Below are 71,911 nucleotides of genomic sequence, written 5' to 3' on the forward strand. Positions count from 1 at the left end.
CTAGTTGCACTACAGACTTTCATTTGTGTTCTAACAGCTTAACTGTCATGGCTCCCCCTAAAAAATCTTGGAAATTGGTGAGGTGTTAAAAAGTCTGTTGGAAATTTCCTAGCCTCTCCCTCAATTCCAAGGATTGTAAGTAGAGAGAATGAATATTAAACCAGCTTTGAGGCAACCTAACAGGTTCCACCTCTTTCTCTCTGACTTTCAGGCTGTAAGCTTATATACCCCAATCTGAGACTCAAATACCCCATTGGATTCCAAGGTACTTTTGCTTCTGAATAGACATGCATGACCACACGGACATCATCATCATCATTATCATCATCATCATCATTATCATCATCATCGTTATCATCATTATTCTTCTCCACATGAACTTTTAAGAGACCGTTCAGAGCTAGGCAACAGGCAAGTGTAACTTTTGATTTACATTTATATGCACTGACTTAAAAAGTGTGTTTGTTCTTCCCTCCTGACTTGGCTACCATAACCATTTCTTTACACAGAAAAACTTGTGGGGCTGGATTGCTGAGGTCTTAATATTTGGAGTAATGGGGTTCATAGCTGCCAAGTTCTCCCTTTTTTTAAGGGAAATTCCCTCATGAGAAAAGGGAAAACTTGGCAGCTATGATGGGGTTTCCAGATTTATTTTTTTCAGGGGATGAAGAGTCCTGACTGAGATCTCTTGAAACAGTAACTGAATGTTGTGAGGGGTTTAGATCTTCCCGAGTGGAATTTCTCTTGAGGTGGAACCTGATTTATTTTTTAAACATAGCAGTTTAAAATAATAATATCTGTACACGTAACCCAAGTCTGTGGTGCTTCAATCTTCCTCATGCTCTGAAAAGACGGTGAGATTAGGAAAAACAAGATTGCACGCTCCCAAATGGGGAGTTTCGGCTGTGAAGGGAAGGTGGAAACGGGATGGGGACGTTTCTTGTGAGGGAGGCGATAACGTTAATTCGGTCAAGGAACTAATATACTTATTTTTATTGAGGCGCTGCCTCTCTGGGGGAGGTGGTAGCGAAAAGACTTGTGCTGGCCTTGTGCGATATGCTTAGCGCGTGGAACAGCATTAAAATTTTATATACTGTATATAGCGAGGATCCCTCGCTCCGTGAGGGAGAACCGTGAGGGAGCCTCTCGAGGCGCTTCGCCTGAGGAAGAGCGACAGGCGCCTCTCGCGCGCTGCGGAACAAATTCCCGCGCCCCCTAAGCCAGGGAAGGCGGAAGAAAGGAAGGCCTGCTGAAAGAAAAGAGGAGGAGGAGGCACGTTAGGTTTGCAGTTTAAACAAATGCCCACACGTCAGCTCCGCATACTCCCAGGAAAATTCCTCAAAGGGCAGGAGGAGCTTCATCAGCAGCCCAACCCCAAGAGGGGAGCAGTGCTCCCGCCTCAAGTCCCTCTTGGTTTTACATTGGCACTTGGGGGGCGGCTGCTGGTTGCAAATCATGCAGAGGCAGCAATGGTTATTCCAATAACTTTAAGCGCCTTCCAGGCACGAGTGACTTTGTAAACGGTAGCCGGGGGTGTTGGGGTATGAACCGTTCAGGCCGTCAAAAACACACAAAAAGTCAAAGTGACGCCAATGGGACCTGCCACAAAATGGTGCAGCGTGGTGGAGCCGCTTTGCAGAATCTAAGCATTATTTATTTATTTATTTATTTGCGAGGGGTGTTTTGCCCCTTAGTTTTTCCTTGTGGGGGTATTTTCCAAAGATGTTGATGCATGGGCATAGCCAGGATTTTTGTTGTTTGGGGGGGGCAGGCCTTTTGTTAGGTGAGGCGCAGAACCTCAGCTATGCTTTTTGTATTGATTTGTATTGATTTAGGTGGGGCAACTGTCCCCCCCCCCGGCTACGCCCATGTGCTGATGTCGTCTTTTCCCCCAAGCATGTTGCTATCAAGCTCCCTCTTTCCCCTCCTTTTGTCGGCACTGTTTTGCCAACGACACAATTTGCTGGGACACAGTTTGCTGTTGTAGTAGGAGGGTGCATGGGTGTCCTAACTGAGCCCTGATTTTTCTGTGTGCATGCTAAGCATGTTAGCTTCCACACATTTTTTCAAAAGGCATGTTTTTTTCAAATCTGCATTTTCATTCCCCCCCCCCATACGTTTCTATTCCAGGGCTTTTCATCTACCCCAGTTGGAGGAACTTGACACACCATATATTTAAAGCACATCCCCACCCCCAAGAATCCTGGGAACAGGAGTTTAAGGTGCTTGGAACTGTAGCTCTGTGAGGGGGTAAACACTGGTGTTTCATATGTATTGTGTATAAATGTGTGTTATATGTATCGTGAACCTGGGCTGTTGTTTGTTGTTTTCTACCTGCCCTCAATCACTTTTCCACCCTCCATTACCTTTCTTGGTAGTGGTGCCCTCCCTCTAGAATGCCCTTCCTTCGGATGTCAAGGAAATAAAAAGCTATCTGACCTTTAGAAGACATCTGAAAGCAGCCCTGTTTAGGGAAGTTTTTAAAGGATTGATGTTTTTATGATGTTTTTAGATATGTTGGGCTGGGGAAACTCAGCCAGATGGGCGGGGTATAAATGTAACAACAACAACAACAATAACAACTTAAAAAAGAAGCCAGGAAATGAGTATCAGCATTATCAATTTCTATTTGTTATTATCAATTTCTATTTGTTAGAAAAAGTTGATACTGAGGTCTCTCACAAGAATAGTATTTGACTTGCATAAGGCTTGTGCAAGAGTAATTAAGAGGCCTTCTACAAGAGTTCTTTTATTATTTTTTAAAACAACAGCAGCAGAAATCCTGATACTGTATATGGATTGTGATTACAGTTTCCTTGGTAACCCCACACATTTATTGTGTGGTGATCATGAGAGAATTGATATTCCAAATTGAGGGTGCCTTCAGCATGTAGAAATAGGTGGAAATAGATGTTTTTCATTTGGTTTTGGCGACCTCCAGAAATAAAATGGCTAGGTTGTGTTCAGCTGAAGAACAGGATATGGTGACAGAGGCCACTCATCAAAATGTCACACCATAGCTGCCCTTAAAAAAAAACCCTAAAGAAAAACCACAATGGCCATCCCCATTGCCAATGTACAATGGGTTATTTTTGCATATTGGATTTTCTTGTGGGAAGTGAAAAATCTAGTTTACGTGTAAACAAACTTCTATGGACTGGCATTCTAATGAAAGTGACTTCAAATTGTGACCATGAGCAACGCTGATTCCAAAATAAACTCCCAACTTGAAGCACCCTGTGTTTCACTCCTGTTGATTTTTAATGCTGAGTGGCACTAGAATCTTGACAATAACAACCAAAACAAATGCAATTTCTTTGCCTGGTGGTGTCCATTCTTGGAGCAAGGTGTTCAGTAATTTGCATGGAGAGTGTGTCTTGTTTTAGGGTAGCTTTCTCCCACTGCCTAGCTTTCATGACAGTCGTGGAGGAAACAGCTGCTAAAATTGATGTCTTGCTGAAACTGTATGAGAAGAATAATGTACCACACTGCAACATTCACATATTTCTCTTTATGTTTTAACAGGCCAGCCTGGGAAATGAATCCAAATCTCTGGAATGTCAAAGAGATGTTTAGCACTCCTATAAAGATGGGGTAAGCAGGTTATTGCTGCCATTGTTATAGGAGCATTCTTGTGTCATTATCTCCTGGTATGCCCCGCGGAGGACCTTAAGGTCCACAAACAACAATATTCTGGAGATCCCGAGCCATAAGGTGGTTAGATTGGCCTCTACTAGGGCCGGGGCCTTTTCAGTATTGGCCCCAACTTGGTGGAACACTCTTTCACAGGAGACCAGGGCCCTGCGGGATTTGCCATCTTTCCGCAGGGCCTGCAAGACAGAGCTGTTCCGCCTGGCCTTTGGGCTGGACTTAGTCTGACCCCTGTGTTTTTCCTCCCTCATGGTTTGGATTTATGGACTACTTAAAATGAGGCTGCATTTTAAATTTTAATATTGTATTTTAATCTGTATTTTAATTAATTGCTTTTTATGTTTTATTGTAATTTTATTGGTGTTAGCCGCCCATAGCTGCCAAGTTATCCCTTTTTTAAAGGGATTTTCCCTTATGCTGAATAGGCTTCCTCGCGAGAAAAGGGAAAACTTGGCAGCTATGTAGCCGCCCTGAGCCCGGTTTTGACTGGGGAGGGTGGGGTATAAATAAATTATTATTATTATTATTATTATTATTATTATTATTATTATTATTATTATTATTATATTTGACAGTGCATAAATTCCAACCATGGGTTCCGATTCTGGTTTGGACGCTATAACTAACCCTAACTATAGTTTGGCCTATAAAGCCTTAAATGGCTCATCAAGGAGCTCCTCTCTGCTCTCTCCATATGAACCTACAGGGACCCTGAGATAATCATCTGAGGCCCCCTTCTTCATGTGTCTCCTTCCATGAGAGGTCTGCAGGGTGGCAACACAAGAACAGGCCTTTTCTGCAGTGGCTCCTCATTTGTGGAATGCTCCCCCCAGAGAAGTCTGGCGCTTTCATTATGTGCCTTCCTCATCAACCAGGCCTTTGGTTGATTAACATGTTATACCCCTCTTAAATGTGTTTGGGGGTGGGTTATTTGTTTTTTTATGGGTTTTTTTTATTATTGTTTTTATCAGGTATGTTGTGCTTTTATATTGTATTTTTATGTTGTGAACTGCCCTGAGATCTGCAGATGAAGGGTGGTATACAAATTTTAATAATAATAATAATAATAATAATAATAATAATAATAATAATAATATGTCAGTGGCATACTGGGGATCATAGAATTGTAGAGTTGGAAGGGACCCCAGAGTCATCTAGTCCAACCCCCTGCAATGCAGGAATCTCAACTAAAGCATCTGTGACAGATGGCCATACAACCTCTGCTTAAAAACCTAATGAATGAGAGTCCACAACCTCCCAATAGAGTCTATCCCACTTTCGAACAGCTATAATAGGAATACTACTACTACTAATAATAATAATAATTTTATTATTTATATGCCGCCTGACTGGGTTCTTCCTGATGTTTAGTCGGAATCTACTTTCTTGTAACTTGAAGCCACTGGGTTGAGTCCTATTCTCTAGAGCAGGAGAAAGCAAGATAAAGAAATCTCCACATAGAAAAGCTCCTGCTGGGTCTTCGAGTATGGTTTTTGAACATTACACTGCTCAGAGCACTTATTTGTGCATATCAGAGCTATTTCATAATGTGCAGATTAGCTCTTAGTGATCTGGACAGCCTAGTGCCCTTGCTTTTAGAGAAATAAAGAATTTCTGCCTCTGTGAATTGGATTGAAAAGCATTTCATTAGTCTAAATTAGAATTTACAATGCAATGCATGATTATGCAATCTGAAGCCCATGACCTTGTGATTTTTAAGAAAGCCATCATCTCTAAGAAGTAGGGCAGATTGCATTTATATGGTTGATATAGTATTTAAGGTGACATGCAAATACATCCATCAAATGGAAGGTGATGTATAATTTGTTACTTTTTCTGAAAATGTCTGATCTTATATCATGCTACAAGAACACAGACTTAGTAATATATTTTAATTTTACTTGAGGGGGAATATTAAAATGTGTGGAAGATACTGTTTTACTGCCAGATTAAATTATTCTAGGCTTTGCAAGCATTTTATCTCTGTAATTTCCCTTGTGCTGTTTACAGTACAAAGCTTATTATGTGAAAGGGCCTCTCTAGTCATGATGAAGACAGTGCTGAAATGAATCATGATGCTCAGAATATAATTTACTCATTATATAACTGTGCAGCTTATTCTGTTGCATTTATGAGCTTGCTTATAAGTTTTTCATTTAAGAAGTAACAGAAGAATAGGTTTTACACCTAGGATGTAGCAAAATACCCAGTGTTTTTCCTGTTGTAGACATTGAGAGAAAACAGCGGCAGGGCAATTTATAAAAGTGATAGGAGCAAAGTAGCAAAGTAGCAATCTTTAGACCCATTTCACAAACAGATTAATCCCCTGTGTAACACCAGCACAGCCACATGACAAATTTGGCCCACTGAGCATATGCTCTCTAAATTAACCTTCTAAAACTGTCACAAAAATTCACAGGTGTATGCACTAAATCCTCTGCTATTGTGCTTTGCTATGATGGTGGATGAGGAGGAGGATTAAAACAAGAAAATTAATAATTTATTTGCCAATTAAGGGAAATGTACTTACGTCAGGCAGGCGAGTTAATAGAATTTTAGGCAGAAGGAGTCAACAAAACCAATATGGAGAACAGTGCGATTAATTTTCTCTGGCATGATTTACCATTTATTTAAACACATGCTGCTTGATTGTATTACCATCTAGTAGTTTTCAAGGTCTGTTTTTTTAATAAAAAAAACAAGGCTTACTAGATTCATATCTAAATCAATTTTCATGTTTTCTCCCAGTGTAAGGATAGCACAGTTATATAGGAAGACTCATAAGGGGGCATCAGAACCTGTGGCTCTCCAGATGTTGCTGGACTCCAACTCCCATAAGCCACAGCTAATATAGCCAGTAGTCAGGGTGGGAGTTGTAGTCCAGCAGTATTGGGAGGGTCACAGGTTCCTCATCCCTATCTTTCCCCACCGCTTGTATAAATAAATAGTTATTTGAATCAGGCAAACACATATGGCATAAGGCAGCTTGTTCACACACACTATGATCATCATGGGAGTCAGTCAGAGGATGACATGCAGGATGGATGTGGAGTAATGTGTGGTGATTAGGGCAGAGAGTTAAACTTCAGGTCAGGTCGAGTCCTGTGATACAGCTTGGTGAGAGCCTGCCTGTAGGCAGTGATTGCAGAAACACCATACCAGGGCTAGAAAAGGGTCTCAATGACAGAGGATGGAAACATGGAAAGTTCTAGCACTGCAGGGATGCTAGTGCCTGAACCACAGATGGCATCAGAGGAGTCCAGATCCCCCCCCCCCAGGCAAATAGATTGCCCTCTCCACTGTCCCCTATTGCTGGACTTTTTTGCTTACTACAAAGGAAGATACTTTTCACATACTGAGAGCCTGTATGGTGTCGTGGTTGGAGAGTTGGGTTAAGACAAGCATAGGCAAACTTGGCTCTCCAGATGTTTTGGAACTACAACTCCCATGATCCCTGACCACTGGCCCTGTTAGCTAGGGATCATGGGAGTTGTAGTTCCAAAACATCTGGAGAGCCAAGGTTGCCTATGCCTGGGTTAAGACCTGAAGCTTGCTGGGTGACCTTGCACCAGTCTCTGCCTCTCAGTCTAACCTACTTCAAAGGGTTGTGGGGATTAAAAGAGGACACGGAGAGCAATGTATGCCGCCTCGAGCTCTTTGGAGAAAGAAGTGTGATATATAAGAAATAAATAAATTTAGATATGTTCCATATGGGATAATGATAGCCCTAAAAACCTGGTGTTTTGTGGGAGGGGGGGCATAGTGGTGCTGTCAGTTTAGGACTTTGAGGCAACTGTCCAGGGTTCCACTCAACAGAATTAGCAAAGTTAACTGCACTAATATAGCACTGAATGTACAAATCTAAGGCTCTTTCTCTCAGCAAATCCCTGTTCCTGAAGCCCCAGTAGAATATTCCTCACCAACAAGAGTTGCTGCTTCACCAGGGATGAAGGTGGGATAGCAGTTACATAGGAGCTTGCTGGATCAGGCCAGTAGCCCATCTTGTCCGGCATTCTGTTCTCACAGTGGCCAACCAGATGCCTGTGGGAAGCCTGCAACCAGGACCTGAGCACAAGAACACATTCCTCCCTCGTGTGGTTTTCAGCAACTGGTATTCAGAAGCATATAGCCTCCAGCCTTTGCATATACAAATTTAATAACTGCCCTGCTCCCTTCACTAGCCCTCAGGGTGACCTAAGGAAAAAGAAATCTGGGGCAGCAAGTAAAAGGTCAGGCTACTTTAAACCAAGTGTCAGTTTAGTCCAGCAGTCTGTCAGTAACAGCAGCCAGGTGCCTCCAGAATCTCATAGGCCTCTTTGTTAGAACAGAATATGTAGTTCTGGCACACTGCATTGAAAAAGGCTGACCCATACTGTACGTTAAAACCACGCTGATTAAATGACTTGGGAAGAATTTTTATGTAAATCCATTGTGACTTTATCAAATATCAATTTCCATTACTAATGTAGGATGGAGGAAAAGTGCACAGTTGTAGGTGGTATTCAATCCCTTTTTAGATGTAATTTGTGCACGGCATAGAGCTTTGTTTGCATCTGGTACACAGCTGAGTTCATAGTCTGATGTTATTATATTTAAAACAACATTTGCATATTTATTGCATTTCTGCAGTCATATGCTTCCCAGTCATTTTTCTGATGTGTCAGTACTCCTGTTCCAACATGGCTGGCACCCTATAAATAGCAAAGATTAAAAGCAAAAGTGTTGTTTTGTTGGAATAGGGCCTCTGACATCAAATAAGCATGTCAGTGTTTGAGCTGCAACAGAAAAGTACGATCTGAAAGGATGAAAAGGGAATGATCTGGCAGGCCTAGTAGAAATCAATCCTCAAAATGTTCTCTAAACTAGAGGATAGCTAAGGACACAGAAGTAAAAGAAGAAACTTACTTTTTAAAGATGTAGATTTAAATGAATGGCTTTGTTACATGCAGTATGTTAGGATTCTAAACACACCAAAGGCTCATACCATGGGTCTTCAAAGAATCCTGATGATTTTGTAGAAGTTGCAGAGAGAAAACAGTTTTGTATGAGCTACCTGATACTGGGGTTCAGAGGATGCAAAGATACAGCTTTACTCATTCTTGCTCCGGTGGGGAAGAATAATACTGCTGCTGATGTTAGCCCAGTTCAGGACTAGGACTAGCCCTGTCTAGGATGATTGACAGAGTAGCAACATAGACCCCATATGCCCTATCCATTTAAAGCTATATCATACCACTTTAACTAGTCATATCTTCCCCCAAAGAATCCTGGGAACTGTAGTTAGTTAAGGGTGCCAGTAGTTGTTAGGAGACCCCTATTCTCAGTAAGTCACAATTCCCAGAGTGGTTTGACAGTCAATCCCTCTTCCCAGGGAATTCTGGGGATTTCAGCATCCCCAATTTTCTGACATTTCACTTATAACCTTTCTGCACAACTGTAAGCTCATTTTAAAAATAAATAAGATTTTCAGGATGATGCAGGATTCACTGCCTGTTTCCAATTCCAAAGTTCTGTCCTTATATAGAATTGTAAAATACAAGTGACCCAAGGCATAAATAATAACAAAATAATCAGTTACATCAAATTTGCAGCTGAGAACTCTTGACATATTTTCCACTTCTGTTCATTCTCCTCTTGTAATTTCAACCAAAACCTCAGACATTTAAATTTGTTGGAAGAAGGGATGATCAATTGTATTACTAGCAACATACAAACGTTATTTCTGAATGCCATGAGAAGAATGATACATGCCTTAAATCAATGATACTAGGATTCCATGTTTCGTGGCTTATTTCTTTCTGATGAATAGTGGAAGATCCTCTGCCTCCACATGAACATTCATCAGGATTGCCAAGCATTTAATACTGTTTTGTTATGGAGTTTAGGCAGTTTTGGGTATGATAAAGGACCAAATATATTTTGGCTGTGCTGTATGTTTTTGTTGTTGTTTAGTCGTTTAGTCATGTCCGACTCTTCGTGTATGTTTTTAATATATTGTCATTACTATTTTTTACACTTGCTTTTTCTGTTTTCCTGTTTCAGGCCTAACAAACCATTGAACTGGACCAGTGATTACAGCAGTATGAGTGACTCTCAGTTCCTTTTTGGTTCCCAGTTCTGCCCGGAGAATTCACAGTCAGCACTGACCCCACTTGAATTGAGACAAGAAAAAAGTTCACAGCAAAATTCTCAGGATGTGAGTCTGATGTGTAATGTTTCTATGCTAGCAATTTTCTGCCTTTGGGGAATTAGTAAAAATTTAACATTATATAGAGTTTGTTATTACATTGCTTCCTGCAGAAGCTCTATGTGGCATATTAACCTCACAACAAACGTGGCTGTGTAACCCATGACAATTTATTTCTAGAACCAATGAAGTCTGAATCAATGTAGTCCACATGCAATCTAGATCTACTGCATATTTTTTTTACCCTCTGAAAGACACCTCTTGAGAAACTATTTTCATTCTGAAAATAAAAGCTCATTGCAAATTGATTTTGCTTTACCTAACAATACGTCCATCCCAGAAAAAGGGTGCTCTAGCCACACCTGGCCAATGACATTGTTGATGACTGTACAGTGGAACCTTGGTTTATGAACACCTCGGTTTATGAATTTTCGGTTTATGAACGCCGCGGACCCATCTGGAACGGATTAATTCATTTTCCATTACTTTCAATGGGAAAGTTTGCTTCAGTTTATGAACGCTTCAGTTTATGAACAGACTTCCGGAACCAATTACACCCATGCTTCAGTTTATGAACACTTCAGTTTAAGTACTCCGCGGACCCGTCTGGAACGGATTAATCCACTTTCCATTACTTTCAATGGGAAAGTTTGCTTCAGTTTATGAACGCTTACTCCGCGGACCGTCTGGAAAGGATTAATTCACTTTCCATTACTTTCAATGGGAAAGTTCGCTTCAGTTTATGAACGCTTCAGTTTATGAACAGACTTCCGGAACCAATTGTGTTCATAAACCGAGGTACCACTGTATACCAATATCACAATCACTACTTTCTTCTTCATTACCAGGGACACATGCAGGGAGAAAAAGGCATGGAATAACCCAATCAAGGGGAGGGGTTTCAAATGTGGGAGACTGAGTAAGCTGCTTTGGGATGCAGAACTGTGGCTAGGGAATGTGGACCAAGGAGAAAGAGAAAGGCCTGAAGAGATCCTGATGGACTGGAAATTTGCTTGAAAGGAATAAGGTGTTACTGTACTGGTGTTGGGTTAAAAGTGTAATTGTGTTCTATTATCGGTTTTTGATTATGTGTCTTCTAATGCCTTTGCTAACTTGTTTGTTACTTTTCTACAGGAAACTTGTATTTTGCTGTTTGCTTGTTTATCTTGGAACAGGTGTCTTGTGGGGTGTGTGCAGATAGTTAAGAGCTTGGGGAAATAGGCTGTATGTAGAGACCCTTCTAATCCCTGGATCCAGAAAGTGTTGAAATATAAGACAGGCTAAGTTCTTGATGAGGTGATCACCTGGGTGATGGGCCATTAAGAGAACAAAGGAAAAGGGCTCTGTGTGAGTTAGCAAATGGGTGGGGCCCCTGTGGGGCCCCTCCCTCAACTTGTAGTTAGTTAGAAGGGAAAAGCAGAGTTATTACAGTGATATGAACTAGATGAAAAAGAAGCAAGCTGGAGAGAGGCAGAACAATGTTCGATTTCTGTTTGAATCCAAGGCTATAGCTAGGAGAGAAACAAGACAAATGTAGGGTGGTAATGCTGTGAACCCCTCCATCATAGGCTCAGGTTGTAAATATGTGTAAATAAACCATATATCATAAAGATGCCACAGGTAGTCTCAGCTATGCCTCATTCCTAAACCCTAGGTGAGCGCCTGGAATCCCTGGAATTTCACACAGCTCAGAGATTGGGGTAGCATGCAATGCTACAAAATAGTTGCTTCTCTGATACGGCTAGAGGCTACTTCTACACAAAGAAGTAGACTTCTGTAAATATGACCTCCATTGGGAGGAAGGCCAGGCGTCTCCAGCAAAACCCAGTAGTTGGAAGTGTGCCATTTACAACTCATTCGTCATTTTTCACTGAAATCATGCTTAAATCATGCACATCCTCAAGGGTCAAAACAAAAAGAAATCTAGAGCTCATCTAAACTTCCACTTGTCTCAACTCTTTCCCTGGGGAAAAGCTGCTCTTTAGTGCTGAATCGGAGTAAACATCAGTGAGGTTTCTGCAGATTGACCTTTGGTCCAATTTAGTGCTAAATAACACGTTTTCCCTGGGACAACAATGGGGCAAGCAGAAAATTGTCCAGAGCTGTGTTTTCTAGGTACAGGACAAGCAGAAGTATGGACAAGCCCCTAATGTTCGAGATTCAAAAGTACAATGTGGTCCTCTCTGATGTCCAGATACTTTTTGATCTATCTGCACTTTGTAAATGGATTTTCCTACATTTTTGAAGATGAAAGAGAGTAATCCAGCAGGATAGGCTTTCTGCTTAAATAGAAGATCAAGGGAGTGAGGTTTCCATTTTCTTCTACAGTGGTTTGGTGGGTTAAAAGCAGGCCTTTTCTTCCTGAAATGCCAACAACTCATAAGAACATAAGAAGAGCCTGTTGGATCAGCCCAATGGGCTCATCTAGTCCATTATCCCGTTCTCACAGTGGCCAGCCAGGTGCATATGGCAAGCCCACAAGCTGAGAGCAACAGCACTCTTCTCTCATGTACGTGATTTTTTAAAATGAATTGGTGGTGTAGAAAAAGAAAGGAAAGGAAAGAAAAAGAAGGAAGGAAGAGAGAGAGAAAGAAAGAAAAAGAAAGAAAGAAAGAAAGAAAGAAAGAAAGAAAGAAAGAAAGAAAGAAAGAAAGAAAGATGCTTTACTCAAAGTAGTTCTGCCTGGAGATTCCAGGGATTGAGTTGAAGATGTTTTGCATCACAAAGCTATACCCCTTGCTTTCCTTTCCTTTTTTAAAATTGAATTGTATTTTAGCATAACCATGTTTAGCTGCTATGAAATCTTTCTGACTGAACAGTGGAGTATATCTTTTTGAAACAAATGTACTTCTCTGAAAAAGAAGCTGTGTTTCCTAGTAAGAGTGTACCGGTAGTTGCTAGAGCCTGGGTGATGCTTTATCTGTCTTTCTGTTTATGCATATTAAATATTAGCACATGTTGTCTCTCTTTCTCTCAAAAACAGAACGAGCCCAGTATTTTTGCCAAATACCAGTCTAAACCACAGCTCTTTGGAGGGGATGGAAAGGAGAAAGGACCATTTAATTTTCCAGCTGGAAGATTCAAAGGTGTCTTGGAGCAATTCGAAGAGAATAAGAAAAAGATCAAGGAAAAACATGATAAGTATGCAAACTGCTGTGAAATCAGTTGACTCTCCCTTCTATTGAATACAATTGTGTAAAAGTCCTACAAGACCCCCCCCCAATAAGTATCATTGCAGCTTGGCTAAGAAACTGTTTAGTAAAGAGGTCTCACTCCCACACTGACAGCTCCTCTACTGTTAATGCAACTTCGCCACCCTCTCTGCAACAGATCACATTGTGCACCCAGCATGGTGCAGACAGAAAGCCAGGAGTGGTCATGGGCTGATGTGGCTCAGGAGCCAGTCATTGCATCTGGCAGATGCCATGGGGCAGGACCAGTGGAAGGCCTTTAAAGGGTGCTACAGCAGGTCTCTTCTCTTTCCTGTTGCCTGAATTGGTGCTTCCAAATTACTACTATTTTTGGATGGGATCCAATCACATACTGGCAATTCTAGTTTGCACAGCTACAGTTGATTGAGAGGTCTTGCGCAGCAAAACCACTTCCCTGAAAGATTGAACTTTTTGTCACAAGCGATGGGAAAATGCACTGAAAATTCTGGGGTATCACTTGCTCGATGCAACATCATCTAACCTCCCCCACAAACAAATCAGGGTGAAAGCTTCCTAAATAATCAGTGTCATCAAGCCTACCCAAATCAGGATGAGTACTGAATAAACAGGTAGTCTGAAAGCATTCTCAGTGGGAAAGCACTCCTTTTTCAATATGGGTTTGGCTTTCCCTCTGTCCATAAAGCATAAAGATTGTGCTGTGTAGGCTACTGCTTTCTGTGTTTGTGCTGCTGGAGGATTTGATCCCCTGGCTACATGAGCCCTATAAGTGTGTGTGTGTGTGTGTGTGTGTGTGTGTGTGTGTGTGTACATACTTTGATAGCCATCGGTGTCCTCATCTGCTACATGGTCTAGCAGGGATCTGTCTTAAGTTGCCATGTGACTTTTGAGGATTAGATGGAGCCATTCAGTACATCCAGTCCCTCCAGAAATATATATATATTGTGGACATGCACTAAAACAATGAGAACATAAGAAGAAGAGCCTCCTGGATCAGGTGTGTGACCCATCTGGTCCAGCATCTTGTTCTCACAGTGGCCAACCAGATGTCTATGGGAAGCCCATAAGATTCTAAGCCACTGGCATTCAGAGGGATACCACTTCAAACTCAGGAGGTGGAAGGGTGCTAAGGACTATCATGTCCAGAGTACAGTCATACATTGGATCCCGAACGCCCTGGAACCTGGACATTTTGGCTCCCGAACGTTGCAAACCCGCAAGTGATAGTTCCAGTTTGCAAACCTGCAGCCAATCAGAAGCATCAGTTTGGTTTTCGAACGTTTTGGAAGTCGAACAGACTTCCGGAACGGATTCAATTCGACTTCCAAGGTACAACTGTATAGTGATCTTAATCTCAGGGTCATGGGTTTGAGCCCCACGTTAGGCAAAAGATTCCTGCATTGCAAGGAGTTGGACTAGATGACCCTTGCGGTCCCTTTCAACTCTACAGTTCTATGATAATATGTCCTGCACAGCACCATCCAAACACAAATGTATATTAGTCTGAACAGGGAACTGGCTATATAGCAGATCCTCTCAAGGGAGAAATGAGAGTGTACAATGTTTGCCTTAGCCTAATAGGCATTAACTTTCCATCTGCTCTTTGTCAGGAGGAGAGGAGTCTGTCTTGTCAAGTTCCATTTGAGTGAATTTCGGGGGCGGGAAGGAATTGTCTAACAAAAAATGCAGAGAAATGCCTTATGGCTGAACAAAAGCACTGCTATGCCAGTCTTTACATTTTGATCAAAAGTAGGACATCATTAGAATGATTGGTATGTTTTGAGGGAATGTATGTGTTTTTAAAATGTATACCTTTATCATATAAACAAGCATTTTAATGCTGTGTGTTCTAGTGATATTACAGCCTCCCTATGACATTCTTTAATACACACTTTGTTAGTAAGAGAGGATTAGGATGGACCCTAAGAAAAACCACAGAAGTCCCCCCCCCCCCCCGCCCTCAGCAAGCTATGCAATAACTTCAAGTGTGAGGGATTTTAATGACCCCCCCCCCCCCGGTGGAGTGATGAATAATTCCAGTCAGGTACATATTATGTTCAGAAAAAAAGATGTGATAAAAATATGGGAAAAAATGTGTTTGTGTGTTCTTGTAGAAAAGCTATATTTTGATGGAAAGACTTCAGGCAATTGTAGTTGCTCAAATGATTATTTCTCCTCTGACAAAATACATTGAAAAACTTCTGATAAGACAACCATTGAAAATCTATTGAGAAACATTATCCACAAGCAAATTAAAAGCAAGATTGACAACCATCTGATTTTATAAACATTTAGAGAAAATTCTAAATGCAGATTTATTGTTGTTGTTGTTTTTAAAAATCTTACGCAATTTCTTCTCGTTCTGTCATAATCCCCTTACCCAAAGCATCATCCCTTATCATTATCATCTACATCTGCAGAGAATTGTTGCCTTTGAGCTTTGTCCTCTCAATGTAGGGTTCCCTTTTTGTTTTTCTGAGCCCATATATAATGCAAGAGCATTATTTTTTCCCTACATATGGCAAGTTCTAAGATATGCCTGACCACTTTTGATTGGATTTCACATGGGCAATTCTCATCCACCATTCCTGCTATCTGAAGTTATGTGTCTTGTTCATTATCACCCCACTTCCCACCTTCCACGTTTCCCCCCACTTCAGCTACTGATCTTGTTGCTGCTTGCAGAGCTTGTTCCTATATACCTCTCTGTTGCGTTGTCAACAACCAGGGCAGAAAGAAGTCTCTGTGAAGCCATGCCTATTTTATGGCACATGCCACACAGGACAGCATTGCAAAGAATAACTTGAGTACTGGCCCTTTGCCATGGTGTAACAAATACAAGTCTGGAACTGTATTTGGCATCTCTCAATTGCTCCTGTTGAAGATGTTGTTCTTTCTTAATCAGGGACAGGGAACTGGCAGCCCATGGACCAGACGTGGCCTGTGGCATCTTTGGATCCTACTCACAGGCTCAATGTCACTTGTGCTGATTGAAGCTTCCCTCCTTCCCCGAGCCTAACAACTGTGTGGATAGGGGTGAATTTTGTAGAGGGGGGATTGCAGCTGGGGAGGAAAAGCTTAACCCTCGTAATGCACACTGCAGCCTTACCCTCAAAATGCTCCCCTTCCTGCCCCCCAAAAGGAAGAAGCTGGTTAAGATTATATGTCATTTTAAATGTGTTTGTGGGAGAGGGGGTTATGGAGCCCCCCTTTTGTTCTTGTTTGAATTATGTATTTTGTATTTATTTTGTTGCTGTGAACCAGCCTGAACTCTTTGGATGTAGGTTGGTTGGTTGGTTGGTTGGTTAGATAGATAGATAGATAGATAGATAGATAGATAGATAGATAGATAGATAGATAGGCAGGCAGGCAGGCAGGCAGGCAGGCAGGCAGACAGACAGACAGACAGACAGACAGACAGACAGACAGACAGACAGACAGACAGACAGATAGAAGCTGATCTGACTGACAACCTTCTGCTCTGGCACTGAGCAACACAAAGGAGGACATTTAATTTAAGTCAGTAGTCTTCAACCTTTCCTGACCCAAGACCCTCTTTTAACCCAAACATGGATTTGGGAACCCAGGTCTTTCTTTTTAATAATATATTTGTGTGGTGGCAGTGCTGCTGCTGTGACCCACACCCTGTAAGTAGTGGGCCCCAGCATCCCAGTTGAAAGCCAGTGACTCCGCTTGTGGGGACATTGTCCCTTTAACTGGGTTGTGCCTAAGTGCATCATGTGGGACTGGAAGGCCCCTCTGAGTAGCAGAATGATTAAGCAACAGATCAGCTATGGCTTTCCATAACAGAGGCTCCTCATCTTGTAAATAGTTAATAAAGTTTATCTTATGTTTATGGACATCCTGTATTCTGCAAGTTATTAATCTAAGAATAACACACCCCTCTCCTCTACAAGAATTCTGTTTTCAAATGGATACAGCCCCTACACAAAAATAATATCCGCCGTAAAATTATTATAGATCTGCAACTTTGTTTTGATGGTTTTGTGTAAAATCGAATGTAGTGGGTTTTTTTTTACAACATTGTTTTTATCTTGGGTTTTCAAACCTTTTACCTACTAATTTCCAAATTTAATTTTCATCCTAGTTTATCGACAAGTTCATTATGTGGTATGGGTTTATCTAGAGTTCAGTTAAAATAGAAGAAACTTGGTTGTGTTGAGTATCACGGTTCTGTTTTGCTTGCTCTTCACAAATCACCACAACTTTGTTCCTTACGGCTGCTGTTGGGAAGTTGCCAAAAAAATGCTTCTAAATTAAAATTAATTGGAGTGCTTGTCCTCTAGGAACACAGTCCAAAAAAGCTTTCTGTGGGCTTGGAGGAGAAATTTTCCACTGCAGCAGTCTGAGGTACTGAAAAGGCAAGCAGCTTTTCAGTTTACTTTATAGTTTACAAAGTAAGTTCCTGCATCTGGAAACGTCAAAGAAACCTCCAACTTTTTTCTCTGTTATTTTCACTGAAGTTCTTTAGGACTGTATGAAACTGCATCAAGGACCATTGCTGGTCCTCAGACCACAGGTTAAGAACTATATTCTTTTATAAAATATGGGGGGGCAGGTAAGCCCTGTCCCACAAAAGCAACCACATGATGTGGTGCACGCACACCATTTGAATGACAATGCCCATAAACATTGGGGGGGGGGGCACTCCCTCAAACATTTTATTCGGGGAGCCAAAGCCGCCTCTTGGCTCCTAGGAGTTGGCTCCTATACTCTGGGCACCTTCATTATACGGCTTTCAGATGATGCTGAGGACACACTTCTACCCTGGCTTTTGACATTTGAGGTGTATGTTATTAAAGGTAAAGGTACCCCTGACCATTAGGTCCAGTCGCGGACAACTCTTGGGTTGCGGCGCTCATCTCGCTCTATAGGCTGAGGGAGCTGGCGTTTGTCCGCAGACAACTTCCAGGTGATGTGGCCAGCATGACTAAGCTGCTTCTGGCGAACCAGAGCAGTGCACGGAAACACCATTTACCTTACTGTTGGAGTGGTACCTATTTATCTACTTGCACTTGACGTGCTTTCGAACTGCTAGGTGGGCAGGAGCTGGCACTGAACAATGGGAGCTCACCCCGTTGCAGGGATTCGAACCGTCAACCTTCTGATCGGCAAGTCCTAGGCCCCCTTATTTTTATGGTTAGAAGTTGCTTTAATACTGTAACCTGCCCTGAGACCTTAGTATATTAATAGTAATAATAATAATAATAATAATAATAATAATAATAATAATAATAAAGATTTAAGCCCGACTAAGCCGCTTCTGGTGAACCAGAGCAGAGCACACACAGAAACACCATTTACCTTCCCGCTGGAGCGGTACCTATTTATCTACTTGCACTTTTGATCGGCAAGCCCTAAGCCCTCTTATTTTTTTGTTATAAGTTGGTTTAATACTGTAACCTGCCCTTAGTAAAATAATAATAATAATAATAATATAATAATAATAATAATAATAATAATAATAATAAAGATTTAAGCCCGTTAGGCCAGCTTTGCAACTCTGCTTCCCTTGTTTTGTAGGTTTCTGCTAGAGGGAGAGACAAGGCAAAACAATGCAGAGCCTGCCAAGTTAGCTCTAATCTAATTTGATACCTTTACAAGTGTTGGTACTGACCTTTAAAGCCCTAAACTGCCTCAGTCCTGTATACCTGAAGGAGCGTCTCCACCCCCACTGAGATCCAGCGCAGAGGGCCTTCTGGTGGTTCCCTCATTGCGAGAAGTAAGGTTACAGGGAACCAGACAGACGGCCTTCTTGGTAGTGGCACCCGCCCTGTGGAACGCCCTCCCAGCAGATGTCAAGGCAATAAGCAACTATTTTACTTTTAAAAGACAACTGTTTCCTGTTTAGGGAAGTTTTTAATGTTTGATGCTGTATTGTTTTTAATATTTGGTTGGAAGCCGCCCAGAGTGGCTGGGGAAACCCAGCCAGATGGGTGGGGTATAAATAATAAACAATAAATTATTATTATTATTATTATTATTATTATTATTATTATTATTATTACACCTATCCATGGTGTCAGTATTGTGACTTCTTGTTGAACCTCTTGATGACATGATGCCTCTCACCCCACCCAACCCCATGTGGAAGACTTCCACAGGTGTAGAGGAGTTGGATATAATGCATTGAGAAAGCTCATTTCCCAAAACAGACCATAGTAATAATTGCACCCTTCTTGTAAAAGGTCAATTTTGTTGTTTAGTCGTTTAGTTGTGTCCGACTCTTCGTGACCCCATGGACCATAGCACGCCAGGCACTCCTGTCTTCCACTGCCTCCCGCAGTTTGGTCAAACTCATGTTCGTAGCTTCGAGAACACTGTCCAACCATCTCGTCCTCTGTCGTCCCCTTTTCCTAGTGCCCTCAATCTTTCCCAACATCAGGGTCTTTTCCAGGGAGTCTTCTCTTCTCATGAGGTGGCCAAAGTATTGGAGCCTCAGCTTCATGATCTGTCCTTCCAGGGAGCACTCAGGGCTGATTTCCTTCAGAATGGATAGGTTTGATCTTCTTGCAGTCCATGGGACTCTCAAGAGTCTCCTCCAGCACCATAATTCAAAAGCATCAATTCTTCGGCGATCAGCCTTCTTTATGGTCCAGCTCTCACTTCCATACATCACTACTGGGAAAACCATAGCTTTAACTATACGGACCTTTGTAGGCAAGGTGATGTCTCTGCTTTTTAAGATGTTGTCTAGGATTGTCATTGCTTTTCTCCCAAGAAGCAGGCGTCTTTTAATTTCGTGACTGCTGTCACCATCTGCAGTGAGCAAGGAGCCCAAGAAAGTAAAATCTCTCACTGCCTCCAGGTCAATATATAGTAGTAATTTTGTTTGCATTGTATTCCTGTCAGTTGAAATACTAAGCAGGACTTTATCCTCTGTAATTTCTGTGTGCCCACGCAATCATAGGTGATCAGACATTTCCTTTGTTTTGAGACATTCTAAGACTGGGTTCACCACAATGCTAAACAGGCTAGTGTTTTTCTTTTGTGATGTTTTCTTTTTGACAAACATAGCTTCATTTCCTGTATTCTAGTGGTCATGCCATTTCATGCGTATTCTAAGTGTTGTAAATGTTTTAATTCTTTTCTATGCTTCTGCCTCTTCTCCTGTACAATTCTTGAAAGAGAACATACCTTTAAGCTTTATTTTAAAAAGGACAATGAAAAGCATGACAGTATTGCTGCCACTAGCAAGATCTCCCTATCCTTGTTTAATGAATGCCGGAGACTGCAGCGGATTAACACTAACTCTTTAATTGTCTACAAGTGACTGTACAGCAGACCTAACAAACTCATGAATACAGACCTTTCGTGTACCTTGCAAGTCCTTTAGTCTTGGCTCTAGTTTCACTTTTCATGCCATACCAATAAGGCATTGCCTGTCTGTTCAGTATCACAGTTCCCCTCCTTTGAGTTATAAACTATCCTGAAGAAAAGGAGTGAGCTAAAGAACAAATCATATGAACACCCGTTAACAGTCTGGTTTTTTGTTATTTTACCCTGGGGTCATGAGTAGACTATCCGTCACTTCTAACACCTGCTAGCTGAGGAATGATGTCATCCATGGTGGGAAGAATGTAATTTTCTCTTTATTACAGTTTTATCCAGCTGTTTCAAGTCCACACACATGTAGGTACTATTCTTTTTCAGAACTGGTACCACTGGTGTGCACCAGTCAGTGAGTTCCATGATTGGTTCTATAACCCCACATCGAACCATCTTCTCTAGTTTGGCTGGTACCTTGGGAAGTAACAGGGCTGATATTCTATGTGGGCTGCATAGGGTACAGTTCCTTCTTCACGTCTTACCTTTATTGATATAGTCTTCAAAATTCCTGTCCCATTGTGAGGCTCTGCAAAGAGTTATTCTAAGCCACACGTCTGGCCCATTGTTGTAGCTGTGACATGTCTCAAAAGATTATTGGTCTCAGCTTGGAGCACATATATTTTAAAGGCACAATCTCTACCTCTGTATTGAGTTTCTAGCCATGAAATATTCTGCACAATTTAGATTCTGTCTTCCAGACCTAAAGAGCACTGTGAAAGCATACTGGAGACAGGGTGGATGGTAAAAACATCTGTAAAAGTGTGTAAAAACATCACACTTGCATCAGCTCCAGCATGTAAGCACGATGCCATTAATTTGCAGTGACACCTCCCATGGCCTCAGTAGATTTCCTTCGTTTTGGTTCTCTCTGTTGAAAGCAGGCCCTTTCGTGAATATGGTTCATCTTTGCCACGCATCAATTTTCCCCAAGACAAGGAGCAAATGAAAAAGATTTCAATAACTGTTGTGCCTGTGGGCACAAATTAGGGCATATTGGCTATAATTCTCTGCTAGAGTTATAAAAATTCGGTCTAATCTAATTAGCAGTGTCCAAATATCTTCAGAACATCTTCAGGACTAGCTAAAGAGGACCCAGTGTTATTAATTGCTGTAGTCTACCTCCCTAAGTAGTAACACTCCTTTTAATCAGTTTTCTTTTAAACAATTGTTAAAACCTATATTTATTGCCTATTGTTAGATTATTACTGTTTTTCTTTTATTGTTTTATGTATTGCATATTTATGTGTGCTGGTCAAGAACCGTAATCAATCAATCAATCAATCAATTGGCTATAATACTGATTTTTTTGTTTGTTTGTTATTATTTGCTTGTCTCTGTGGTTCCATAATCACTCAAAAACTAATAATGATGGTGATGATGATAAATCATTTTTAAAAACAGCTTGAGGAACAAAAATTATCATTATTTTAAATAAGGAGCATACCTGGATTTCTTCTACTTCTGTAATAAGTTTTGTGGCAATACCAATAATGAGAGAGCAGTGGTTTCTCATCTGGCCATCCTGCAGGCCTTCTACAATGAAAAAATCTTTTGGTGGAAAGATTTTAGCTTTGTTCCTTTGTTGAGGTGTGCAGGAATCTTGCTTCCTCACTGGATTCTCTGTGGAGTGTTCCTGATTTCTCACATGTTTAGTGAATGTAGCAGCTCCCTACGCTTCTCCCTCAGCCCTCCTACCATAGCCTGCTTTGTTCCTCCTATAAGCCTGCTGCCCTGAGGTTAAGTGGAGGATGTTGCCTTATTGCCAATGCTGAAGTAAGGGCAGCTGCCAGATGGTCAGATTCTGTATGTGGAAAGTTTAGGGGCAACACCTTGTCCTTTGGCTCTTGCAGCAAAATGATCTAGATCAGGCATAGGCAAACTTGGCCCTCCAGCTGTTTTGGGACAACAACTCCCATCATCCCTGACCACTGGTCCTGATCTAGATGGCTCTGAGTCTCCACAAATTCTGAACGTGTGTGACCTGTGCTACAGGAACTGCAACTGGTACTTTGTGGCTTCTTATTAGCCAGTGCACCCAGATGTAAAATGGTACGTACAACAATGCATAAATCAGTGCCCAACTTTCTCATACTTTACACTGTCAGGATGGTACAACCTTTCTTAGAAACATCCCCCCCCCCCCGGTTTTTCATTTGTAACTGTTTCTGCCACAGTTTCACGAAATATGAGTGTCCTTCATTCACCCAGGTAAGGGCTCCTAAGCCACAATCTCAATCTTTTCCTCTGCGTTTTTCACCTACCTAGAAGGAATACCTCCCAGACACATTCTCCAGTTCATTTTTCATTTGTTATTCCTTCACTTCCTCGGGTTACTGGCACCATTTTCAAATGTTTCCTCTTCCACAAGCCTACTATGTCCTCCCCCCCCCCCCATTTCCTTTCCCCCCATCATCAGATCTTAGCAGGTAAAACTGAGTTGTTGAAACAAGCTTGCCTACAAGTACTAGAACCCCTGATTTAGCACTTGCCATCTGTCAGCATTTCAGAAAAACAAGTTCACTGGGGATTCTTGCTAATGGAATTTACTTGACTATAGAGGTGAAAGTTCCATGGAGATAAATACTTAAATGAGGAATTAAAATGTGTTAAATCTACATTTTGCTATGTGGTGCATGCTGTCTCATGAGATTATCTTGGCTTTTTCCTGTATTTGCATTTGACTAATTTGCATACAAATTTTGTGGTTTTTTGTTTTGTTTCTCCCATTCAGCGAGCTTTTAAACACCTTTATTTTGAACACTAAAGAGAGTCTTCAAAGGGTAAGTGAATCCAAATTATAAGCTGGAAGCAGGGGTGGGAAATGTTTCAGTGCATTTCTCCTATTTTCTAATTAATAGAGCATTTGCCTTTTGTCATGCACTATGATAAAATATAATTGAACCTTCGGTTTGAATGCTTTTTGATTCAGCTGGAAACACTGACTATATTGAAAACACCATAAGGGAAATGAATAAATATTAAGTCTTTCACAAAACTATTTGTTTTGCAGCTGCACTTTTCCTTAGATAAGTTTGAAGAAACTCTGAAATCTATTTTGGATGGCTTCGGAAGCTTTTCTAAGTCAAGTAAGTCCTCAGGATATTTCTATTCCCACCAGAGTGTGGGGTCAGACTGATAATTGCATCTGGATCTGTTCACAGCTACGGGGGACCTTTCCAGATGCTATGGCTTTACCTGGGTGATCATGAACCAGTCACTATCACCATAGGAAATGCAGTGATTTATTGTATTAATTTCATCTTTATCCCATCCTTCCTCCAAGGAACACACTTTTATCCTCAAAAGAACCGTATCAGATAGGGACTTGGCAAAAGGTCACCCAGTAAGCCTCAAGGCTGAGCAGGAATTTGAACCCAGGTTCTCCTGTGCCGCTCTAACGACTGTGTGATCCTGGCTCTCCACTTGTTGTGAATGACACACTAGTTATCCACATCTCTAGTAAATGACTTTTGCCCCATAAAAGTGTGACTGGAGGTCACTTATTGTGGGGATAGTTTTATTAGTGTCTTGGAAGGGGGGGTGGGGCATTGTTTGGTGCACTTCAGGCATGTTGCCAAATCTACCCCTCTGCTTAGCTGTGTAATTTTCAGTCAGATTACTTTCCCCCATCTGTCTCCCCTGTGAACCCCAGAAATTGTGCATCTGTCCTTTCCATGGTTAGAGCACTCACTTCTGAAAATGAAGGCTCTTTCCCTATGGAGCCAGCTCATTTTCCCACACTAATGCTACCCCAAATCCCTTTTCACTTAGGTGAATATGGGAGTGGCACCTGAGGTGGCTAATACTATTATTAGTCCACTTTAATTGCCCAAACCTAAATATATGGTGTGCTCTTGAATCCCTCCCACAAAATAGTGACAGCCTAGAGGCACTTTAGATGCACCAACAGTGGCAAATTCAGACACGGACTAGGAGTATGAATTCTAGTATGGCATGACTAGAAAATTTGGTTTGCATAACATGGAACTAATTTCCTTTTTTACTGAAGGAGAAAGGGCAGCCATGAGCTAAGGATTTACATAAGGTAGTCCAGGAAGTCTATCGGCAGGCTGGGATTTAAATATTAAACTCATATTGAAGTATAATTGAAACACTGGCTACTATATTGGAAAAATTGCTTTGGACAGGTGTACACGTGTGTGTGTGTGTGTGTGTGTGTGTGTGTGTGTGTGTGAGAGAGAGAGAGAGAGAGAGAGAGAGAGAGAGAGAGAGAGAGAGAGAGAGAAACTACCTGCCAATCATTTAAAAACATTAAAATATGTTAGTATTGCTTGAAAACTTAGCTATGTTCCTATAAGGCATTGTGAAATATAGGTTTTCATATAGCAGAACACTTGGCATCTGCCATATTAACAAGCCACATTTCAGCAGAATGTTGCATCAGCCATGTTCAACATATTGCTTCTTCCATCTACACCGGTTCATCTGTATATATTTGGTTGCCAATAAACACTGCTGTTCGATTGGGATCACAGTGATGGTTAATTATCTTCCTACCATTAAGTAACTGCAGTGGAGTCTTGGAAAGATATCAGTTAAATGTGTTCCCTTTGAAATCCAAGTATCTCACCTCCTGCATCTGGTGCAAAAAGATGAAAAAGTTTCCCTCCAACTGACAGACATTTTGCAGACTGCAGCTGTCAGTGTATGCCTCTGGGAGAATATTGTATATATTATATGTTATTGGTAGATAGGGAAAGCAGCAGGAATTGGGTCGATGTATTAGACTTCCCAGTGTATCAAATGGGCAATGCCCTAGTCTCTAACTGCTGTGAATATAGAGCATTTGTTTTGGGAATGTGGCCTCATGTGAAGAAGGCAATGGCTTAGCTCATTTTAAGCTCATTACTTAGAGTTGTGCTGCTCATAACTAAGCTGTTACTCCTTTTCCTTTTTTGCCTCTGTGCCTGGCTGTGCAGTTTGTCAGCTGGGGGGGGGGGATTTTCACAGACATGTATGCCATTGATTTAGCACAGTGGGATCCAAAAACGTTTAATGTCAGCTTTCCTGCTGCTGGGCAGTTTTTTCACTGGCAGATGTTAGAACAAAACATTCCACATGGGCATTTTATTCCATCACATCCATTGTCCTGCCTTGTGGTTCCTCCTGGCCATAGCCGAGGACAGATTTAGGTGTTCTAGATGAGGCACTAAAACTGCACACAAACTCAGCTAAGGGAACGTCACCCAAACTCATCTTTGGGAACTTCACAGCTGAGTGGCTCATCTCAATGGGAACTTGCATGGCGAGGCCCCGGGCCCCGCAGTCCCCTTAGGTAATAAACACACATCCACAAATATTTAGGTTAATGGGATAAAATAGGCCACAGCTTTATTGGTTACAGATGTTAGTAGTTTGGCTTAGGCATTGGGTGAAACTGGACTATATGGAATCATAGAATCATAGAGTTGGAAGAGACCACAAGGGCCATCCAGTCCAACCCCCTGCCAAGCAGGAAACACCATCAAAGCATTCTTGACATATGGCTGTCAAGCCTCTGCTTAAAGACCTCCAAAGAAGGAGACTCCACCACACTCCTTGGTAGCAAATTCCACTGCCGAACAGCTCTTACTGTCAGGAAGTTCTTCCTAATGTTTAGGTGGAATCTTCTTTCTTGAAGTTTTAATCCATTGCTCCATGTCCGCTTCTCTGGAGCAACAGAAAACAATCCTTCTCCTTCCTCCATATGACATCCTTTCATATATTTGAACATGGCTATCATATCACCCCTTAACCTTCTCTTCTCCAGGCTAAACATACCCAGCTCCCTAAGCCGTTCCTCATAAGGCATCGTTTCCAAGCCTTTGACCATTTTGGTTGCCCTCTTCTGGACACGTTCCAGCTTGTCAGTATCCTTCTTGAACTGTGGTGCCCAGAACTGGACACAGTACTCCAGGTGAGGTCTGACCAGAGCAGAATACAGTGGTACTATTACTTCCCTAGATCTAGATGCTATACTCCTATTGATGCAGCCCAGAATTGCATTGGCTTTTTTAGCTGCTGCATCCTGACTCCTGCACATCTGCAGGGAGTCTCATAAGGGTAAAGCACTAGTAGGGGGAGCCCTATGATATACATCAAATCAGGGCACCCCCAGGGTCCCAATGGGGTTGTGCAATGGCCCTAGCCAACAGCCAGGCTTTGGACAGGAACCACACTCCCCAGATCCCTTTAATGGGGTACCCTTAATGTGGAGGGGCAGGTGGAGGCCACCACCTCCCATCCCATAAACAAGGCTTACCCAATGCCTAACCTTACAAAGTTACAGGTAGGCAGCCGTGTTGGTCTGACGCAGTCAAAACAAAATTTTAAAAATCCTTCCAGTCAGGCCCGTCCTAGCCATAAAGGCTAGTGGCGCGGAGAACCACGGCGCTGGAGGGCGCTGGAAGGGCGCCAAATGAGTGCAGGGTTCCGGCGATCTGGCCAGGACTGCGCTCCTTCTCCGAGGACTCCGCGCTGCGCCTCCTTCTCATTTCCCCAGCGCTGCGTTCCGCTCAGTCGAGCTTTGCCACCAGCGCGCGCACAGCGCCCAAGCAGCTCTTGCTGGTCCCGCGGTGCGCGCGCTGGTGGCGAAGCTTGACTGAGCGGAACCCAGCGCTGGGGAAATGAGAAGGAGGCACAGCGCGGAGTCATCGGAGGTGGCCTCCCCTTGCTGCCGCGGTCCGCTTGGCACTCCCGGGCCCTTGGAGAGGCTCTGAAGGGGGGCGTTGGAGGGACCTAGCGCCAGGGCGCTGGATGGGCTTAAGACGGCCCTGCTTCCAGTAGCACCTTAGAGACCAACTAAGTTTGTCATAGGTATGAGCTTTCATGTGCATGCACACTTCTTCAGATACCAAAGTTGTGACAGTTGCTACAAGGTAGGCGAAAACCAAATGGCTAGTGGCAATTTGCCAAGTGGAAAAATTCCTACCTGGCCCCAACAATGTGGCAGCCAACCTTAGTCCATATCAAGGCCGCTGTCAAGCAACACATAAATACAAGGAGGCAAAAGGAGGTCACCCACTGGCCGTGCTGCTGTTTAAACTGCTAGGGGCCATGCCCCCCCCCCCCGGCTATCCTGATTGCTCAGCTGGGGGGGCGTGATGTGGCCTGGAGTCCCTATGACAGGGGCGGCATCCCTCCGCCCACAGCCAGGTCACTGGGAGGTCCCAGATGCCCCCCCGCAATACCGCCCCCTGGGGAAGGGGAGCAGACTTAATATCACCTTCTATTTCCATATCTCATTGGTGCCTCCATACTCACCCTCCCCACCATTGCATCTTTATTTAAGAATTCATGTGCTGCCCTTCAGCAGAAAAAAAAACTCACGTATTTTCAGGGCAACTTACAAATAAAACAGTGAGCTGCTAAATAAAATACATTGTGTAACAACAATATTATGTTTTCAAACAGCAGATAAAAGTAGTTTAATGTACCAGAGATAAAATTAAGATTAAAAGGCCTAAGAATTATGTACACACACACACACACACACACACACACACACACACACACACTCTTCCAAATTTCCCCTAGTAGTGAGCAATTTAAGCATATATGCTGAAATTCTGCTATGAAAGGAAACCATCTCCCATCTGCTGCTTCACAGAAGTGCTGACCTAAGTGTCAGGTGTACCTTTTAAAAAGGACTCATCAGAGCAAGTCCAGGTGCTTTGTGCGATGCCTTTGATTTGACATACATAACAGCAAATCAAGCACTGACCAGGCTGTCTGTTTTACATTTCCTTGCATGCTTCAGGTCAGCTGTCCACTTAAAACAGACTACTAGCAAATTAATTTTATTGATCTAATGTTTGTTTGGTGCACCCTGTTTTTCCTTAAACCCCTTGCCCACTCAGTTTCAAAAGACTTGGAAAAATTGCTCCCATGAAGAGTAGGGGGGAGTGGCTGTCCGAAGCCCCTAGGCAAGTGAGCACAGTTAAAACATCTATATCTCATCTTTCCAAACTCAAGGCAGCTTTTAGAATTTGTATTATGAACAAATTGTGCAAATTATTCTAACTAGTAAAACAAACAAAACATTAAAACATTCTAAACATTTGTTTTGCATAACAGAGTCTGCCTTCCCCTTTAATTTTATATAACATAAAATGCAAAAGCTCCACTGTTTGGAGGCAGTATGCGTCTGAATGCCAGTTGCTGGGACTCAAAAGTGGGGAGGGGGTTGTTGCCTTCAGGTTGCGCTTGCAGGCTTCTCATAGGCATCTGTTTGGCTGCTGTGAGAACAGAATGCTGCCTCTAGGATAGCTAAACTGGTGTCATGGTGCTGAAGGACCATATTTCTGATTGTTGGAATTCCCACTCACTATTTCTGAATGGGCTCTGCATTGGTATCATCTTTAACATCAGATCACTGAGTTTACCACTAAATAATTTATTCTCTGAAGATTTTGAGTTATACAGATTTGTTTGAGTGTGCAGTTTCTAAATATATGGTAAAAGCTAACACAATGTGGAGAACTTCTGGTGTGCAATTTAGAATCGACTTGTTATTTGCTAGCTTAGCGAGCAATTAGAAAGAAACTTGCATATTCCCCCAATTGTTTTCTCCCAGCTTATAACACTGGCATGTGTGCATGGATAGTGCCAAAGTGTACATGCACCCTAGAGAATTGTGCCCCAACCATGCTTCCTCCCTTCTGTGAAGACAATTACACCTGAGGGGATGGGGGAATGGCTAACCTACAACATGCTTTCAAGAAAGAATCAAGAGAATTAAACCAAATCTATAGCATATATTTACTAAACAAAAAGTAGTATGGTTGTGCGGCGATCTTTGAGAGTCTGATTGAAAGTAAGAGGCCAACAGTTAAGAACATCTGTGCATGCACTTACAAAGTAGTCAGCTTTGCTGTTACAGCGTAACAGCAATCAATGAGAGCTTCATTGAGAGTAAAGGGCTTTCTTCAATATTCTTTCGCATATAATACAGTATGTACAAAGCAGCCAGGTCAGCCTGACTGCTAATTCTACATTTCTCATATTTGCATTCCAAGCAAAATAATTTATTTTGGGGGTAAATGGCACTCTAAACATAGCACACCTGAACATTACAAACTAGACAAATTCAAATCCATGCCTGAAATTACAGACTTTAGCAACATATCTGAATAATGTAGTATCTGAATGAGCACAAAGCAAAATAATTGTCACTGAAATTATAGTGTGTGAATGGAGTCAGAGCATGGACATTATTTGTCTCTTGATTATATACCCATCACAGTAATGGGGTGCTGTGGCAAACAACAACGATGCGATCGAAGGTATCATTATCCCTGCTAATGTAGCATCATAGCTGCCAAGTTTTCCCTTTTCTCGCGAGGAAGCCTATTCAGCATAAGGGAAAATCCCTTAAAAAAGGGATAACTTGGCAGCTATGGTAGCATGTCTGAAAAATTGTTGTATGTACAAGCTACATTAGCAAGAAATGCTTCCCCCTTGATTGTGACTACCACAGCTGATGTGAGGACTCGGAGTAACCCATAAAAATATTTAGATTTAACTAATGCAACATCTACATAATTGCAGTGGGCAACAGGTCTGCAGACAGGAGCACATGGAGGTTACTCCTTGGTATAATTCATAAACATAGGAAACCTTTCTAATAAGTAGCAAAGGTGGATTCAACAAGCCTGAATGCTGCCTGCTGCTGGGCTACAGTGACTGGCAGTAGTTCTCCAGGCTTTCAGACAAGAGTTCCTTTCTTAGTCCTACATGCAGATGCCAGAGATTGAACCTGGGACCTTCCACATGCAAAACATGAGCTCCGCAACTGAGCTGTAGCCATTTCATTAAAGAGAAACACCAGCTTTGATATCTCTATACTGGTGTCATGGTGCCAAAGAACCGTATTTCTGAATATAGGCACCTGTTGATCCTAAACTGGATGAACATCCTTGCTAAGTCAAACAGGATTGTAATTTCTTAGGTGCTGCACTGTGTTCACAGATTTTAAAAAGGGAACTCCTGTACTGCTGGTGGCTAACTTCATAAAGAACAAGCAGCAGGTGGCTGGATGGGTTGCTGTCTATCAGTGAAACACCTGTGTGTAGATTTGATTAAACAGCTCTCCCGAACTATACAGTTCTAAAGATGACTTCCAGACTGCTGTGCCTTTTCTCCAGTCATCTGAAAGCACCCTTTGAGAAACTGACACCATCTCCACTGGATGGTGTTGCCAGGAGAATTGCTGAGAATTACTGTAAAAGTTCAAGATTCCCATTAGGACTCTAACCCAAATAATACATGAGGCTCGGTATTCAAATCCAGTAATTTACGGAAATGGATGAGGTTTTGAGCAAATAAATTTAGAAGCCATGCCAAGGGCACCAAGACTTCACAGGCTGCTTAAAACTAATAAGCCCAAAAGCAATTGTGTTGGCTATTAGTGGAGAAACTGTCATTCAACAGTTTTTTTTTTTAAGGAAAAGAAAGATAACCCATCATCTGCATTCTGCTTTCAGTCTATAGCCTTGTGCGGTAATGTATTAGCCATTAATAAGGATAACTGCCATAGAGGGAAAGAGCCTTTTTCATTTCAGGAAACTTGCCTTAGATGTAGGAGTCAGACTTTTAATGAGGCTTTTGCTTTATGTCTAGTTTTTGAGCAAGGTTGACTGGGGTCAAGTAATATGCTTGGCTGCGACTGTGACATCAGTGATGGATCTAAATGTGCTTCTGCCATGAAAACAGCTATTAATAATAATAATAATGAGAAATGATGGTACTGTAATAACACAAAAGGAGTTTCTTATTTAATCATATGTGTTGATACTGTACAAGAGTGATGACCTTTTAGAAAACGGTGGTAAATTCAATTCAGTTGAGGAAATGATGAATTGTAAAATACCCCAGGATCCACTAGTTTGCCAGATGAATTATATGAAAGAAGCAGTGTGTAAACAGGAGATAATCTTGAATTTGATAAACTGCAAGATTGACTTTACTGACTTCAGTGAAATATTGAAAAGCATCAACTTTCCTGACAAAATGTGAATGGTTAGGAAAAGTGTGGAATATATTAAAAATGTAAAATGGGTATCATAAATGAAAACAAAGGTCAGAATGGATGTACCACTTCCTGTCTCATTGGCATTGGTTATTAGCTATAGACATCAGGAGGAATTCAACGTTCTACTAAGGCAATCGTTCCGTTAGAATCCCTTCTCTCCTTCTGAAGCCCATTTTGATGAGTCCCCCTCTCCAATGTTAACCAGGGTGGCCAAAACTGCCCATATCCCCAAATTAGGCCTGCAACCACAAGTGGTCTAGATAATGTTTCATCATAGAACAAAAACAAGCACAGTAACACAAAATTCCAATAATTGGCACAATCTTTTAGTTCAAATGTTGTACTGAGCTGTGTGTGTGTGTGTGTGTGTGTGTGTGTGTGTGTGTGTGTGTGTGTCTGTGTCTGTGTCTGTGTCTGTGTCTGAAATAAATTGATAAACTGATTTCCCCATTTACTGCTCCATCACCTCTTCCTCTGTTGTCTGTCCTGTGTTGACTATCCTGTGTAGCCTTTTAGATTGTAGGCTTCTCTGGCACGGAGCTATGCTCTTGCAGAGAGACAGTGTGGTGTAGTGGTTAAGAGCGGTAGACTCGTAATCTGGTGAACCGGGTTCGCTTCGCTGCTCCTCCACATTGCAGCTGCTGGGTGACCTTGGGCTAGTCACACTTCTCTGAAGTCTCTCAGCCCCACCCACCTCACAGAGTGTTTGTTGTGGGGGAGGAAGGGAAAGGAGATTGTTAGTCGCTTGAGACTCAGGGTAGTTATAAAGCGGGATATCAGATCCAAGCACTTCTTCTTCTTGCTATACGTAGAGTACATAGCACTATATAATTAGTCAATACTAAAAATTCTCAGGAAATTAACTACTGTACAAAGTTTTGCACTTTTTTGCACTTTTTCCATGCTTGAATAAAAACACAGAATACACATAACCCAAAATATCTATACTGAGGCCTGTTAGCTACGATTGAAATTATTGCAGATAGCAGTAGCTGATTTGAAGTTCTTGGCAGAGGCGTTTCATGGGCTTTCAGTTATAGCTAGAGCTTGCATCTGCTGATGCATGCTCTATGTGTTATGTACCAAAAACCAAGCAAATCATAACCTTGATATTATTATTATTAAAATTTGTACACCATCCTTCATCTGTAGATCCCAGGGCAGTTTGCAGTATAAAAATACAAGATAAAAACACAAAATAACATAATAAAAACAAACCCATAACCCCCCTCACCCTTCTTTGACTTGTAGCTAATTCCTTTGTGGATATATCATTTGCACTGTATACTTAGTTTCTGCTTGCAGCAAATGGGGCTCTGGATTTTGTGGGAGGGGTGGAATGTGGTGGACCAGATGGGCCTCAAAAGTTCTTTCCAGCTCTGTTATTCATGGTGTGGGGTTGTTGTTTTGATTAACAAGCATGTGCTATACAAACTGTACAAAAGTTTTGCTTTTTGAGTGCCACTTTAAAAAAGAAAAGGAAAAAGTAAGTGGCATTTCCAAGAACCTTCCACACATGTCTCACCTTAGTCATTGGTAGAACTGTGGCATGGTGACGTGTATTGGGTTGGGATGTGCCGTGAAAATACCTTGGATTACTTGGAAAACAGGCATAAAGAAGAAGTAAGTGGGCTTTATAACAGAGGGCTAAAATGAGTCCTCCTTCGTTGCACATGCCCACTTGGAAGCACCATTGTGTCAATTTTAAATAACACTGTGGTGGTGGGCGGGGCGTTTTCTACTTCTCTTTGTGAAATGTTGCGCCCACTTCATAACCCACAGTATACAATTTCATTCCAACCTCACAGAAACACTGAATGGCATTTTATCTTTGGCAGACTAAATGTGACAGGATAAATGTGGTTTGTATTGATTTCTGTGTCTAGTGCAAGAAACGTCTCAATCCCATTATGAATTGGTACTGAGTGCTCTGAGAGACAAAAATGAAATGGAACAAGCATTACTGGGAATGGAGAAGAAAAGGCTGGAAAACGTAAGTGTGGAGATTGTTCTACTTTATTTAGCTGAACTCTGCCACCACTTCTCCTTTTCTCTCTTCAGAAAATGCAGACTAATTATCGGATGGTGCCTTCAGAGACACATCTGTACATTTCCTGTAACGAAATAATAACTAGCTTTTGAGCTGTAGCGGATTGTTGTCAGGGACAGTAGTTTGCTACAAACAAGACTCCAAAATGCCAAAAAAAAAACCACCCAACACTCAGGTTCACAACTGGCAAAATAAATTGGTCCCTCCACCATTATTATTTTTTTCAAAGTATCATTTATGTATAGACTCCTCTTTCAGGCAGTGGGGACTTTTCACAGGGGAACTGCATATCCTTGCAACATTTTTCTGGTGAAAATAGGGATGTCCTGTTTTGTACCCTCCAACATTTATCCTATGAAAATAGGGGAAAGCGGGACATTCTGGGATCAAATCAGAAACCGGGACAGATTCTGTAAATCTGGGACTGTCCCTGGAAAATAGGGAGGGTCTGGAATTGACATGTTTTTCTTGGGATTGAGTGGATTTAACAAAAACAATGATATTCAGTTTTATTAAGAAACTAAAAACTCGTCACCTTCATTATCATTTCCCCCTTAATAATAAAGATGCAAGTTCCCTTCTAAGCACACATTTGCTGAGCAAACATAAGCTACCAGAGCAGTCCACTCACATGTATGTTAGGGCTCCTCAATATGACCTATTTATTTGCTTGCACAAAACTTACATGGAAGTTAGGTTAAATTGGGTCTTTACGGCACATTTGTTCTGATTTGTTTGCGAGGAGGCTATATGACAATAGGCGTGTGTCCTGATTTGCTTGTGGAGTGGAACATCCTTCTATTAATCATGTGTTTTCCCATACTTTACAATGCTTTTCCCTGTCACTTTCCCAAATACTGAAAGTCTTCTAAAAGGTGGGTTTGTTGCACTAGTGTGACAGGGTGCTTTAATCTACTTTACTTGTGCAAATACTGAAACCCTGGAGGTACCTTTAGTTGTCTGTAGTGTACTCGTGGCCAAAAAGAATTAGTTGCCTTTGGTAAGATTGCCCCCATGTAATTCTTAACTGTTGCAGGTGAGTGGGTGCTTTCAAGCCTATGAGGAGAATTGCTCCGTATGAAAAAGAGGCATCAGGCACATTCAGAACAGTGCTGCTATATCCTTGCGATCACCCTCTTGCCTTTGATTTGCAGAATAAATTATTTTGCCCTGGAATGCCAATGCAACACCTCTGAAGTCAGCCTAACAAGGGATGTGGGTTAATAAGGGTCTCAAGGATGGAATTAATCAACCAGGGTCACAAAGAGCTGTCTCTCTTTAAGATGTCAGCTTTCAAAACTATACTATGCAGGAATCAAATATATATTTAAAATGTAGCTTTAAGAACCTGGAACGCCTTTGAAAATAAGGAAACTTCTTCAGTCAAAAAAGAGAAGTTAGGAATGTCGTAAAATTAATGAAATTAGGTGAGTAATTTTGGAACACTGTTTCACGAATGATCAGAGAAAAAACAATGACAGGAATAGAATGAATCTAAAACAAACCAATGAAGAATAGGGATGCTTCAAAAAAAAAAAGGAACAGAATGATTTTGACTAATATCCACCTCCTTCTAATAATTGAAATTTCTACCCCAGTTTCTACTCCAATAGGTAAAATATGCATGTGAAATGTCATTCAGGTCAATAAATTATCAATTCAGTAAATTATTCAGCTCAGTAAATTATCAGCACTAGTCCACATTCATGAAAGTGAGAGGTATCGTGGTGGCTATGTTCTGCCTCCATACTTGGAAGTAATAATGCTTCTGAAAAGCAGTTGCTGGAAACCACAGGAGAGGAAGGTTTTCTTGTTTCTGGGTCCTGCTTGTGGGCTTTCCACAGAGATCTGGTTGGCCACTGTGAGAACAGGATGCTGGACTAATTAGAACATTGGTTGATCCATGCTCCCTTCACTGTTTTTTTGTTTGTTTGTTTTGGTTTGTTTAGAATTGAAAGCATTTCTGTTCTAGATTGTGAATTCATACCATCTAATGATTCTACTCTCCTCGTCACTTTCCACAGAAAGATACAGAGATCTCAGATCTGAAATCCAGCCTGCAATCACTGACGGAGAGTTTGGAGCAGCTTACAGCTCAGCAGAAAGAGCAGCACTTGAAGCTCTGTGAGCGGTTAGAACACCTGCAGCTCCCTAGTCTTCTGGCTGATTTGCAAACATTCATTTCTGCACCCAGAGTACCAATTCATATAAAGGACAGTGTTTCCCAGACTTCCCCAGACATGATGTCCAGACAGGTACCTGACAATTCCCACTCACGTGATGCTCCTCCAGGCAGCCAGGTCATTTCTACTGTCACAGCCTCACAGGGCAAAGAAAATGCTGACATTCAGCAGAGTGGCCGTTTTCGGGCCGGGGGCCATGATGCCGACCATCCTCATTGCACCTGCTGCTTCAGTGCAGCCACCGCTGCAGGCAGCCACGAGGAATGCTTGTTATATACTCAAGGACCAAGTCTATCCACACCACTGAGGAAAGTGATCAAGAAAGGCAGTCGGGCAAAGGGACTTAACACTCCAAAGGACCCACAGCTGAGCTGGACTCACATCGACAGTGCAGACAGCCACAAAAATGAGAAGCTGGCCAAAGAGAGCATGGTACAAAGTAAAGGTGGAGGGCGAAGGATGAAAAGAGAACCCCAAAAATATAGTGAGAGGAAAATACTTTATTCCTCCAGGAAAGGAGGAAATTGTTCAAAGGTTACTACTAATGCCAGACGAGGGTGTTCTAAGTCCATCAAGTCTCCATACCTTGCACTCCAGTTCCATGAAAATTCACAGACTATACCAAATATGCAAGTAACGCCTGGAGTTAAAAAGAAAGTGGATCTTTCTTGTTCAAAAAACAATAGTTTCTGGGCAGGCTCCTCTCCGGAAAGCTCTTTTTCCGAAAACCAAGTGAGATGGCTCAATCTCTCTGATGATTACTCATCTCCTTGTAGTAAACCAGCCCAGCAGAAGACTACAACATATTGTCCATTATTTTTTGACAGTGATTTTTCTGATTAAGAGTGTTCTCTAAAAGATGCTTCTTGTATGTAATCATCTTAGTAATATGTTGTTATGAAAACCTTTTGTGCATCACAAGCAGTAATATGCTCCTTTCTGCAAAACTCCCAAAATGCATCACTATAACCTTGAGCAAAATTATCTATACCTGGCTTCCTTTAAAAAAAATGTATTGGCCTATTAAGATATTCCTTAACGAGATAGAAAACCTGGGGGGTAAGTCTCAGTCTTCCTCATCCCTTCACAATATGATCTTAGGCTGTACCATAGTCTAATAAAAGCAGGAACTCCTTTGAACCTGCCTCCCCCCGCAGAATCCATCCCCAGAAAGAATAACTGATCTCTGCAGTGGCATTTGGGAGATATACTAAGTTCAAACAAAATATAGCATAAATCAGCCTTAATTTTCTTCCCATGTCATGGAGATGGGAGAAGATTGTACATGTGCCAGAGACACTTAAAGGGTTGAGACATCTCAACAGGCCCTTTGATATCCTTCTTCTCCCCCAAAGGTGTGTCATCTAAAAACAGAAAAAAACCCTGTTATGTGTGTTGTGTCCAATAAAGCAGTTATTGTTTACTTTGGGCAGTGCTGGTACAGTGGGTTTGGGCAGGGGAACAGAGTAAAAGATGTAATTTGTTTTTATTTCTGATGTTTTAAAGGTGTTAAGTGTGCATAATAAAAGTCCAATAGATCGTTATCAGTGCGGTACCAATAAAGTTGGAAACATTCTTGTAATTGGCCCTGCGGCCGTAACACACAACCCACAGACGTGTGGGAAAGCAACACCATGTGGCTTGTTGGTGTATGTGTGATAAAGAGTCCTTTGTGGAGTGGCATTTGCTGGAGAAAGCAAGCATGAGTGTGTTGAGATGGAGAACACTTTCTTTTCCATGTTGCTTTCCCCCCACCTGGTATGATTCCAGCAGCTTCTCGCTCCCTGCAAATTGAGGCACGTTTTGAACTTGGGTATTACACCAGTCTAGCGCTCTTCAGTGGGGAAAGACGTCTTTCTTGATGGAACCCAAAAGGAGGAAAGACCGAACAAGCAGGTAGTTTCAAAAAGGGAAATACTATACCATGTTTTTTTTTTTTTTAAAAAAAAAGGTTCCTCAAAACATTCGCCTTACTTTGCAGGGTTGCTAGTTGCAAGCCAATCCTGCACAGAAAATTTTACTTAGATCAAATGTAAAAACATTTCGTGGTTGCCCTCTCTCTCCACAGGGGCAAAAGCCTTTTTTTTTCAAAGCAGATGCTAGAAGAGAAGTTTGGGCTTGAAGCACTGGCTTGATTTGGGCTCGGAGTTGTATGCTAATTTAGGATCAGCCAATGCTAACGACGCCCCCCTCCGCCAGCTGTGCAGAAGTAATTTCCTTTGAAGCTAAAATCAATTAATATGCAGATAGTGAAGAAACAGACACCCCCCCCCAATTAATCTATACAAGAATAAATACTTCAAAGAAACAGGCAAACCATCAAGGTAAGCTGAGTTTAATTGTTTAGTTAATTTTACACTTGCCAAGCAGCTCTCAAAGTCCCCCAAACAGCGGTATAGATATCTCAGACAAAAAGGAATGTTGGTAATGAATTGAAATCTGTATTTTCAAGGGTATGAGAGTCCCATTTTATGTGATGCTTCAGCTTGCGATGAAGGCAGCCTGGGGATCAGATTGGGATTTTCAGATATCCAGCATATCAAAATTATATCCAGGAATGCCCTTTTCATCACAAAAGGTTAGCCCTAGATAGTACCGCCTGTAGAGAGGCAATTGTGACTGCTCAAAAGCAAGGGAAGCGTAATGAAATGCAGTGGAGGCTGGTCTACTAGCACTACTGGGACACAGCCCTCCCAAAGAGAATGTCAAGCTATTGAAAGCAAAATTCCCAAGAAATCTCAAAGCTGCATACAGTGGTACCTCGGGTTGAGTACACAGTCCATTCCGGGGTGCTTTTTGCACCCTGAAAAGTACTTAACCCGAGCGGCGCTTTAGCGCATGTGCGAAGCGTCGATAGAGCGCTTCTGCCACGTACGAAGTGCGCAGAACACTTCTGCACATGCACGCACGGGTCCGCCGAGTACTTAACCCAAAAATACGCAACCCACAGCGAACGCAACCCAAGGTATGACTGTATTTTCTTGCCTCTCACACATTTTATACTTCTATTTGAACTCTGAGAAGCTCTGCAGACATTTCTGCCAGTCTACTGTTCTCTGGCCAACCAGGTCTCTGTAGTACTCAGCCAATCCTAATCCCAAAAGTATAGCTAAGGCAAAGGAATCCCTCTGGTGTGTCTCTGGGCAGAAAAAAAAATACTGTATATTCCTGCGTATAAGACTACTTTTTAACCCAGGAAAATCTTCTCAAAAGTCGTGGGCCCTCTTATACGCCGGGTTGTATTTCTTATACGGTGAGTATATCCCAAACTCTATATTTTAACTGGAAAAGTTGGGGGTTGTCTTAACGCCGGAATATACGGTATGTGAAAATTGAATACTAGGGCTGCCTGTTTTTCAGCCCCTTTGTGATAGTCCCACCTCCCTCCTGCTATGAGGCCTAGTAGGGCTGCTTGAAGGGCAGTCTGAGCATGCTCAGAACTGTTCCCTTAAAGCCACACCTCAAAACACATGATTTGGAGTTTTCCAGGAGAATGGTTTGGTTGCCAGTTGTAGCAGCTTAGTTTTTATTTATTAATTAATATTTGTTAAGAGGAAGTAAGTAATGGAAGACAGAGTGTGTCAGTACCTTTCTGTGCCCATTTTTTATTTATTTAACCATTTGTATTTATTCATGGGATTGGGGGAGGAGGGTTAGGAAGGCTGTCTAGTATTCAAAGCATATTTCAGGTTTTTGTCTTCTGGTCCCTGGAAGACTGGCAGTGCGGCATGCAGAACTCTTCATATGCCTTCCCAAGGCCTCTTACCATTTTAAGGGCTCATTTACTGATGATATCAGCCAAACCAGCCCTTAAAACTAGGAGGAGTTCGGGAAAGTAGGAAGAGAGGACAGACTGCTTGTGCTAGGAGTGCATTAGTAGTAACACTCTAATCAGGAGTATGAAACCATGAGTTTAGACATGCAGCGAAGTGTGGAAATGAGGTGGTAGAGCCTTGCTGAGGCGGTGAAATGGACTGTACCACTTCAGTGAGCAGGCGGAGAGATATTCATAAATTATCCCCTGGGAAGAGAGCAACCCAGGTAGAAAATGAGCACAGCAGAGAGCAGGCTGCAATAGCACTTTTCTCCTTGTGGTAGTTTGTGGGTAGAGATGGGGAGGCATTTGATTAAGTTTGTTTTTAAAGATAAACCCTTCAAATCCCCACTTGTTGAAACAATGTGAGGACTGAAAAGCAGCCATCCTTCAAAATTCTCACATACCCCAATTTTGCAATGCAGTTTGAAAGCCAGTTTTCCCAAAAATGCACATATTGGGTAAAAGTGTGCATGAAAAATAATATACGTGGGAAAAAATATACAGCAATGATTTCTGTTCGGGGAAATTGGTTGCAGAAATGTGTTGTTGTTGTTTAGTCGTGTCCGACTCTTTGTGACCCCATGGACCAGAGCACGCCAGACACTCCTGTCTTCCACTGCCTCCCGCAGTTTGGTCAAACTCATCTTGGTAGCTTTGAGAACACTGTCCAACCATCTTATCCTCTGCCGTCCCCTTCTCCTAGTGCCCTCAATCTTTCCCAACCTCAGGGTCTTTTCCAAGGTCTTTTCTCATGAGGTGGCCAAAGTATTGGAGCCTCAGCTTCAGGATCTGTCCTTCCAGTGAGCACTCAGGGCTGATTTCCTTCAGAATGGATAGGTTTGATCTTCTTGCAGTCCATGGGACTCTCAAGAGTCTCCTCCAGCACCATAATTCAAAAGCATCAATTATTCGGCCATCAGTCTTCTTTAGAAATGTGTGTGTTAGTCAAAACTGTTTTTATTAAATTTACGCCAAAATGTAGAGATCTGAATTTAAGTTTGGGGAAATGAGAGACCTGAACTTGACCATTCCTCTTATCCCTATTTGCAGGTGTTATTATTATTAACTTGCAGGAACTCTTTTCGATGAGAGAGAATTATAAAAATGATACCCCAACTGGTACAGAATTGGGCCACCTCTTTCTGTGGCATGTCACGACAAGGCCTGTGATCACAATTCCCCAACATTGGGCAGACGATGCCCTTTTCTTATGCAATGATTTCCTGCATGACATAGAATAGTTGCCAGGCCTGGATGAGACAGGATTCATGCATGCTGCTGCTCCAACTGCTGCTTAACTTAATTTATCTCAATCCCCTGGAAGACGAAGCTGTGGAAAAAATTATCGCTACGCGTCCTGCCTCTGGTTTTCATAGGAGCAGGATCCCATCATTTCCTTTCCTTTCTGTAATTCTGCGATGTTCATGCCTCGTTGGGCAAACACGACAAGCTGACATTTTCCATCAGTGTGTCAACATTCCCCCGGGGAAGCCAAACGGCTCCTTGGAAAGTGACAGCAGCACAAATGACTAAGGAAGTCTGCAGGGTCCTTAGAGCGATGGGTAATGCTGGTGCGATAGCCATCATGTGTGTGTCTCTCTACTCGCACACACACACACCCGCCAGCCCGCCTTCCCTTATGCCATCATTACTCAAACAGAAGAAGTTGAGAAGGGAGCTGGTGTCATTACCCTGGGATCCAGATCCCTCGACAGCAGGGAAATAAGGGCCAGGATGCTAAAGCAGAAAGGGATGGGCATGTGGTGCTAGTTCCAGAAGCATTCTCCTGTCCCCCTGCCCGAAGATACAGCACTGCCAATTCTCTGACACAGAAGACTCCACTGCAGAAGACATGAGGCTTCATCACAGTAGATTACTAGAGAACTTTAATAATAATAATTTATTATTTATACCCCACCATCTGGCTGGGTTTCCCCAGCCACTCTGGGTGGCTTCCAACAGAAATATTAAAATACAGTAATTTCTTAAAGATTAAAAGCTTCCCTAAACAGGGCTGCCTTCAGATGTCCTCTAAAAGTCTGGTACTGTAGTTGTTTTTCTTTTTGACATCTGATGGGAGGGCGTTCCACAGGGCAGATGCCACTACCGAGAAGGCCCTCTGCCTGGTTCCCTGTAACGTGGCTCCTCGCAGCGAGGGAACCGCCAGAAGGCCCTCGGCACTGGACCTCAGTGTCCGGGCAGAGCGATGGAGGTGGAGACGCTCCTTCAGGTATACTGGACCGAGGCCGTTTAGGGCTTTAAAGGTCAGCACCAACACTTTGAATTGTGCTCGGAAACGTACTGGGAGCCAATGCAGGTCTTTCAAGACCGGTGTTATGTGGTCTCGGCGGCCGCTCCCAGTCACCAGTCTAGCTGCCGCATTCTGTATTAATTGTAGTTTCTGGGTCACCTTCAAAGGTAGCCCCACATAGAGCGCATTGCAGTAGTCCAACCGAGATATAACTAGAGCATGCACCACTCTGGCGAGACAGTCAGCGGGCAGGTAGGGTTTCAGCCTGCGTACCAGATGGAGCTGATAAACAGCTGCCCTGGATACAGAATTAACCAGCGCAATTAATTAGCGCAAGTGCTGCTAAAAGCTAGGCTGCACCTATCGAAGGGCTCTGTTTCAGCTTGTTTCTTGCTAGAGTAACCTCCCAAGCTCTGTGTTCCCCCGGAGTTCCTTCCCCGCACCCCATCTTGCCTTGATTTGCACCAAGGTTGGGACTCGCCATGCTGCATGGCAGGACCCCACACCTGGATCAGACCTCATAATAATAATAATAATAATAATAATTTATTATTTATACCCCGCCCATCTGGCCGGGTTCCCCCAGCCACTCTGGGCGGCTTCCAAAAAAAACACAGAAATTCTAAAATACAGAAATCCATCAAACATTAAAAGCTTCCCTAAACAGGGCTGCCTTGAGATGCCTTCTAAAGGTCTGGTAATTGTTCTCTTTGACCTCTAGTGGGAGGGCATTCCACAGGGTGGGTGCCACTACCGAGAAGGCCCTCTGCCTGGTTCCCTGTAACTTGGCTTCTCGTAATGAGGGAACCGCCAGAAGGCCCTCGGAGCTGGACCTCAGTGTCCGGGCAGAACGATGGGGGTGGAGACGCTCCTTCAGGTATACCGGACCGAGGCCGTTTAGGGCTTTAAAGGTCAACACCAACACTTTGAATTGTGCTCGGAAACGTACTGGGAGCCAATGTAGGTCTTTTAGGACCGGTGTTATGTGATCTCGGCGGCCGCTCCCAGTCACCAGTCTAGCTGCCGCATTCTGGATTAGTTGTAGTTTCCGGGTCACCTTCAAAGGTAGCCCCACGTAGAGCGCATTGCAGTAGTCCAAGCGAGAGATAACTAGAGCATGCACCACTCTGGAGAGACAGTCAGTGGGCAGGTAGGGACTCAGCCTGCGTACCAGATGGAGCTGATAAACAGCTGCCCTGGACACGGAGTTGACCTGTGCCTCCATGGACAGCTGTGAGTCTAAAATGACTCCCAGGCTGCGCACCTGGTCTTTCAGGGGCACAGTTACCCCATTCAGGACCAGAGAGTCCTCCACACCCGCCCGCCTCCTGTCCCCCACAAACAGTACTTCTGTCTTGTCAGGATTCAATCTCAATCTGTTAGCCGCCATCCATCCTCCAACCGCCTCCAAGCACTCACACAGGACCTTCACCGCCTTCACTGGTTCTGATTTAAAAGAGAGGTAGAGCTGGGTATCATCAGCATACTGATGGACACCCAGCCCAAACCCCCTGATGATCTCTCCCAGTGGCTGCATATAGATGTTAAAAAGCATGGGGGAGAGGACAGAACCCTGAGGCACCCCACAAGTGAGCACCCAGGGGTCTGAACACTCATCCCCCACCACCACTTTCTGAACACGGCCCAGGAGGAAGGAGCTCGCTTAGCAGGTCTCGCTTAGCAACCACATTGGACAAAAGATTCCTGCATTGCAGGGGGTTGGCCTAGATGACTGCTGTGGCCCCTCCCAACTCTACAGTTCTAAGCTTCTAAGATCTTCCATCCCTCGGTGGCCCATCGGGGTGCTTTCAGACGGTTGCAATCTTCAGGTGGGATTCAATCACACCCCACCAATTTCAGATTAAGAACGTAACAGCCCTACTGAGCCAGCATCTAATCCAGCATCCTTTTCCCCACAGTGGCTGACCAGCTGCCTGTGGGAAACTTGCAAGCAGGATTCGAACACAAGAACATTCTCCTCTCATCTGCTTTCCAGCAACTAATATCGGGATGCATTGCTGCCTCCAGTTGTGGAGGCAGGGCACAGCCATCATGGCGTAAACAGGCTGTAAAATTATAGATTGGGCGGTCTTTTGAAACAGACCCGCTTCCCCAAAATATTGGACTTGTTGAGTCTGGAAAACATGGGATGAAGCTGGCTTGGTGCCATGCCATCTAACCTTCCTGTAAGCAAAGGAAGATAAATCCCCTGGCCCCCTGCTGCATGCTCATTGGCCAGAAAAGTCCTGCCTGCCAGCCAAAATGGAACAGGGATTCCCTTTACCACCACGACTACTTCCTTTTCCTATTACAGATTTCTCCCCTTTTCCGTGCCCACAGAAAGAAAAAAGTCTTCTTGCACCATCCGAATGGAAGTTCCTATTCCCTGCAACGCCAAGAGTGCTGGTCGCCGCCACCTCAGATTTGTCAACTTGGGCAACTGCCCAGTTTGTCCTGCTGTAAGTACATCTCTGGAAGTCAATGGCAGTTTTCTTGCCACTGATCGAAGCAGATGGTGGCAACCGGAGATTCCTCTTGGCGATCATTTCCTCCTCTTCTACCCGCACTAGAGGGGGAGAAATCAGGGCTGGGCTACCCCCTATTGCTGGAATAAAGCAGCTGCCTATCTAATTAGCCCTTGAAATTTAAAATGACGATCTCTGTTACCATAGGAACATAGGAAACTGCCTTTTCCATTTCAGACTCTTTGTCCATCTACCCCAGGGTTGTCAACTCTGGCTGGCAGCCTCTCTCGGGATCTTGGGCCTTTCCCCACCACCGTTTAATAGATCCTTTGTCCGGAGACACCAAGGTTTGACCTTGGAACCTTCGGCAGGTAAAGTATGGTTGCCTCTGCCACTGAGCCCTGGTCTCTCCCTCTCCTCTCCTGGTGACTCGCCAATGATAGTGCCACTTAACCCTTTCCTTGCCAGCAACTTCCGTAGCGCCCCAGGTCACTTCCCCCCAAGCCACCCTGTGAAGTTTGGGGCACGGAACTGCATGCCAGTGTGACAGCATAGCTTAGACCTGCTGCACTCTTTGCCAAGGTGCATAGGAACATACCTTCCAATATTTCTCCAGTGAAAACAGGGACATCCTATTCCACGTTTGATGTTTAAGTATGTTCTGAGATGTGCTGTGAGCCACCCAGAGTGGCTGGGGGAAACCAGCTAGATGGGCAGGGTATTATTATTATTATTATTATTATTATTATTATTATTATTATATTATACCCCACACATCTTGCTGAGTTGCCCCAGCCACTCGGGGCAGCTCCCAACACATATAAAAACATAACCACCTCCATCATTCTGCCCGGACACTGAGGTCCAGCACCAAGGGCCTTCTGGCGGTTCCCTCGTTGCGAGAAGCCAAGTTTCAGGGAACTAGGCAGAGGGCCTTCTCGGTGGTGGCGCCTGCCCTGTGGAACGCCCTCCCAACAGATGTCAAAGAGGAAAACAACTAACAGACTTTTAGAAGACATCTGAAGGCAGCCCTGTTCAGGGAGGCTTTTAATGTTTAATAGATTACTGTGTTTTATTTTTCTGTTGGAAGCCGCCCAGAGTGGCTGAGGAAACCCAGCCAGATGGGCGGGGTATAAATAATAATAATAATAATAATTAATAAATAAATAAATAAATAAATAAATAAATAATAATTAACAAAACATTAAACATTTTTTTAAAAGTCCTTATACAGGACTGCTTTCAGACAGCTCGAGGGTTGGATAACTCCATACCCTCCAACATTTCTGCAATGAAAATAGGGACACCTAAGTGGGACACTCCGGGATCAAATCAGAAACCGGAACAGCTTCTCTAAATCAGGGATGTCCCTGGAAAACAGGGACACTTGGAGGGTCTGCAGGAATTGTTCAGAAAGCAGTATTAGCTGTCAAAGTGGGATATTTGCAGAATCTTCGCTGCCTCTGCAGCTGTGCCATGCTGCCACCTAGAGGATCTTGCAGGTATCTGCTCAACTAAGATTCAACTAAGACTAGAGAGTGTGTGTTTTCAGGTAAGTTAACTAGAATAAACACCCCCATTTAATGATAGTCCTGCTGGAACAGACTAGTAAGACTAGCACTGTGTACAACCCTTCTTTGCCATGTGGAATGGCTGTCCCACAATGGTGGGTTCCTCAGAATCGGCCCTTAGACCTTCAGCCAAACTCCATCATTTTTTTTTCTTTACTTTGTGATCTGCATAGACAGATGAAGAGTGATTATGATATTACTACAGCATCTCACCTGTTCTGTGTAGCTTGTTCTTACTTCATTTTTTTGCTTATGTTTTTTCTTTTATGTATTGGAGGAGCCATTTTAATTGTTGTTATTATTTTAAGAAAACGGGAGTTGTTGACGATTCTATAACAAAGGCAGTTTTCAAATTTCTCTGGAATTCAGATGTGCGATGTCCCAGTTCCTTCTTTATGTAAGATATGTTAATTTAGTCTTGTGGTTGAAAGAGAGGCAAGCAAAGAACATTTCAATTAGCGAGAAAACAACATTTTGGCTCTCCCAAACACCAGATGCTACAGAGACAATGACCAATTTTCTCATTTTAAGAACCCAGGGCTATAATTTACCCCAATCTTCCTCTTTACAGCTGCTACACTGACTAAAAGATCTGCATGTGGATTTCACCCATCTAATGGACTGTGCCTAATTGGACAAGCCAAAGGACAAAGGTTTATAAATCTTACAAAGTGTCCTTTCTCTAGAGTACTAGTACCAAACTAGACATTACACTGGAGATAACATTAATAGCCACTTGATGGGTTTTGTTTCAAAAAAGATAAATTTTAACTAAAAAGCAACACAGGAAGCTGGCTGTTTCAATGTGCGTTCCTTCTGAGTTGTTTGCAGGGAGATTAGACATTGTGGCAAAGCCAGTGCTATCCCACACTTTCTGGTGCACTTTCCCGATCTCAGAAAGTCTGATCCTTTGGGGAAGCAGGTTTGTTGGGCAAGACCAAGCACCCCCAAACTGCGGCCCTCCAGATGTTTTGGCCTACAATTCCCATGATCCCTAGCTAACAGGACCAGTGGTCAGGGATGATGGGAACTGTAGTCCAAAACATCTGGAGGGCCGAAGTTTGGGGGTGCCTGGGCAAGACCCTCCCAGTCAACTCTTAAATGCATGGCCTGAATTTGCCATCATGAGATTAAATCCCACCCCAAAATAGCCACAGCCTGGAAGTCCCTTTAGAGTCGATGGTCCTCTCCCTCTTCACCCTTCCTCTTAGCAAGACGCACCTTGACTCACCTTTTGCAATGTTCACCCCAATAACCCATATGTTATTGGCATCCTGAGCAAGTTTGCAGATGACACCAAATTGGGAGGGGTGGCTAATACCCCAGAGGACAGGATCACACTTCAAAATGACCTTAACAGATTAGACAACTGGGCCAAAGCAAACAAGATGAATTTTAACAAGGAGAAATGTAAAGTACTACACTTGGGGGGGGGGGAATGAAAGGCACAAATACAGGATGGGTGACACCTGGCTTGAGAGCAGTACATGTGAAAAGGATCTAGGAGTCTTGGTAGACCACAAACGACATGAGTCAGCAGTGTGATGCAGCAGCTAAAAAAGCCAATGCAATTCTGGGCTGCATCAATAGGAGTATAGCATCTAGATCAAGGGAAGTAATAGTACCACTGTATTCTGCTCTGGTCAGACCTCACCTGGAGTACTGTGTCCAGTTCTGGGCACCACAGTTCAAGAAGGATACTGACAAGCTGGAACGTGTCCAGAAGAGGGCAACGAAAATGGTCAAAGGCCTGGAAACGATGCCTTATGAGGAACGGCTTAGGGAGCTGGGTATGTTTAGCCTGGAGAAGAGAAGGTTAAGGGGTGATATGATAGCCATGTTCAAATATATAAAAGGATGTCATATAGAGGAGGGAGAAAGGTTGTTTTCTGCTGCTCCAGAGAAGCGGACACGGAGCAATGGATTCAAACTACAAGAAAGAAGATTCCACCTAAACATTAGGAAGAACTTCCTGACAGTAAGAGCTGTTCGGCAGTGGAATTTGCTACCAAGGAGTGTGGTGGAGTCTCCTTCTTTGGAGGTCTTTAAGCAGAGGCTTGACAGGCATATGTCAAGAATGCTTTGATGGTGTTTCCTGCTCGGCAGGGGGTTGGACTGGATGGCCCTTGTGGTCTCTTCCAACTCTACGATTCTATGATTCTATGATATGTACCATACCCAAATTCTGTCTTGCATCAACACGACTCATGCAGCACCCACAACTCATCCAATAGGCACATCACCCATTCAATCATTCAGTTACTAAAACCCTTATTGTCAATCACTCCTACAGTTCTAAAAATGCACTGCAAAATTACCAGGAGACAATGAAACCATTCATGGGTAGAATCATATAAAAGATCAAAACAAATTGGCACCCATCCATCACACAGATGTTCTCATATGCTAGACAGCAACCTGGCGCTCAACCAGGTTCCTATCTCCCACCCAATACTCTTATCTCTCTATGAGTTGAGTACAACCAGTTGGTTGTATGGATGAGGCTTCTATCTTTTTTAAAAAAAAATGTACTCCACTCTTCAGCCCAAAAGGCTTGCTCAAAGAATCGGAAGAACTGCCGTTTACCCCTCACAGAGCACTCACAACAACCTGCAGTTTCCAGGATCCTTGGCGGGGTGCCAGGGGGGGGGAGAGAGAGAAGCTGTGTACTATAAAAGTATGGTGTGGATGTGACCTCTGGGAAATGGTGGGTTCAGCCTTATTAGGTGTATTTTTCAAGGCAGAGGCTGAATAGTGAGCTACCAGGGATGCTGCACTGCAGTGGAAGATTCCCTGCAGGGCTTGGGACTGGATTGTGTTCGAAGTCTCTTCCAACTCTATGATTCTATGATTTTACGGCAAAAAGAGTTTTGGAATGTGTGCTACTCCTTATATGGAAGTACAAATGATTTATGTTGCCCATCCAAAACTAAGTTGGTGGCCTTTCCTTAGAAAAAGCTTTCAGATTTACCCAATACCCATGTGTGAAGGATTGGGCTGGCTTGAGTAGAACTCCAGGGTGTTAAGTGTTAAACCCCGCCTCCTAGTTGATTGACGGCATTCCATACCATGAGGGGCGGGACAGCCACGGGTTTAAAGAGGATGGGTAGCCGTTAATTCGGGGGAGAGAGGGTTTTGGGAGCGTGAGCGTGTGGGAGGTTGTGGAGTAGGTTACTAGAGTAGGTGTAGATGAGGAATTGGTTAGGTTTGTAATTATATGATTAACAAGAACAGTCCTATTGAAACCACATGCTTGTACACATAAAACCTGAACGCAACCGTTAAGATTTTAAGACATTAAATGTTAAGTTAAAGTGCCATTTAAACTATCGTAGGTGTGATCTTTCCAGCAGAGGTATCTATTACTCATCTGGTGGGAATACTCATTAAAAGGACAAAACCCCTATCTAAGGCAGGAGGGATAGTTTGTTGTCCCTGGAGTGCACCGAGAGAGGGAGGAAGAGGGAGACTAGTTCAAGGGTGGCACAAAGTTTCCTCAGGAGGGAGGAAAGCTTCACAGTGGGGAAAGCTCAAGTGAGGAGAACCCCTTACTGGTGTGTACACTAAGAATAGTCTCATATTCACCCCAGAGCTTAAAAAGATACCGGGCCACGTTCGGGCTGGAAAAGTACTCTCATTTTATTTGTAAAATCCGCAAGTGATAGGGGGGTTACAATAAGGCTATAGGGAAGAGTAGAGAGGTTTAGTGCTTTTTATAATTTGAGAGGTTTGAAAACAAAAGGCGTAAGGTGGGGACTTCTTACGTCGCACCATGCTATTTCTTTCTTTCTTTTTTTAGGGGGGGGGAGAAGGGTTTTTTTCGTTTTTTTTCTCACTATAAAGTTGTTACAGCAAGTGCCACACTTTTAACTTAATTTTTTTTTAAAGGTGCCGGTACTGCATATCCTTTAGTACCCCCCAGAAAATAAGCACTGGATCATTTACCAGAGTCAGGCTGTTTTCACTTGTTCCACAAGCCATTCTCTCAATGGACGCAGAGCAGACATTACCTTGTACCAAGACATCGACACAGGCTACATACAGCCCACAATGGCTGAGAGTTGCTGTGCTTCGCAGGCAGCGGATATTTTTAGCGTGCTCCTGTGGCTCGCAGCTATTCCCGTCCGGTTCCACTTCACCGGACTGTTGTGCAGCTAATGCACCAAGAACCATCTGCCTTGCCCACCCCCACCCCTCTTTGAACACTTTCCCGCAGCACAAAATGTATGCAGCGAGCACATGGCTGTGATGCCGGCTGGCTGCAATGGGGGCAGCTGTCTGTCACATTCCAAACGGCACATTTCAGCCGAGAATCGGAGGTGAAGCTAGGTGACCCAAACAGAGAGGATGCAGAGGCTTCAGGCATACGTGAGGGTGAAGGGGGGGGAAGCACTCTCTGCTGAGTCGCTGTGGGCAGCATCAGACACCCACAGACTCAAAAACACAGGGGCAGGAGACACCCCCCCCACCTGCTCATTCTCCTCCACAACTCTTCCCCTTGGCTCTCTTCCCTGTTTCCCCTCAGCTGCCTTGGATCCCCTAAATAAATCATTTGGGAGCGAAGGCCTGAGGGAAGCGGTTGCTGTGTGAGGACCCAATAGGCAAGGCAAGGTGGCTGCCTCAGGCGGCAGGTGCTGGGGCCACAGGGATGGAAGGAGACGTCGCTTTCCTTGCCACCCTTTACACCAGGGCTACCCCAAACTAAGGCCCAGGGGCCAGATGCGGCCCAATCGCCTTCTAAATCCAGCCTGCGGACGGTCCGGGAATCAGCATGTTTTTACATGAGTAGAATGTGTCTTTTTATTGAAAATGCATCTCTGGGTTATTTGTGGGGCCTGCCTGGTGTTTTTACATGAGTAGAATGTGTGCTTTTATTTAAAATGCAGCTCTGGGTTATTTGTGGGGCATAGGAATTTGTTCATATTTTTTTTTCCAAAATATAGTCCGTCCGTCCCCACAAGGTCTGAGGGACAGTGGACTGGCTCCCTACTGAAAAAGTTTGCTGACCCCTGCTTTACACGCAGCTCCTTTTCCGTTCCGCTGCAGTTCATTTTGTGCCAAAAACCTACATCATTTGCCTTGCTGCCTGCCGTGGTGAAATTACGTAACTCGGTGCTTCTCAAACTGTGGTTGGACTACAGCTCCCATCATTCCTGACCATTGGTCCTTCTTGAAGGGCTCCTGTCCCAGGATGACGAACCCCATCTGCCCCTCATTTCCCTCAACAGCAGAAACCGCCTTCTTGGGAGTTGAGGTGGATAATGGACCAATTAGTATATACCCTCTGTATATAGTATATACCCTCTGTATATACATAAGGGTCTGACTCTTCTGTTTCAAGTGTATCTGAAGAAGTGTGCATGCACATGAAAGCTCATACGCAAATAAAAACTTAGTTGGTCTTTAAGGTGCTACTGAAGGAATTTTTTTATTGGACCAATTAGTGTAAGTTTAGCTCAGGAAGGTGCCTGGCAGGGCTTTTGCCTCTAGGTGGTGCACAGAGACTGTGAAACAGACAGGTAATTACTGCTCTCCTACTTGAGAGGCCTAACTTCCCTTATATCAGGCATCCCCAAAGTGCGGCCCACCAGATGTTTTGGCCTACAACTCCCATGATCCCTAGCTAACAGGACCAGTGGTCAGGGATGATGGGAATTGTAGTCCAAAACATCTGGAGGGCCGAAGTTTGGGGATGCCTGCCTTATATGCTCTGCCTAAGCCTGGCAGAGAGAAAACAAGCCTCTAAAACAGCACTTTAGCTGAGATTCCTGCATTGCAAGAAGTTGGATTAGATTCCCCTTCCAACTCTAATATTCTATGATTTAGAGTCAGGTTGCCAGCTCATGTGACAGAACTGAATGGGCTTAGGATCCAGACTAAGACCCCCTTCTCTGGTCCCACCATGGAACACCCCATTTTGGGGACTTCAACCAGCCCTTAAATCAGCCAGCTGAGCCCTGGCTGAGCAAGTTATGCCGGTGTACCTGCAGCTGAGCAGAAGTGGGGGGGGCGGGGCGGAGGGGGGGGGCCATCCCGGGTGCCACTTGGGGGGATGACAACAAGATGCCCCCTGCCTCCCCCCAGCTGTAGAGCGGCTGAGGGGGTGCGGCTTCCGTACGGGCTGCCTCTCGCACGGCGACCATATGGGCTGCTGCACATGCACACTCCGAACGGGATGCCGCACCTGCGCAGTCCGTACGGATGTTGCACATGTGTCACCAGCTGGTTCGGCCTGCCCCTCGGTGTCCCGCCCCGGGTGCCAGAGAGGGTTCCTCTGCCACTGATACCAAGCTGCTCGTCCTGGTGGATCCTGCCATAGAATTGCCCCCACCAGGTCTGATCCAAAAAGCCCTGGTGCCCAATAAGTTATCTCACGTGTCAAGGCTAGAATACCCTCTTTGCATGCGGAAACAATCTCTAGTGCCTGGAAAAGTCCCCTACCTGAATCCATGGAGAGGTGGAGTAGCGTGGGGTAGCACAGGGGCAGTTGCCCCCGGGCACTAAATGGTTAGAGGAGCAAAATTTTGGCACCTGGTGCTGCCCTCAATACACCTGTGTGCTTCTGTCTCTGGAAAACGGCTTCTCCGTGTGAACCAAGAAGTGAGGCCATGGAAGGATTCTTCTTTTCTTATCTCTGTGGCTTCAAAGTCCTGTGTTACTCAGGCACCGTTAAGCAGTTGAATGTGCATGCGTACTCTGTTTCCCTCCCACTCACCTCAGTGCAGCCTGGGCACTGGCAACCCCAGCTATGCCACTACCACGGACAGCCCGTGACAGTTTTATCTCAGACACCATACAGAGATGGAAGAGTGGTTTTTATTCCGTATACGGCAGCCTCCTATACTCTTCCCCACCCTTGACTACTGTCGTGACTCAGGAAATCAAGGCTATGTCCTGGCAGGAAAAAGAAAATGCTGCCCCCAGCAGCAGCAGCAGTAGTCTAGGGCCAACGAGTGCTGAGAGAGGTTCTACCTTGGCCCTATTCTTTCCCCTCTATAGAAGACTTAGCCACACTTCAGCTTCATCCACCAGGCAGAGAGCCCTCTCAGCAGTGGTTCCCTCCATCCCATCAGATATCAAAGAGATAAAGAACTACGCAACTTTTAGAAGACACCTGAAGGCAGCCCTGTATTGGGGAAATTTTAATGCTTCGTGTTTTATTATGTTTTTATATATGTTGAAAACCACCCAGAGTAGGCTGGACAACCCAGCCAGATGGGTGGGGTATAAATAACAAAATTGTGGTGGTGGTGGTGGTGGTGGTGGTTGTTACCTTTTGCTCCGCTTCTTCCAGGCAGAGGTCTATGCTTTATTGCTCTGTGTCTGAGCCGGGGGGGGGGGGAAGGGACCACCACCCCCCGCAAAAACCTGCTCTTTAAAGCAGAATTGGAGCAAATGTCAGTTTGGTTTTTCCACAGATTGATGTTTGCTCTGGTTGAGCTTTAAAGAGTGGGTTTCCGCGGGGAAAGCTCCAGAGCAAAAATTAAAAATAAAGACTATTCCTGGAAAGAGCAGGTGAAAGGTAAGCATGGGTAAGCCCTTACTCTTGTCCTGTTGCATCCCGCCGCTCTTTGGTGCTCAATCGGAGCAAACAGCAATTCAAGTTTTCTCTGGATTGCCGTTTGTTCCGATCTATTGCTAAAGAGTGGGTTTTCCCCTTAGAAAGGAATGGGGCAAAGGGGAAACAGCTCGGACCCATGCTTTCTATGGCGATGGCACAAACGGAAGTGTAGACAAACCCCAAAAGGCTTTCAATGACTCTGCCAGAGTTGACAGCAGGGCAAATAGAGTCGCAAACGCCTTTAACAGCCCATGCCTCCTGTGCCTTTCGCAATAGCTTGATCTGTGGGCATTTGCAGGTGATAGTGGTCATCTCCATGCAGTGGAAAACTTGAGCAGCTCATTTCTGTGCTGATTTCCACAACAGCAGGTCAGGCAGTTGTTGTTCATGTTTTCCTGGTCCGTGGGCAACCCTAGTTTAAAGAGAGACTGCTTGTCCCAATTCTGAGTACAGGGATCTTGCTGTTTTGCTGATTTATCTGTACCTGAAGTTGCGTCTCTGTGTATATCTCTCTGGCCTCCCAGTCTCCCGTGCACAAATCCACAGATTAGCTACCCTACGCCCTGCAAACCCGACAGTGCTTTCATGCCCAAATCGCCCTGCCTGCATTCCCCGAATTCTGTGGGTTTAAAGGCTTCTGCCCCAGACCCATTGAACTGCAGTGCAGATCCCTCCAGCAATGAGTCATTAGATCTACTGGGGCTCTATGGGCCCAAACCCCTCATTAGGCAACAGAGGCCGTATCCTGTCTGTGCAAGAGCAACAGGGATGCAGATGACCGGAAGTGGGCCATGGGTGCTGTTGTAAGAGAAGCAACTTGTTCAGGTGATCTTTCCTAGTCTACCTTCAGTTGCACCTCTGCTACCAAGACGCCCCTAGGAGTCATCACTTCTTAAACTTTTGAAAACACACATTTCACAAATCACATCACAAGTTCGATGCACAATTTGCATGCATGTGAAATGATAAATCGACATGCCTGGATGCGGAGACTCTCAACCACACGCCCTGTTTGTTGACGCTAGAAACCGTCCTGCCAATAAATCATTTTAGAAAATCGGAACTGTAACACGACACTGCCCCCCCACCCCCCCCGTGGGTCACTGAGGTAAAGAGCTTTGCGAGTAAAGAGGGGCTGTTTGAACTATTAAGTTTCAGCGGTTGAGTGGAAAGCAGCCTGGAGGCTCCCTTGCCAGCACAGCTCCCCCTCTGACCATCTCTGATCCTCAGGACAGCCAACAAGGCACCCTCCCAAAGTTTTGGGCTCCAGCTCCCCTCTGCCCCAGCCAGCATGGCCAATGGTCAGGGATGGTGGGAGTTATAGGTCAACAAAACTTGAGACGTCACCATGTTAGCTACCAGATGCCTCCAAGAAACCGCAAAACAGAGCTGGAAGGCATGTTAGGTCCATGGCAGAAGAAAAAGGGGACATATTGATATGTGAACTATTTCCATTTGTATTGCAACATTCAGCGCTCAGAAAAAGGCGTAGAGGATTCTTGGCTTCCGAGTTATGCCAACTGCTTGTCTGCAAAGGGGAATACCAGTTGGCAGTTGACCCTGCAGGTGCAAATGTATCTATCAGCGGAGGGGGGGCCCGTGTGTGCTGTTCTGCTGCCCATTTCATCCATCTCTTTGCGGAAAGTTTGCTTACCGGAATTCCTGCTGGGATTATGCATAGCAGTGACCTTGAGAAAGCCTTCTCTCATCTAATGATAAGTTTGCAACATGCAGAGCTACTCCTGTTTGTGATGGCTGCTTGGAAAAAAAGTAAGCAAAGCTTTGCCCAGTATAATATCTCTCCTTGTAAACACAGTCAAAGAAATAACCTTCCTTAACGTCCTCTGTTTATATCACGATGGCTTTGGGTTTTAGACATGCATTGTGCTGCTAATGCTGTTATGGCTGATATGCTGAGGGGGTGTTGTTATATATGGAATCATAGAATCGTAGAGTTGGAAGGGACCCCTAAAGTCATCTAGTCCAACCCCCTGCAATGCAGGAATTCTGCCCACAGCTGTCGCTGGGAGGGCTCGAACCACCAACCTTCTGGTTAATAGCCACATACACGGACCCACTGTGCCACTGGGGGAAGTCTTAATATTTTCTATGATTTTCTTTTCTATGTTATGTATATGCACTTCATTGAAAGTCACTTGGAGAACTTTGAAGTAACGAATGACTAATAAGATTAATAAATTAATAGATAAAAAATTGAGCTGAAGCAAAGTATGTTTTTTAAACCATCATCATTATTATTTTGCATTTATATACCAGCTTTTTATTCCAAGGAGCTCAAGCTAGCCTACGTCGTTCTCCCCCTCCTCATTTAATCCCCACAACAACCCTGTGATGTAGGTTAGGCTGAAAGGCAGTGACTGGCCAAGGTCACCCAGTGACCCCACAAAACTACTTAGGCTAGAATAAATCACAGACACTTAGCTTTGCAAATAAGTGAAGATTTTACTTGCATGGTTTCCAGAAGTTACATCCATCTCTTGGCAGTAAAATAAAGATGAAATAAGGTTCCAAACCAGGTTAGGCTGAGAGGAAGTGACTAACCCAGGTCCACCAGTGAGGCCGAGTGGAAATTTGCACCCATGCCTCCCAGGTCCTAGTCCGACACGCTAACCTCTAGCAAGCTGGATCTCTTTCTTTAAAGCTTTTACAGCTGTCAGTTTCTACCTACTTTAAAATGAAAGGGAGGGCCCCCCTCAGGAGGTGGCCAGAGACAGCGGCTGCCTCACTACTACCCCCCCCCCAAATGGAGCTCGTTCCTTCCACAGTTTTAGGTGCCTGCTTCCATTTTGCTGCCTGAGGCACAGCAGATAATGCCCTTCACCCCCTGCCACCCCCCACAAGTCCAGGTGCAAAGTACCCAAAGTCTGTTAAGGGTCTAGCTCTGTGAGGGGGTCTCCTAACTCTCAGAACCCTTAACAAACTAAATTTCCCAGGGTTCTCTGGGGGGAAGCCATGGCTCTTAGAGATATAAGTGTGCGTTGGAAGTATGATGTGATTTTCCTGTCTTTCTAAAGATCTCCAGCCAGCCAGCCAGCAAGCAAGCAATGTTTGCTATGCAATCCACTTTTTTTATCATTATATGTTCACAGTTTTTGCAAGAAGATTGCACTGGGAGTTTTTCTGCTTCTCTTCCACCATCCCGCGCACCAGCGCCAGTTTCAAACCGCTGCTTTGATTTCCTTCAGCCCATTCACACACAACCTGACCTCCTATTGGCAGCCAGCTCCCTTCCCCCTCTAATCCTCCTGGATTAAGCACCCGTAGCCTGGGAATGGGTTATATTTAGCTGCTGTCGTTTTAATCAGCAGTGCATGAATAAAATTGGAGGAGGAGGAGGAGGAGGAGGAGGAGAAGCTGCACTTGGGAAAGGATCAGGAGGAGCTGGAGGAAACTGCTGTGTCATGAAACAATGGAAGCAAGAGGCCACCGTTGGCCTTAACATGCCTTGAAGGATCCTGCCTCTTCCCGTCCAAGCAATAAGGCCCACACCAGACCACGGGAGAAAAGCACGGGGGACGACAACACTTGCTTTCGATGCAATGCCGTCCTTGCAAACAGATCGGAACAAATGCTCATTCAATAGCCAACCTCTCACCTAATTGCCCTGCAAACAAGTCAGGGCAGGATTGCTCAGCAAACAGGTTGTCTGGGCGCACTCCAGGATGGGGAATTTGGGATCTGGTGCCTGTTCAGATCTAGCTGCAGAATGGACCCCCCGCCCCCTGCAAAAGAGTTGGGTGGACATTTTTGAGAGAATCCTTACTAGTCCTAGACAACAGAAACAGGAGTAGATTGATTACGGAGGACAAGAGGTCAAATCCTTCTCCTCCCCAAGATTGTGGCTTTAATGCCCCGTGTGTGTGTGTGTGTGTGTGTGTGTGTGCATTTCAGTAACCCTAGGCTCTAATTTCAACGGTCTGGCATCCCTCCGTGTTTACATAGTGATGCATATTACGTCATTTGCCTCAATATGTGGTAAAAGAAAGCCCTGTTGCATTGATGGAGGCCTTTCTTCTGTTCATTGTGCTGTTTCTGGTCCTGGATTTCTGCCCCCAAAGTCCTGTCCCGACGGCATCGCTGGCTTTTTCCCCTGACCAAGCACCTCTGGGGCTTAGACCGTGTGACAAATAATAGATGACCTAGTGAAACTGTTCCCGGGCACCGCTAAGCGGCCTTCTCCCAAATCCGGCAGTTTTGTTCTGTGCTTTAAACATGGAGGAATGTTCACAATAATGCGATTTTCCCCCACCTGCAGCCCGAGGGGGTGTTTGGTCCAGGAACAATTTTATCTGGCTGTTTGTGTGAATGAGGCCCAGCCACATCCGGATGCCTGTCAACGCAGGACGGACTGCAGAGCTGCAATCTGACGAGCGAGCCTTCAGCCTGCTGCAGGCTTCGCCTTTCCATTACTTACAGACCAATTTAAGTAAAAGCCCACGTAAGCCAATGTACAGGATGAGCTGCCGCTTGGGGAGAGGGCTGTAGCTTAGCCTTACAGCATCTGCCTCAAATGCAGAAGTTGCCCTTGCAAGTAAACCTGATCTTTAACACTGAATTGCTGCAAATGTCAACCAGGGGTTCTCCGGATTGACTCTGCTTTCAATTTAGCGCTAAAGAGTGGGCTTTCCGGGGGGACGGGGGACAGCGGGACAACGGCAAAACCGCTCAGACCCGGGGACAGGACAAACATAAGCCTGGATGAGGCCTCAGTGCAGGCAGGGCCGTCTATAGCAGATGCGGAGCCAGGGTGCAAATATCCGCCCAGTGCCTACAAATTACCACGGATAGTGGTGGTGGGGAGCTGCGCATTGCTAGCCATTGGGCGGGGCGCAAATCTCCCCCATGCTGCTGCGGGAGAGCAATCCCCGCAGAGGCTTGGGGGGGAGCTGCGTGGCCGCACAGCTCCCCCACTCGCTGGGGCAACATTGAGAGGCCGTTGCCCGGGCGCAATGCACCGCTAAGCCCTATGGGAAAGATGGCTGTGAGTGCAGGCAAGTGCTGCACTAGGCCAGGCTTCCTCAAACTTGGCCCTCCAGATGTTTTTGGCCTACAACTCCCATGATCCCTAGCTAGCAGGACCAGTGGTCAGGGATGATGGGAATTGTAGTCTCAAAACATCTGGAGGGCCGAGTTTGAGGTTTGAGGAAGCCTGCACTAGACTATGGGTAGACGAACCGGATCCGGCCCAATCGCCTTCTCAATCCGGCCCACAGATGGTGTTTTTACATGACTAGAATGTGTCCTTTTATTTAAAATGCATCTCTGGGTTATTTGTGGGGCATAGGAATTCGTTCATTTCTGCACCCCCTCAAATATATATATATATAGTCCGGCCCCCCACAAGGTCTGAGGGACAGTGGACCGGCCCCCTGCTGAAAAAGTTTGCTGACCCCTGCACTATACGGATCGAGGGGCTTGCCTCAGTTTCAGGCAGCTTTTATTGTTCTGGCTGAAATTCACTTCAGCGCTGGAGACAGGAGAACAACACCCTCCATCACATTTGTGGGTAGCAGGCTGGTTCAAAGGGTGCAGTGTACATACTACTCTGTTGTCCAATGGAGGGGGATGTGCTCGCAAAGAGCAGTCCTATGGTTTTGCTGCCCTCCCTCCATACACCCCCACAGCTGCTGCCTGAGGTGGCTGCCTGACGTTGCCTAATGATAGGGCCGGCACTGTACAACTTAGCCCAGGGTCTCAGCAGTCCTGCTTCGAGCCAGCACACACCACTTCCTGCTTGCAGAGTCGCTTCCCAGGAAGCACTGCTGCGTTTATGGAGAAGCATCGCCCCCTACTGGCCTCCTCCACTTTGCATCAGAATGATGACTACGGAGCCAGTGTTTCATAGCTGAGTAAGGATTTGAACCCTGGTCTCCCAGGTCCTAGTCAGACACTATAACTCCTACATTACACTGGTTCTCCTGCTGAAACACCGGCCCTCTGTACTATTCCCCTTAGCGGGCCAAACCACACCCACCCACCCCATACATTTAAAACATACTTAAAGCGCTTTTAGCAGTAAGTTAAAGGTTAGCTCTGTGAGACATGGACTACAGTTCCCAGGAATCTTTGGGGGGAAGCAATGACTAAGCACGTCACATGACATATATAAGGTGACCCTAGGGGTCTGGTGACTTCTGTTTCAGTGTATCTGAAGAAGTGTGCATGTACACGAAAGCTCATACCAATGACAAACTTAGTTGGTCTCTAAGGTGCTACTGGAAGGAATTTTTTTTATTTTTTATTTTGTTTCTACTACGTCAGACCAACACAGCTACCTACCTGTAACTACTTCAAGGGTGACATTTTTAAAAATGGAGGCAGTCAGTTCAGTGCACTGTTGTTGCAATTACAGGAGTTAGTCAACTTAACTATTATTATTATTATTAATCCTTATTTGTCGCTTACTGCAAAAAACAATTGCCTCAAAGTTGCCTCCTGTTTTTTTTTAAACAGACAGAAAAAGCATATTCATTTCAAATTAGAATACATCAAAAGATTTAAAAAGAGGTTAACTAGAATTGCTCATCGTGCAATAACGTAAAAAGAACAGACCCTACCCCACCCACCTAAAAGATGAACACCAATAAAGAGCAAAGTGTCTGGGCAAAAAAGAACCTCTTTGGGGAGACCAATGCCTCCTTATGCAGGTTGCAGCAACTAGAATAGAGTCAGGCATAAATGCTTCCCGGCTTTTAGAAATGTGTTCCTATTTGTTTATGATGGCGCCTGTGTTTTTTTTTTTTTTGGTTTTTTTTTATTGTCAGTGTTCGCTCCTATTTCTTTTCTTTTTTTACATCAGTGATCTAAGCCATGCTTTCTGTCTGCAGGTCTGGGTATCTGTGGAGATGAAAGCCTGGCTTTAAAATAAATACTTTTAATAAATAAATGGGCGGGGGGCGGGCACATGAAAACTGAGTTGCAGCAGGGAGGAGAGGGGAATGTGCATCTTTTATAGAAGGCAAAATGGAACTTCCATGTTTAGAGAGCGTATACCTGACTAAATGCGGCATGTTGTTGTTGGCATCTATCTGTCTTGAGAGACAATGGAGGAGTGCGCCAACACGAGTGAGGTCAAACCGCTGGAGAATCCAGCCTCCTGCATTGTTTTTGCTACATTAGCAGCACCAAAGTGACTTCCTGGGGGCACAAGCCTGGGGAGTGCGTATGGTCGTCCTGGGCTACCCAAGTGACAAGACCCACCCACCCCTTGGCCTCACTGATATGGCCCAAAGGAAAGAAGATTCCACCTAAACATTAGGAAGAACTTCCTGACAGTAAGAGCTGATCGGCAGTGGGATTTGCTACCAAGGAGTGTGGTGGAGTCTCCTTCTTTGGAGGTCTTTAAGCAGAGGCTTGACAGGCATATGTCAAGAATGCTTTGATGGCGTTTCCTGCTTGGCAGGGGGTTGGACTGGATGGCCCTTGTGGTCTCTTCCAACTCTATGATTCTATGATTCTAAAGCAGAGCAATATGTTTGGCACCAGCTTGGCTGTACCGGGAGAACACCACTTGGGGAGGTAATGAGCACATGAGCTCCTTGGGGGCATCAGGTTCACTGCTGATGGGGCTTTGTCTGCCTTGATCTGACAAAAGCATTTTCAAAATGTGGAGATGAGTACTTCTGAGCATGTTCAAAGTGACCTTCCCCACGTAGCCACCTGGAACTGCGACCGAGCTTCCAGAAAGGCCCCTTTCTGTTGTTTAAAAGGTAAAGGGACCCCTGACCATTAGGTCCAGTCGTGACCGACTCTGGGGTTGTGGCGCTCATCTCGCATTATTGGCCGAGGGAGCCAGCGTACAGCTTCCAGGTCATGTGGCCAGCATGACAAAGCCGCTTCTGGCGAACCAGAGCAGCACACGGAAACGCCGTTCACCTTCCCGCTGTTTATCTACTTGCACTTTGATGTGCTTTTGAACTGCTAGGTTGGCAGGAGCTGGGACCAAGCAATGGGAGCTCACCCCGTCGCAGGGATTCGAATCACTGACCTTCTGATCGGCAAGCCCTAGGCTCTGTGGTTTAACCCACAGCGCCACCTGCGTCCCAATGTTGTTTATTTACTTAGTTATTCTATTTATATAATACCACCCTTCATCTGAGGATCACAGGGCGGTTTGCAACATACACTTGTTGAGGCCTTTACAGGAAAGTTCCCTGAGGCGGAATGCTTATCTATAGTGTTAATAATGATAATATTAATAAAATAATAGGCATCTTGTCCCATATGCAAGTCTCTCCTCCTCCTCTACACCACAGGTTTCCTTTGCACAGACCTCCCTGTCAGCGTATTCAGGCCGGCAGACTTTCCGGGGCTTCGTTGGAGTCAGATCCTCTGGGAAGGAAACACTGAGCAGTGTGCGAGTGCATGTGCAGAGTGCAGAATGACTCACCTGGGAGGGAGGGAGGTCCCCATATTAAGGCTCGGGGGCCGGATGCGGCCCAATTGCAATCTAAATCCGGCCTGTGGACGGTCTGGGAAGCAGCATGTTTTTACATGAGTAGAATGTGTCCTTTTATTTAAAATGCATCTCTGGGTTATTTGTGGGGCATAGGAATTCGTTCATTCCCCCCCCCCAAAAAAAATATATACTCCGGCCCCCCACAAGGTCTGAGGGACAGTGGACCTGCCCCCTGCTGAAAATGTTTGCTGACCCCTGTCCTAGAACCTATCACATTTTAGGAACTAACACCACGGATCCCAAGCGCCTTGACAGCGGGGGGTCTGCAAGGAGGGCGCAACCACGTGGTGGGGGGCAAGGGCAAAGTGGGGCGGGAAGAGTTTGGGGGAGGGAGAAGGGTGGGTGGGACGGAGCGGGCCTCTCTCTCCCGGCTCCCGCTCCGCGATCCTTGAGCCCCATTAGCTGAGCGACGCTTGCCCGGGCCGGCAGAAGCTGCGCTGGCTGCGTCCCGGGTTTGCTGCTACTGCTGCACGTGACTGTGCCGCCGCAGCACCTTGGCCTTTTGTTGGTCGCCCTGCTGCTCACTGCCTGCAGCACCTTTGGTTGGGTAAAGTGGAAGAAACAGGGAAGCAGGTCGGGACACGAGCCACCCGCCGGCCTTCTCCATCCCAGGGGGTGCACGGATCCCTTGGCACAGAGTGCGAATCCTGCCACAAGGATCGGGGAGGGAGGGAGAAGGACGAGGCAGCGGAGGTTCCTCCTCCTCCTCCTGCGCCCCCTTCCTAATGCATGCTGGCCGAGCTCGAGGCTGTGGCTATTTGGGGCTTGCGGGGTGGAGTGGGGGGGGGAAGAGGCTCTGCTGTTCCCCGCGCGGGGACGCTGCTGCTGGAGCGCGCCTTGTTGCTTGCTCGCTTTTCTGCTCCCCAAGAGCGGAGCTGGCCGCGAGCACAACCTGAGCAGAGGAGAAGAGACGACGACGAGGAGGAGGAGGAGCTTTGGGTGCATCTAGGACACCCCTCCCTCGGCTCCTGCCCAAGCGATGCGGGGCAGCGCGGGGCAGCGGCGCCAGGAGGAGCCCGAGGTGAGGAACCTGCGCGCGTTTGTGCATGAATGTTCGTGTGTGTGAGTCTGCGTGTTGTGTTGTGTGCATTTCCATCCAGGCTTGGTGGAAGGCGGGACGGGGACGGGTTTGGAGGGAAAGAGCCGTCCTCCTCAATAGACACCCACAGACACCCGGGAGGGCACTCTTCCTGGCACCTGGCAAGGCGTTTAATGGAGGATCATTAAGTTTGGACGCCTGGCACACCCTGCGAATTACTGACCTTGGACGCCGAGACAGCCTGGCAACTCCCCGGCTTGGATGCTGTGTGAGCAAGAAGCCTTTTGCACTGCCCGCTGCTTTGCCCCACCCCCACCCCGCACCTTTTGCAAAGACCACGCACCCACCTCCAGGCTTATGGTAAGTGTGACTGCCCTGCCAGAAGAATCGGTGCACATTGAGGATCTTGGCAATGGGACCTAGGAAGCTGCCTTGTACTGAATCAGACCGGTGTTGCTTCTTCTTCTTTGGCAATCACTCGTAGCCGAGTAAGATTGTCTTCCATAAACACGGTTTTAACAGTGAGTCCGTAAGTGACTGTGGATTCTGGATCCGGTGTTGCATCTAGCTCAGTATTGTCCACACTGGCTGGTAGCCACTTTGCAGGCACCCCTTTCCAGCCTTTACCTGGAGATGCTGCTGGGGATTGAAGCTGGAAACTTCGGCATGCAAAGCAAATGCTCTACCACTGAGCCTGGGCCCTTCCCCAACAGCACCCAGGCTGGGGGAAGATTTGCATGAAGAACCCCAGGCTGAGGTGTGTGCCTTGTGTTCCCTTGTGCAGCATTTGTGTGTTCTTGAGCTCATGGGGAGAGGGGAAATGCCTCTTCTGAGGCTGGATCCCTCGGCTGCTGCTTGGTAGGATGTTAATGGGATGGCAGCATGTGGGTGAATTGTTGGGAGATGTAACCGGTGCAGCCTGGTGTTTTTCTCATCATCGTGGATATAGCACTTGTCTTGCAGCAAATCAATGCGGTGGGCATTTATTGCTCCCATTTTACAGAAGGGAGTAACTGAGGCAGAGAGGCAGAAACTTGCTCAGGGTCTGCGCAGTGAGACTTTGACTTAAAAGTGGGAATTTGGAGTCAGGTTCTGCTCTCCGCTCATTGGGCCATGCTGCCCCTGTTATATATCTATGGCTTGTGATAGCTAGTGGATAGGCTGCTGCAGAATGGTGAAAAACTGCTTGGGGGTAGCCAAGTGCCTTTTACCAAGGTATAGTGGTTTGGGTTGTCCCGGGTGGGACAGGAATGCAAGGCATTCCAAATCATGCAGCTCTTTGCTGCCAGGCCTGGGAAGGGTTAAAGTGCTGCAGGATTCCTGGCTCCAATCAGGGGTGCAGGGATCTGCTAGCTTGGTCTGAGCATCCCCATCCTCAAGCTGCAATAGACAGGGAGCCAGGCGCCCAAGGTGAACTTGCAAGAGCTGCAGGGAGTAGGTGCTCTGCAGGGCTTAGGTATTGAGCCAGGCAGCTCCCGGGAATAGGATGTGGTTTGCTTTTGTAGGCCAGCTGATCACCTGCATTTTCCGAGAGGTATGCCTTGCAGATGGTCCCAGGTTCAATTCCTGGCATTTCCAGTTAAAGGATCTTAACAAGAGCAGGAAAAGCCTTGGTAGCCCTGGGGAGCTGCTGCCTGCTGGGGTGCGCAATATTGGGTTGCATGGACCAGGCAACTGCTTACATAAGCCCTCTTACTCCCTAAGGTTTTGCTATTGTGCCCAAATGGCAACGAGAAAGAGAGGGAAGGAAAGAGAAGATGGCCTGGCCGTAATCCTATAAGGCTGTTGCAGGGCATAAGAGCCACCCAGTGTGGCCCTCACCTTAGAACCCCACCAGCCCCAGAATGATACCACCACCATTGTCTTTTCAGATGGGGCAGCTGCCTTGTCATGCCTCTTCTGGCTCAAGATGCAGTGGAAAATCCCAGAGTTGAGAAAGGGGGGTTGGCTGCTGCCATCTGAGGTCCCTCCAAAACCGGCAGTGGGAGGGGAGAAGCCGATGCACAATGCAGCTGTATGCCAGAGAAACAGCCTCTCGGCATTGGGAGAGACGAGTTGCCTATACATGTGACTTCAGCTTCATGTTTGCATCCATGTGCCATGCACAGCTGCCTCACTCATGCTCGCCTGCAGCTCTCCATACACCCAGCCTGGCGTTCCGTTCATGTTGCTGCTTTTTCGCTCCACCGTGTTTCTCGTGGTGGCAGTCTCCTGGCATAACCCCGCTTTGCCCATCGCAGCCGTTTGTCGCCAAGCTCACCCGCTTGCTTCTCTTGCTGTCGTTTTCGCTTCTGTTCCTGGCTCGCCTTCCTCACCCGTGTCGCTGTCCCGCAGGGTGAAGCCTGAGAAGCTGCGACAACGCTGGATGCGGGCCGCCTCACATCGCAGCAATGGCCTCCTCCGTGGGACTCTTCCTGGCCTGGAGCCTGCTCCTGCCGGCTGTACAACGGGCATCCCGCCTCCCCACCCCAAACAACCCCACCTGGGACCCTCCCTTGAGTTCTGCCCCACGGCTGCCTCTGCTGAATGGACCCTCCCAAGAGCTTCTCCCAAGCATATCACCAACCCGTTCAGACCCCTTTGCCCACGAGATATCCAGTGGCGACGGGGAGCTGGACAGTGAGAATTGGGACGGGGCAAATCCCACAAGCCATCCTGGGACTCCAATACCCCGGGTGCCCTTTGACTTCCCTCCGGTGACCCATTCTGGCTTGGGGACACCTGCTAGTGCTTCTGAAGGAAGCTCGGCTCCCCGCCTCACCACGCAGGGGCTTCCTCAGGTGGAGGGCTTCACTCTGTCGACAGTGGGGCTTTCTAGCGTTCAAACAGAGCCTGAGGTGACCACTGGCCATGCACCTGTGGATATAATCCCAGAGCGGGGAAATAATGGGACTTCTCTCTCCATCCCTGGTGCTACAAGCCTGGCCACTCCTGGGATGACCTCCCTGCCCGCCTCATCCGGGATCGAGGCCTCGGATTTACCTGCCTCCCAGGACGAGACCACACACAGCCGCCACCAGGCGGTGCTCAAAGATATCCCCATGGCAACCACACTAGGCCCCAAGCCCACCGTGTCCACCATCCCCTTGGTGACATTACCTGCTGATGGGTCCCATGTAAAGTGGATGGCGACCGAGCGTACCGGCCCGAGGGGCGATAGCGCCACGGGGCAGCTGGGACGCGGGGATCCGCAGCAGGAGCTGATGGGCCCAAACCAGACCACCGTCAAATATATGGCTTCGTACAGGAGCACACAGACTTACGGGGGCCCGCAGGGACAGGAGGAGGTCTCAACCACTCCTTTTAGACCCACACAGGCGGCTGGATACACCCAGAGCCCGCTTGGGCCGGGGAGGGACACTGTGCTTGTTCCTTCTGTCTCCCGGGCTGCTACAGCCATCCCACTGGATGGGGCCCGGGCCTCCACAAGCTCCCCTCAGCCAGCCTCAGAGGTCTTCCCGAGCCCTTCCACCTCTTCACCGGCAGGGGACATGGCAGGGTCCCCCCAGGGGCCAGTTACGCACCAAGGAAGCACCCACTGGAGCCTGGTTGTCCACACAACGCAGCAGCCAGGACTTTGGGAAGTGGCCAGAACGGAAAAGACTCACTCTCTTGGCGGGTCAGCGACCCCAGGTAGGTTTTAGGTTGTTTCTATTTTGGGTTACAGTCTTACTAGCAATACACACCCACACACCCACACGCCGATTCTGGTCAAACTAATTAATAGCCAAGTGGTTCTCAGTTGGTGTTTGGGGGGGTCCCTATTCATCACACATAACAAAGATTACCATAGCGGTATCAAAATTTTCAAAACTAGGGGGTCCGTGGCTTGGCTTTTGAAAAACGGGGATTCCGTAGTTCGTAGCTAATTGGGAACCATTGGTAAATAGACCCATTTGCTCTCTCTCTCAAGGCTACACACCATATGCTTAGAGCAGTATGGTACCACTTTGCGGTTGTTGTTTAGTCGTTTAGTCGTGTCCGACTCTTCGTGACCCCATGGACCAGAGCACGCTAGGCACTTCTGTCTTCCACTGCGCAGTTTGGTCAGACTCATGTTGGTGGCTTTGAGAACACTGTCCAACCATCTCGTCCTCTGTCATCCCCTTCTCCTTGTGCCCTCCATTTTTCCCAACATCAGGGTCTTTTCCAGGGAGTGCCCTCCATCTTTCGTAAGTAGTGGTACCACTGTAGTGATGTATGGAAGTGAGAGCTGGACCATAAAGAAGGCTGATCGCCGAAGAATTGATGTTTTTGAATTATGGTGCTGGAGGAGACTCTTGAGAGTCCCATGGACTGCAAGAAGATCAAACCTATCCATTCTGAAGGAAATCAGCCCTGAGTGCTCACTGGAAGGACAGAGCCTGAAGCTGAGGCTCCAATACTTTGGCCACCTCATGAGAAGAGAAGACTCCCTGGAAAAGACCCTGATGTTGGGAAAAATGGAGGGCACAAGGAGAAGGGGACGGCAGAGGACGAGATGGTTGGACAGTGCTCTCGAAGCTACGAACATGAGTCTGACCAAACTGCGGGAGGCAGTGGAAGACAGGAGTGCCTGGTGTGCTCTGTTCCATGGGGTCACGAAGAGTCGGACATGACTTAATGACTAAACAACAACAACAGCAGCAACAACAAAACATTGTTATTGTAAGCCACTTCGGATGCTCACCGCGAGCAGAAAAGTAGGATGTAAATATTTCAAAGTAACAAAACGGTTGTAGCCAGCAATGCTGTACTCAGAGCAGACCCACTGGAATTAATGGACCCAACTTAGCCGTGCCCATCAATTTCAGTGGGTCTACTCTTGAGTATGGCTTCTCCTGGTTCTTCTGCTACCTGGAACCCCTGTTGGAATCAGTCCTCTTGGGGTGGGATAACTTTCCTCACCTCCTAATCTCTTTAGCTACAAAGGGAACATTATTAACATCCAGGAGGGATATATATATATATATATATATATATATATATATATATATATAAAAGTTTACCAAGACATTAGATGACAACCTTGAAATTATTAACTATGAAGGCGTGTGATTGTTTTTAGACTTTTTTTAAAAAAATATTGAATGGTTTTGACTATTTTGTGTTTGTTCCCCTGAGCTCCTTTGAGAAGAAAGGCAGGATATAAATTTAATAGTAACAGTAATAATAAATACAATGCTTCTGGGAGAAAACAAGGCAGCCGTTTGACATGGTGGGGTTTTCCTTTTGCCTGAGCTAGAGCTACCTGTGTAGTTGCTGGATCCATCTAAAGCCTATTCCTCTCTTTTTCTTCCCAGGGATTTTGGGAGAGATTGATATTAACCCCCAACGAGTCCGGGGGGCTGTGATGCCCAAGGGCCCTGTCACGTACCTTGACTCCACTACTCCTGGACAGGACACCTCTGGGGGGAGGAGCAGCCCGGAAACCAAGCACCCAGGTGAGTGAGAACAGGGCACCGAGGATGTTTACTAAGAACGTGAGAAGAGGCCTGTTAGATCAGATAATCTAGGCCAGGATCTAGTAGGCTATGCCTGTGTAGCCAAGGCGGTAGACTCCATATGTGGACTCCAACTCTCATCAGTCCCAGCCAGAGTGGTCCAACAAGCCACAAACAGGCTTACCTTCCAAGTCCCGGACTGCAGAATCCGGGACCGGCAGCCGTGTGACACCGGAAGTTGCGTCGACATAACTTCCGGTGTCGCTCTGCCCATCTATGGGCACCAAAAATGGCCGCTGCCGGCACCGGAAGTCGCATTATGCACTTCCAGACATGCGTAGATGTGACTTTTGAAGCCACCGCCGGCCATTTTTGGTGCCCATAGGAGGGCAAATCAGAAAAAAATGGCCGCCAGCAGGAGAAAATAACAGAGAAAAACGGGAGACGAAGTGATACGGAGGACCACCGGGAAAAGGTAAGTAAAAACGGGGGTTTCCCGGAGAAAACGAGGTACTTGGCAGCTATGCAAACAGGGCCTGAAGGCACTATGATTCCCTAGCAAGGCTTTTTTTTTTTTTGAGATACACTGCTTCTGAACATGGAGTTTGCTAATAGGGCTCCGCAAATCATCCCTCCATGATCGAGCATATCCCATGGCACTGAATTCAGGTATGGAGATGCCTGGATGTCCCTAGAATTCTTCAGAATAACCCTCCCGCAGCTGCTATTTGCTTTTATTTAAAAACAAAACAAAACATGAACAACATAATACACAGTTTGGCCCTAAGTATATATAACTTCAGGGACGCAGGTGGCACTGTGGGTTAAACCACAGAGCCTGGGAAGGTCGGCGGTTCGAATCCCCACGACGGGGTGAGCTCCCGTTGCTCGGGCCCAGCTCCTGCCAACCTAGCAGTTCGAAAGCATGTCAAAATGCAAGTAGATAAATAGGTACCACTCCAGCGGGAAGGTAAACGGCGTTTCCGTGTGCTGCTCTGGTTCACCAGAAGCGGCTTTGTCATGCTGGCCACATGACTTGGAAGCTGTACGCTGGCTCCCTCGGCCAATAATGCGAGATGAGCGCCGCAACCCCAGAGTCGGTCACGACTGGATCAAATGGCCAGGGGTCCCCTTACCTTTACCTTTACGTATAACTTCGTTTACTCACCTATTTGTCCCCTAGCCCTTTTTGCTCTTCCCTTCTTTCTCCCCCTCCCTCTATAATCTCCCTCCACTTTTGGGGTTTGTAGCTGACTAAGTCACACTCAGAACAGAACCCACAAGTTAGTTGTGTGGTTAACTGATTTCAACAGGTCCATTTTGAATAGGGCTTGGAAGTCACACTTAGGCTGCAAACTTACTTGGGAGTAAGCTCCGTTGATCTCGATGAGATTTGCTTTAACAGGGTTGTGCCTTCTCAGTGTAATCTTGTTGGCGTAAATACCTGCCCTCGCCCTCTCTTTTTTGCTTATCTCGCTCCGCAAAGTGCTGTGCACCTTGTCAGTGGTCCATACATAATACATTGCAATAATAGATTGGATGTGTTATTGAAGGAGGTGGATTGCCTTACTGCTGGGCTTTCGTTTCAGGGCAGATTTTAAATCTGCCACTGTTGCAAATATGTTGAACTGACTAGCATTAAATTTATTATTGCGTTGCATAATTCATTCTGCTTCTCCTAGACTATGGGCGGGGTGGGCAGGAAGTCATACAGGGCACTCAATGAGTGTCTGGATGGCCGAGCAGCCTTAAGACTCAAGGCTTTGCCTTCACCCGGTGTCCTGCTCCCTGAATAGAGACGCAGATTCAAATCCCGCTTCTGACACAGCTCCATGTTAAACTGCCTGCAGAAAGTCCTGGGTTTAGGCTAAGGGTGGCTGTTCAGCTCTAAACACAACCCAGCTGGCACGGTTAATTGTCAGGGATGTGTAGTTCAGCAAAATTCATCTTCAAAGCGGACAGTCCTGGCCCAGGTAGGCCTATCTCAGTATAAGGTAGCTTTGAATGTCCGAAGCTGCATTCCTTCTCCATTCTATGCTCTGCCTTCTGCCCGTTCAGCAAGTTCTCTGGCATTTATTTGAGCTCTCGCCTGGCGCTGCCCAAACACACTCCCAGCAATAGATTCGCAGCCACAAACTTTCAAAACAAAAAAGTGCAGATTCTGCAGCCGGCGCCCCCTTCCGCAGCCTTTCACGAGCTCTGCAGAACGGCGGCAATCAAACCCACAACTCTGCTTACCCTGTGTAACTTGGCTTGCTTGCTCGAGCCATCTCAGACAGTTTGCCCCGCAAACTCCTTTTCGTGTATCTGAAGAAGTGTGCATGCACACGAAAGCTCATACCCGAATAAAACTTAGTTGGTCTTTAAGGTGCTACTGAAGGAATTTTTCTATTTTCCTTTTCGTGTGTAAGTAATAATAATAATAATAATAATAATAATAATAATAATAATAATTTATTATTTACACCCCGCCCATCTGGCTGGGTTTCCCCAGCCACTCTGGGCAGCTTCCAACAGAAAAATAAAATAAAATAATTGATTAAACATTAAAAGCCTCCCTAAACAGGGCTGCCTTCAGATGTCTCCTAAAAGTCTGGTAGCTGTTTTTCTCTTTGACATCTGATGGGAGGGCGTTCCACAGGGCGGGCGCCACTACCAAGAAGGCCCTCTGCCTGGTTCCCTGCAACTTGGCTTCTCTCAGTGAGGGAACCGCCAGAAGGCCCTCAGCACTGGACCTCAGTGTCCGGCAGAACGATGGGGGTGGAGACGCTCCTTCAGGTATAAGTGCATTTGTCCTCCGACAATGGCACGTATCGTGTAAGGACAAAAGCAAATACTTAACCAGCAGCTCCGCCTTATTAAGGGTCCCAGCCTGGGCCGGGGTGGGGTGGGGTGGGGAGGCGAGACAGGTGGAAATACTTCCCCTCAATTATTTACAGCAGTCTCTCCCTGTAGAATGGGAATGGTCTTCGCTTTGGGCAGTAAAATTGGCCGACGTGACCTTTCAGCACCATACTTTGACAGATGTGGGTTCGTGTTCACGGTCACCAGTCCCACCAGAATGAAGGTGCTCGGAAGAGAACCTTTGACTGCGTTCAAAAAGTATAGGGTGCTTACAGGGTGCTGGGACCCAGCCAGACATACAGCTTTGTGGTTAGTTCAGGGGCAGAGTAGCAAGGCACACACACTCCCACCTTCCTCCTCTCCCCCCCCCCCCCCGGTTCTGGGCAGACACTTGGAATCCCCTCCAGGGACCCGTTCAGAGCCTCTATTTGGCATTCCGCCCCAGATGCCCACGAAGGATTTGGGTGGGCCGGGAAGAAACAAGGCTGTCGTGTGAGGGACCTAGTTCTGCCCTAAATGGATTGTTCCATGGGCAGCGGGAGGTGCTGGTTATATCTGCCATTTCTAATCAGGATAATCTCCGGACCCGATTAGCACTAACTACGCAAGCTTGGCTGTCCTCCTCACTAGCCACTCCTTCCCAAGGCATACCTCTGCCAAGACGAGGCAGGATGGGTGCCAGTCCAGAGAGGACCTCTTGCCCCTGAGCTATTTCGTTCCCTCGGCTAGGCCTCGGGTGCCTGAGCCCACAACACGTCATAGGAGAGGATCACGCGAGTCCAAAGCTGCCGCTTTCCCCTAGGGGAGGACCATAACTTGGCCCCAGGTTTGATCCCCA

The 71,911-nt window shown here is 45.4% G+C and overlaps 2 protein-coding genes across 2 annotated transcripts in view; both read left to right on the plus strand.

Annotated features, from left to right (window-relative positions):
• The first annotated feature begins 3,529 nt into the window (after window positions 1-3,529).
• IHO1 (interactor of HORMAD1 1) lies at window positions 3,530-37,180 on the plus strand. Its single transcript, XM_035105000.3, has 7 exons — window positions 3,530-3,594; window positions 9,694-9,847; window positions 12,822-12,979; window positions 23,090-23,138; window positions 23,369-23,444; window positions 33,277-33,383; window positions 35,465-37,180. The coding sequence occupies exons 1-7, from the start codon at window positions 3,539-3,541 to the stop codon at window positions 36,464-36,466; spliced, it is 1,602 nt and encodes a 533-aa protein (XP_034960891.1). The 5' UTR covers window positions 3,530-3,538; the 3' UTR covers window positions 36,467-37,180.
• Window positions 37,181-65,155: 27,975 nt separating this feature from the next.
• Window positions 65,156-71,911, plus strand: part of LOC118075958 (proline-rich transmembrane protein 3) — a 15,048-nt gene continuing 8,292 nt past the window's right edge. Inside the window, exons 1-2 of the mRNA XM_035098395.3 lie at window positions 65,156-66,439; window positions 68,089-68,229. Coding sequence (XP_034954286.3) covers window positions 65,197-66,439; window positions 68,089-68,229 — 1,384 coding nt within the window. The 5' untranslated portion in view covers window positions 65,156-65,196. The remainder of the gene's footprint in view (window positions 66,440-68,088; window positions 68,230-71,911) is intronic.

This window comes from Zootoca vivipara, chromosome 2, assembly GCF_965207765.1.
Source record: "Zootoca vivipara chromosome 2, rZooViv2.hap1.1, whole genome shotgun sequence".
Taxonomy (NCBI): domain Eukaryota; kingdom Metazoa; phylum Chordata; class Lepidosauria; order Squamata; family Lacertidae; genus Zootoca; species Zootoca vivipara.

Bases quoted from the DNA above. Each gene is read 5' to 3' on its own strand.
- IHO1 (XM_035105000.3), top strand. From the start codon at position 3,539: ATGAATCCAAATCTCTGGAATGTCAAAGAGATGTTTAGCACTCCTATA. The intron at 3,595-9,693 runs GTAAGCAGGTTA...TTCCTGTTTCAG, and splicing joins AGCACTCCTATAAAGATGGG to GCCTAACAAACCATTGAACT. The intron at 12,980-23,089 runs GTATGCAAACTG...TCTCCCATTCAG, and splicing joins ATCAAGGAAAAACATGATAA to CGAGCTTTTAAACACCTTTA.